Source organism: Cottoperca gobio, chromosome 13 (assembly GCF_900634415.1).
Source record: "Cottoperca gobio chromosome 13, fCotGob3.1, whole genome shotgun sequence".
Lineage (NCBI taxonomy): Eukaryota > Metazoa > Chordata > Actinopteri > Perciformes > Bovichtidae > Cottoperca > Cottoperca gobio.
This window is the reverse complement of record NC_041367.1, coordinates 24,779,702-24,838,215: the sequence shown is the minus strand read 5'-3', so window position 1 is coordinate 24,838,215 and position 58,514 is coordinate 24,779,702. Positions and strand designations below refer to the sequence as shown.

The 58,514-nt window shown below is 39.8% G+C and overlaps 4 protein-coding genes across 4 annotated transcripts; 1 reads left to right on the top strand and 3 right to left on the bottom strand.

Annotated features, from left to right (window-relative positions):
• Window positions 1–1,608: 1,608 nt before the first annotated feature.
• Window positions 1,609–12,696, bottom strand: poldip2 (polymerase (DNA-directed), delta interacting protein 2). Its single transcript, XM_029446878.1, has 11 exons — window positions 12,474–12,696; window positions 7,865–7,940; window positions 7,462–7,559; window positions 7,260–7,359; window positions 6,837–6,912; window positions 5,692–5,799; window positions 4,757–4,893; window positions 4,602–4,628; window positions 4,364–4,489; window positions 3,332–3,411; window positions 1,609–3,121 (listed from the first exon to the last, which is right to left on the bottom strand). Exons 1-11 carry the CDS (start codon window positions 12,689–12,691, stop codon window positions 3,007–3,009), a joined length of 1,161 nt encoding a protein of 386 aa, XP_029302738.1. The 5' UTR covers window positions 12,692–12,696; the 3' UTR covers window positions 1,609–3,006.
• A 995-nt stretch (window positions 12,697–13,691) lies between these two features.
• vma12 (vacuolar ATPase assembly factor VMA12) lies at window positions 13,692–16,997 on the top strand. The gene is made up of 6 exons (XM_029445646.1): window positions 13,692–14,133; window positions 14,887–14,960; window positions 15,330–15,419; window positions 15,781–15,823; window positions 16,082–16,194; window positions 16,432–16,997. The coding sequence occupies exons 1-6, from the start codon at window positions 13,950–13,952 to the stop codon at window positions 16,525–16,527; spliced, it is 600 nt and encodes a 199-aa protein (XP_029301506.1). The 5' UTR covers window positions 13,692–13,949; the 3' UTR covers window positions 16,528–16,997.
• Window positions 16,998–20,328: 3,331 nt separating this feature from the next.
• Window positions 20,329–22,600, bottom strand: sebox (SEBOX homeobox). Its single transcript, XM_029446580.1, has 3 exons — window positions 22,498–22,600; window positions 21,691–21,899; window positions 20,329–21,015 (listed from the first exon to the last, which is right to left on the bottom strand). Exons 1-3 carry the CDS (start codon window positions 22,598–22,600, stop codon window positions 20,329–20,331), a joined length of 999 nt encoding a protein of 332 aa, XP_029302440.1.
• A 1,540-nt stretch (window positions 22,601–24,140) lies between these two features.
• On the bottom strand, window positions 24,141–56,381 carry smtnl (smoothelin, like). The gene is made up of 9 exons (XM_029446598.1): window positions 56,243–56,381; window positions 54,993–55,897; window positions 34,030–34,111; window positions 31,868–32,122; window positions 31,176–31,236; window positions 30,939–31,085; window positions 30,705–30,828; window positions 27,036–27,187; window positions 24,141–24,855 (listed from the first exon to the last, which is right to left on the bottom strand). Exons 2-9 carry the CDS (start codon window positions 55,662–55,664, stop codon window positions 24,729–24,731), a joined length of 1,620 nt encoding a protein of 539 aa, XP_029302458.1. The 5' UTR covers window positions 55,665–55,897; window positions 56,243–56,381; the 3' UTR covers window positions 24,141–24,728.
• Window positions 56,382–58,514: the final 2,133 nt, after the last annotated feature.

Here is a 58,514-nt window from a genome sequence, read left to right as displayed (position 1 = left end):
TACAGTATATGAGTGTCATTCTTCAACTATCGTCATTTTTGTGTCCCTGGCAGAAATAAGAAAAACTAAAACACATTTCCTATTTTTGTGACACTCACTTAACACCAAAATGAACATACAAAAATGTAATCATAGACCAGTCATTATTTATATTACATAAAAAGTGGCCTTTTATGTGTTGTTCTTGCTGTATATCACTTGTCCCTGGGCCTGATTTGTGATATTCAAAGTTTTGAATTTAATATTGGCCTAATATTAATTGTATGTGCAAATGATACACAAATGGCCATTTTAATGAAATGTATCATGTGTTGTAAGATATATTAGTATTTCATGTCTTTTTTTATAAAAAGAACACCTGTCCCTTGGGGTCCTTGTCATTTCCATCACACCATGCAAAATGTGAATTTGGTGAGTTTTTAAAAAAGTTTTTAAACTTGGTGATCACAGCCATAGTCATGTGACAGGAGAGCACAGGCTACAGCACAAAGACAGCTCCATGAAGGGAAGTGATATAAGATAAAATCAAGGTCAATATTTGATAAATCGAAAATATGTTTATTGGCTGTCCTTTGCAAATAGCTCATATATCCTTTACATTTAGAAATAATAAGAAAAACAACATTTGGTATTGTCTATTTTGTGTTTATTTAATGCTATCTCTAAAGAAGACGTTAGCATTCTAACATATATGAGATTTTCTTTAAAATGTGTCAAAACGTCATTTCCAAAACAGTCATCTCCATCACTTTGATTATTGTGATGGAAAAGACCTTTTGAGTGTTATGGCTCATATCAGTGAAAATAATGTATGTTAAATTAAATGTCAGTGGGGTAGCTGTTCAAAAATATATCTGCAATTACTATTCACCGACAGCGAACCACCAGAGAGAATGAATCAGGGACTTTATTTGTTTTGCGCTAAATAGTAAGTGCAACATTTGCAACTTGCTTGTAGGTTTCAGCACCTTTCAGCCATATGATTTTATCTGCTTAATAGGTTAAAGTTTAGATTATGAAGTTCTTCCCTTAAAAATGTGTTTTGTGTCGGGGACAATAAGACTGAACATTGTTTAAAAGTGTTTTTGTGACCTGTCATTTCCAACACATGCAGTCATTTCTGTCACACAATGTCATCCCCATCACAACACATATTTTAACTAAAAATGCATACAAATTGACAATCACATTAAAAATGTTTTGTAGTTTGGAAAATTGTGCAGTTATAAGTACTATTAATTAATATTTGTTCTTTTAAAACAAATTTTTGTGGTGTGATGGAAATTAGTGATTTCCTCTGACTCAAATTCAGCATAGCCACTATCAGGAAGTGTAATACACAGGATGTAGAAATATAAACATATTGAAACATTTCTCTAAATACATTCAATTCTTTCTCAAAAGTTCCAGTCCAAAATGAAAGAAGAATGAAAGTGGATATACTGCCTTTTTCTGCTGATGAGCTTCGATGTTTGAAAAGAAACCAAAAAGAAAACCATTTGCCAGCTTTGGTTGAAGCCGATTCAACAGATGTGCTTGTGCTAGTTCTTTCCATGTGTAGACAACATATGTATTGGCCTTGAGACTGACACAAGAAATGTCAACATGTACTTTTCAAAAAGGTATCATTTATTTGCTTTGCCTTTAATTACATCTCTATTTACAGTATTTCAACCATCATAGTTGTTTCAAGTCACTTAGAAAAACAAAAGATTTCTTTCCTCTCTTTAGAGAGAAATGCTAGGCTCAGAACGTTTCTGGTCACTGATCTCGTGAAGTCAAACAGTCAGCCTTAACGAACAACACCCAGCATGTGTGTACAGGATGAAGACTTCATTCTGGTTTTTACAGAGAGCAGAGAATAAATAACGTGCACACGCGCGCGCGCACACACACACACACACACACACACACACACACACACACACGGTTTAATTACTTTATGGTGTGCTGCATTTGTTATTCAAAGCCTACTAAGACCTGACTCTCCTCCTTTCCCTCCAGCAAAGAAGGGATTCTTATTTGTCTGTCAACACATACAGTTCACTACTCAAAAGTATTCAGCCCCCTAATGACTTTTAGTTTGATCTTTCACACCATTGAATCACATGCGGATAGAATTACCAGTTTTGGAAGCATTGATCAAGAGAATAGGACTAATGAGAGGGCACCTACTGAGGGAGACCGCCGAAGATGCATCTAGTAAATGACATGAGGTTGAATATAAAAAGATCTCGTTTGATTTTAAATCAAGATTATTTGTAGAGGTTTCATTTCATTTGGACATTAAAGTCTTTTCTTTTGATGAGTGTCAAACCTTATTCCACCCACTGCGTTATAATGTTGTAAAACACTAACTTCAGCACTATAAGCAGCTCACAATCCATCTCATTTCCCTCTCATAAGCGGCCCAGAGGTCTGACATAACTAAACTGTGATGGGGCATAATTAAAAACATGACAGTAAAACAAGGTCTGGGATAAAAGTCGTGAGTCGTGTTTTCATAAATTCAAACAATAATTTCAAAGAGGAGTTTGTAACATATAGTTTAAGTGATGGCTTACTTACCAACTGAGGCCTCGGTATGAAGCTCAGCTGGAGCTGTGGCTCTTTTCATGAACCCAGAGCGCAGCAGGAAATAAAAACAACCTGCTCAGAATTTCAGCTGTTGGATGCACAACATGTGCAACATAAGGGAACATCGACTCCCCCTCCCCACCTCTCAACGCTCCTCCACTTGACTGTGCGTGTCTGTTCACACAACATGTAGTGAAGATTTCTCTATATGATTTAATCAATGACACATTGCTGTTTTGACTCTCACAGAAAAGGCCAAGGCGGGCCTGCGTTTGGATGATGTAGAAAATGCTTAATTCGTCCTTCACATAACCCGACTCTCCCTCGTCTTATGCTGAAGGCTGAGGCGATGTTACAGAGGGAAGGACCATTCTTGACCACAGGTCTGACGGCGTGTCACGGCCTCAGGTGGGAGGTGACTACTCGCAGTTAGAATGTGTAGCCAGCGGGGGGCGCTTTGTCGTCTTTGTTGCTCTCCAGGGAGAAAGGAGGAATGCGTACATCGAAATGGGAGCCATCAGTCCTTTCAATACGAAACGTCCCCCTAATCATAAGTAATAGAAAGAGTACAATATTAAAATTAGTGACAGAGCACAACAAAAACAGTACTGTGCAGATTGGCATGAGCATATTTAAAAAATGACATGACTAACAAGTCAAAACGTTACGTTAAGCCTTTGAAGAAGAACCAAATAGCAGAATATGGGATGTGATTTGTGTAACAGCAAAGTGATGCAAGACTGTGCAAACTCACCACATATGACCACTGGGGGCTTGTAGAGACACGTGGCTGCTGTACTGAAAGGCTGGTTGTTCTTTAGACAACACCGGCTCCTGTGACCCCACACACACACACACACACACACACACACACACACACACACACACACACACACACACACACACACACATTACACAAATCTGTGCTTTTCAAAGCGCACTTAGCTGCAGATAAAATAATTGCCGTCTGATAACATGTATTGTGTAATTCCCTGGACTTCCTAAGAAGAGTATTTAGTATGGATGTTATGGAGTTATGTTAAATTTGGGATATTTAAACTCGGGATTTTCGTAATCCGTATTTACAGTTTTTTTCTAATGATAAAATCCAAAGTGAAGTCTGACATATTTAAATCTCTTCGGTCATAATGTCCACTTTGGCTTCACTCATCACAACCGGACTATGTTTACGTTTGTAGAGCAGATCTCCGCGGTGCATACCAGTCACTTACGCACCGCTTTCACACCTGCTGTGTGAATGGAAAATATGATAAATCTGCATGCCTTGATGTTGTCATTTTTTTATATAGCCTGTCTATCGATAGTTTCTAAACTCAATAACTACACAGATAATATTTGACCGGAATTTCTCACGTGTCCTGGACATTGAAATCTTCCAGGACACGTGGAGGCACATGTTAATGGAAACCCTGGTTTAACAGCTTTGAGGTTTGAAAAGCGCTATATAAAAATTCAATTTATTATTATTAAAGACATTAAAAAAGTATCAAAATATACAATTCACAAAGTAAACTAGAACTACATCCTCGCAGTTGTATGACTTTGCCAGTCAAGTTGCAGTTTACATCCATGTCTGTTCGAAATGTCATTACTTCATCATTTTATCTTAATGGACATTTTTTTAAATTGTCAAAATTAGCATATTCATTCTTAAGTTATGGCCAAAAATATGTTTTGTGTGGTCATCCTTGAGTCATGTGGGCTTTTGTGCCAAATTTGAAGGAATTCCATCAAGGTGTTCTCGAGAGTGAGTGTGTGCACTAACCCTGCCTACAACTCCTCGTCCCCGGACGGTCTCCAGGGTACCTGAGAGGCTAAAGATCCTCCAGTGCCTCTCTCTAAGCTGAACCACCTCGTTGCCCATGTTCTCCAGACGGATGCAGTACCGCCACTGCAGGAAGACCCCCCCCACACACACACACACACACACACACAATGTTAACGTCCCATAGTGACTGTCCTTGTGGACTCCACATGATGTTCCCCACACGTCTGCTACTCACCCAGTAAACATGGGAGTTCTGGGCCTCCTGAGAATTAGAAAGACTTCCCATCAGCATTTACAGAACAAACCAAAAGAGAAAAAGGCAACAAGAAGCCCGCAGGCCATGGTCTTGATTGGCAGACCCAAAATGACTTCAAAGCGCTGGTCATTTACCCTCATGCCCATGTAGAAGGGGATGACGGTGACTCGGATGTTCTCGGTGGTCTCCCTGTGGACGTCTGAGAGCTCCAGCCAGGGGTGGTTCTTATCCTGCCACGCCTTCAGGGTGTCTCTGGGTGTGAACGGAGGAGCTACAGAGGAGGACAAAGCACACAAACATTGACTGAGAATACAGTTTCTGTTACTTCTACAATGTCACTGGTTATTGCCAACAGTCAGGTCTGAACCAGAGGAGAAACTACACGACTTGTTGTAAATCAGGGAAATACATTACTTTATGAATCTGGTGGTGATACTGGCTTATAAAAGACAACTATAAAACCAACCACCACAGCTATTTAAAGAATATCTCATCCACAAAATGACCATTTGTGTATCAATTACTCACCACGTGTTACTTTGAATCTGAGAAGAAAACTTTCTTTCAGAGGAAACTCCAACGTGTCTACACAAGCTTGAGAAGTGTTTTAAATCCTAAGGTTAGTGAAAATGCATGCGTTTGGTGAGCAGTGAGCATACGACTGGATAAGAGACTTAGATTATACTGCATGAGTTAAGTGACAGACTGTAAAAGGATGTGTTGATGTTGATAAACGCGCCTCCATTTACTTCAATTCATCAAGACTTTCATCCGTTTTTCACGAGAGAACAACAACGTTTTCTTCAAGAATTTGAAGGTTACACGGGGTGAGTAACTGGTCATTTTGTGGATGAAGTATTCCTTTAAATAACTGAAAGAATACAGAAATCAATCAACTGCATCGGAGATCTACGTGATGTCATCTTTACAGAGATGTATTATTTATTACTTATAAAAACATATTCAACCTGGAATAAAATACTAGTATGACTAGTTCATCAGAATGAACATGGTTGTGTAGTGAAGCTATGGGTAAAAGGTTTGTGTGACACTGCAGAAGCGGGATTACATTTGGCAGGGTTGTACATGAGGAAGCGCTCAAACAGCTCGTGCTGGATGGGGATCTGCTCGGCAGAGTTATAGGGCAAGATGTCTTCATGGCTCACATAGTCCAGACCTGAAAGAAAGAAAGACACACGGTCACATGGGGCTGAGACACAGAAGGACTATTAATTCCTCAAAGGGGAAGTTGTATATACTGTGGGAGATAAACTGCTGAGTAGAATCAAACTCAGCATTTTAAGGAGCGAGAATCTGAATGTTTTATCCTGAAGTGGAAGTAAGTTTTGGGCTGGACCATAGCCTCAATAAGACGGTTATATCTTCCATATTTTTTCATTTGTCATGAATGCCCCATTCTTAACTGTTAGAAATGGTTTATACAGGGTCCAGTGTTTCCCCTATATTCATCCATTCTTATGTGTCGCACCACTCATTAGTACCCTCCGCTCTCGTGTTTCAGAGTACGGGGCTTAGCCTCTCCACACACGCGGAGCAGAGAAGAGACAGATGAACAAACTCCGTAGTTAACAACACACGCACGTGCTGACAGATTGGGTGTTTTTTAGCTGAGCACTCGGTAAAAACAGATGGGTGATGCTGTTTGCCCTCATTGTTCTCTGTGAAGTTTGCCATAATGTCGACCCAGTGCGTCTAATGTGGACTGAGCACTACTCCGGACTCTGTTTAAAAATATAACCTTTTAAATATTACATGTTGCTCGTCAGCAACCGGTCACATAGTAACTTAGGATGCAATTTGGCCTTGTGTGCTCTCATTGACTTGGCGTGCAGTTAACACACCAGTCATCATGTTGGTTTAATGAAAACTCAACTGCGTTCTTTACCACCGTTTTGAATAAATAAAATAACGGGAGTAACAGGCGAGCTAGCTTTAGAAGTGATGTTTTTTTCTTTTTAAATTGAGTGTTGTGCTGGATCTAATTCAAGCCGACACCAAGAGTGGTTCATGTGGATTTGGAAAAGTAACGGATAAATAATGAAAGAAGCATTAAAGAAACTTTAAAGTGTTAAATTTGAGAACGGACTTTGGTGTGGTGGAAGAATGAGTGTTTAATTGGGTTGGCCCCTGTCCATCCCCCGCCTCAAAGCATTCAACCTGGGGGAAGTGTGGTGTCCTGAGCAGTCTGCATACCTGGGATAGCGTACAGGGCTCTGCTGTCATCATGGTTGGCCAGAAACGTCACTGCCTCTGTCTGGGACCTCTGAGACTGTCGAACACAACACATAGAAGCAGTCACACAACTGTTGACTTAAGGGAATTTAGTTTTTTTTGTTGCAAAATGATTGTGACTTACTGTTAATTGTTAACCTCGAGGGATAGAGGATTAGTGTGAGACCTGGACTAACTCTATGCAGTAAATATACTGAATAATGGCAACATTACTAATTATTGAAATTCCAAAAGTATCTGTTGTTTTTAAGTTTTAACATAATATCATCTCAACTTGCTTGCTTACTTAACTTCCTCCAAAAAATCTCTAGGAAAAATGAAGATGCATGTGTAATGTAAGGTTGGTGGTCCTAAAGAAAAAACACAAACTGTATAGTGACTTACTATGTGAGGACAGTCCCGAGTGTCAATCAGGACTTGGTAGTACGTGTGAGTCTTCCCCTTCACTTCCTTTGAGCCGTGGGCTCCCGGAGGCTCAGGTTTGCTGAAGGAAGAAAGTAAGTTGTACAAAAAGATCTCAGTTATAGAAGTCTAAGGCACAAAACAAGCCTGTTGGTACAGTCCGAAGCCAGAGGTGGAGGTTTACCTTTCAGGCATGGGAGGGGTGATGTCTCTGTCATAGAGTCGGGCGTGCCAGGGAAACAAGACGATGCCTCTGTAGCCAAACACACTGTGGAGAAACAGCTGAGGAGAGCACAACAACAAGCAGACATTAGATGAGTTGCTGTGAGATTATATCTCTAGAGGGTTTAATAAAGAAGAAATTAGATGAGATTACAGTCATTCGACAGGATCATAAAAAATGTGCCATCATAACAATACAAAGTTACTGATTTATCAAAACTTAACAGACCAGAAAGGACAATACAGTAATATTCAAAAATAACCCATATTGAACTGAATGATTGATGAAGAATAAGGCCCCTAGGAAATGGACCATCCAATCTGTGATGGTGTGTGTGTTTGTTCGGCGAATGAAAGCGACTTACCTGTCCCGTTTCATATTTCCCGTGCTGCTTCACAGCCTCAAACATTCCTACTGTCTCCAAAATCTTCCCTTCAGGCCTGCTCCTGCCAAATACAGGCCACACCATTACACACTGGACCTTGGTGACCACAAACTAAGATACAAGTTAGTATGCAAAACAAGGAGTCTGATATCAAAACAACATCCTGTGGACAAACAGTCCATAAATCAGGAAATCTCACATGTGTGAAGAGAAGAGGCGGCAGGAAGTGAAAATCCTCCCTTCAGTCGTAATCTCAATCACAACTTTGACAAGATTGAATAAAACACCTCGATTTGTCAGATGTCAACAAACAGGAATATCATTCAACCTAATCTCCATGTCCTTGCCTGCAGCCTCGAAACAACACACACACACACACACACACACAGACACACACTACATATCATTACTGACAACAACAGCTGGTCACTTCAAATAAATAACATGCATACTTCTGTGCTCCCTGCAAAGCTAATCTTTAAAACAGAGATGAAGAGTGGGGATTAATGAGGTGGATATATGTGGGATTTAATATTACACAGTAGGTTGGTTTCAGGTTATTTTCTTATCATGAGTGTATTGCGCAAGAATAAAATCACAAGGTAACCTAATTACAATACAAGAAGCTGACACAAAGTGAAAATATATGATATATAATATAACTATCCAGTGCTTATAGAAAATTATCATAGCCATCAGAGCCTGAAATCAAAACCCATTAAAAAAATGACTTTCCAGCTTTATTTACAAATGTAGCCTTACAACATCAACATGAAAAAAAAGGTGACAGCTCAGAAAATTAATAAATGCAAAACTAGAATAACAGGGTTGTAAAAGTCATCAGGAATCCTCAAGAAACAGCTGGTTTAATTCTGAAGTAATCCAAATCACTTCAATGGATGTCAGGTGGGGGGCAATCAGCCTGGTGTTTGATCTGGAAGTTGATTGGTTGCACCTGAGCAACTTTATAATGGTATACTCTAAGGGGCTGCTCAATTATTTTTTAACAATTGTCCAGAATTTTTTTAATGTTATCTTTTGCTTTGATGATGAGGGTTTTAATGTGTATATTCTGCTCAAAAAAGTTAGATTTAATTCATTTTAATTTCCAGGGTGTAAAGTGACAAAAAGGTAAAGATTTTCAAAGAGTATGATGACTTTCTATAGACACTGTATATTGTAACTACATTGATCAGTAAATATATATGATTTGATATGAGACAAGTCTGTGTCTACTAAAATATTGTCATACACGGCATAAAATAATATCTAAGCAACACTGTAATTTAAACGGAATACACACGTGTAATTATAGTCAGATATGCGCCCTGTGTGGGGCAGTGATATTATAAACCTGTTCATTTACACATTCGCAGATCTTTCACCAGCTCTTCTTCCTGCCTCTTTAAACTGATGCTTCTAGCTGGATTATGACTTTATAGACTATAACTTCTTCGTATAATCTAACAATCCACGCACCGAGCTGTGATTGGTCAGCAGATGCTGTTTTTACACGAGTTGATCTCTTATCTGGAACATAACCTGCTCTGGAGCATAAATTACCATGGGGATCTAGCCCAGTAAGAAGTGAACCACCGTCATTGGTCTGAAAACCCAGCAGGGTTCATCCTGAAATTACCTCTAACCCCAAATCCTGCTTCGTAGTACAAGCCACAGGGTGCACGGCCACACTTGTGTACTTTAGAAGCCTATAGGCAGAATCAAACATTTAAAAAATTCTCATTTCCTTTCAAATTTTAAGGTGTCGCCGGGACGCCGTTAGTCTTTAGATCCCCGGTACCTACGATCAGAATTTTGGCATCGACTTTTTTTCCAAAGTATCGGTTCTCGTGAAATCCCTATTTGGGACAGAGAGAGCATGCCTGTTTCTTTCTTGAATTTCTTCTGAAATTAATCAAGAGCTTCCAACAATGCTTGAAGTCAGCATCGTGTGTCTATTCATAGGCTGTCAAGTAACTGTGTGCTTCCCTGAGGTGGTGCTCTGAATCATTTCCATTGCACAACTTCAAGACAAGCTAGAAATGCTTTGTTTGATGTAACAAATATCAGACTTATGGCAATACAAAAGTATTTGGGACATTTAACTCAGCACAACATATTTCCAACTTAAGTATTTTGGACACTTAAACACACCTTACATTTTACTAAATGTTATTCACATAAAAAGTATTTAATTATTTCTGAGTTTTAAAAGAAAACACTATAAAATATATCAAATGATGCAAATGTACACATGCATGGCCTTAGCAGCTCTTCAACATATTTAACATGGTCTCTTCTCTTCTGTTTCTACCTCTGCAAGAATCTAAGAAGTGTCAATACACTGTGACCAGAGATAATCAGATCTAAATATAGCAAACCCACTGCAAAACCTGGAACAAGGCCAGCCTCAGCCAACAGCTAACATTGGTCAACAATTTGCCCTGTCAATAAGCACATGAACCATCCATTTCACATCATCCTTTGCTTTCTGTACTTGGGAGAGAGAAGCCAGGTCATTGTGCAACTGAACTGTCATCATGTTGGGGAAAGGTTGGACAAAAGACTGCTGATATGATTACACAATAAAAAGGTTACATAAACTAAAGTGGCAGAAACAAGCTGGTGCTGCATAACTGCCGATACTCCAACCACAGCTCTAACCCACCTGTATGTGCATCCACCTGAACTTCATCTCACAATGAATATATTTTACAAACACACTCTGCCTCTCGCTTCTGTCATGATCCGACCGGGTTTCTTAAATTACCACGTTATTATCAGTAATGTCAGTGTACACCACAACAGTCCCCATATTACTAATGAAAGCACTAAGTCTAAAAACTCTGATCGCGTGTCCAGGCTGAGTGAAGCAAAAAAACTGCTTGCTCGTGCAAGGTAAGTTTAATATATACAGCACTCCAAGTCAAAAATGGAGTGTGGGTTAATTGTGGCAATGGCTACAACAGAAAACCACAATAACCTACCTAGAGTCTGCATCTTGAGTGATGCAAGATCATTAAAAAAAACATAAAGACCTTGTTCTGAGCAGTTTAATAAGAACCATTTTCTTTCTACCGAACTACACCTGCCAACCATTTCAGCTCGCAAAAGGAAGTGTGCATCTACTCATTCTTCTTCTGCGCGGTGATACAGTTGGCATGTGTAGTTCAGTAGAAGAATACATTCCTAAGTAGTAAAAATGTTTTAAAACATGAATCTGCCCAAAATAATTTCTTAATGTTGCTTTGTTGATCATAACGAGCAATAGGCTGTAATTAGTTTTACCTTTACAAGATATGATTTGTAAAAATTAGACCAAACATGGCCTAGAACAGTAACAACAACAGTTTGGGTAAGAGCCTTTACTATTAATTCTGTAGAACTATTTATTTTGTTTAAATATGTTTGTCTTGTTCATAAACAAGATCTATAACATTTTCAAATTACGTTTGAGAGAAAGAACTTCCTTTTAAAATGTAACTTTGTGCCTTTTGATTCGTCCGATCTGAACTTGCAAATGAAGGAGCTCCGTTGAGTGCCATGTGCCTTACCTAAAAAGATCCAGGCTTTGTGTCCAAACTTTTGACTGGTACTGTGTCTGTGTGTGTGTGTGTGTGTGTGTGTGTGTGTGTATATATATATATATATATATATATATATATATATATATATATATATATATATATATATATATATATAATATATATATATAATATATAAATAGAGTATTTCTTAATCTATTAGCAAATACATAATAGGATATCCCTTTAAGTGATTAAGTTGTTACTTTAAAATTACTGGGCTTCCATCAAGCACCAATAGGGTAACTTAATGTCAAATCGTATAAGTGCTATGTAAGAAATAAGTGATTGATACATTAGAACCTCTGTCAACAATGCATTCATTTAGACACTGACAAAATGTTAGATAAAATACGAATATAGTAAACCATGATTGATAATGTACAATTTGTTTCATCAGTCTAACCTCCTTATTATTTTTATTTGTCATTTAGACGCGCTTATCCTGAGCGACTCACAGTGAACTAACTACAGGGACAGTCTCCCTGGAGGAGCTCAGGGTTAAGTGCCTTGCTCAGGGGCACACTGGTGGCAGCCCTGGTATTGAACTCACAACCATCTTATTTCTATTTGGAAGCTGTACCACTAGGCCACCCCCACCCTTATGATAATGCCACTAATGTTAATTTGTCTTATTGTCGCAAACTCGTTACATAAGAATCTTCCAGAGTGGGTCTTACTGCGTTAATTAACTTTTGGGATTTAACATGCAGGTTGGAGGCAGTCAGATCAGGCGTTGCTCAATCCATGCTGGCCAGTTACCTTCCGAGCTAATGAACAGCAGAGGACAACTGTACTTTCTACATTTCTGCTGCTAAATGTCAGCTCGTGTTTACACACCACACTCATAACGCAGACATCGTCTCGAGGCATCTGTTTACTTAACAACAACAACAACGTGGCCAGTGTCTTGTCTTTACGGTGCCATCTTGGAGAGCTCGTACTTAGCTAAAAGCTTTAGCATGTTAGCATTGTCAGAGGAGGACACTGGCTGCAGCTCTTACCGTGACGACATGAACCTCCTCTGCTGAACACCGCCAGGCAGTCCGCAGGCTCGGCATTGTACCCGCGGTCTGAACACATCAAACCCGCTGCTTTTGTTAACGACACTCAGTATTCTGTGTGCGTGTTTCTTGTTGTATTTACTGACAGTGCTCATCAAGCCTCGGCGTAACGCACAGGCCGCCATCTTTCCAGCCATGACACGCTCACAATCACGCATTTACATTAGGGTACATGCTGCATTCAGGGTACGACTGAAGAGTCGTATTTACGAAAACTCTGCTTAAAATAAACTTGCATGTAAAAGAGACGGAATTTGGCTGTCATCTGTAAATGCTTTTAACAACAAGAGATCCAGCTTGCGTTTATTTTATTATTATTATTATTATTATTATTATTATTATTATTATTATTATTATTATTATTATTATTATTAATGCTATTATTATCTATCACTGAGCAATAACTACTCAAACTCAAATATCTGAAAGATTCACGTTTTTACAATCACATGAATCTTTATGGTGTGGAAATTAGAGGGGATTAATTACCACTATTTATTATCATTATTTAGGGATTAAGTGAAACAACAGGTTCCACACTAAAACCTATGACCACACAGCCAAGTGGCAAACAGCGCAGAGCAGTGAAGACTGTGGGGAAAACTGCAGTTCATGTATGCATATCAGAATATTTTGGTCCAATGTTCAACATTATTGAAGGACATTTTTAAATATTGATGATTCTATTATGAAATAGAAAAAAAATATATACACTTTATTTATGGGAAAATTCTACATCCTCAAGAAGAGATGGGCTGACTCCAAACTAAGTGTCGGGCATTTCTACCAAGAACTGCATCAACATGGCACCATGATAAGAAACCTTATGAATAAGAAGGCAATAAAAAAAACAATTGTGTATTTTACAAATGCGGCCGGAGCCGCCCACTTTGAGTTTCACAACGGCTCTTCAGAAGCCTAGAGACGACGTCCATACTCTCGGCTTTAGGAGTTTATGAGGAGACCGTGAAGGCACCAAAGGAGCTCACGTGTACTGCACAGAGCAACATTCGAGTTGAATAATGGAATAAAACATTATTGTCCACAAACATACCATAACTTTAACAGTTAAAACATATTATGAATGATATTTGACAAATTAAAAAAGTGCGCAATGATAATAACTGTTCACACAATTGGTCATATGAGCGATTACGTCATCGTGTCACAAGGCAAACAACATGGCTGCTTACATGGTTTTGTATATTTACCTCTAGCTGCTGTTGTTAGCTAATAAACGCCTAACTTCATTGTGTAACAATAAACAGTTAACGGTAGTTTTTGCTCCTTTTCTTGTAGTAATAGGTTAACTGATACCTCGTGTTTCACTGAGGACAAGCTTGACAAAAGGTATATTAATCTAGATAGCTGCATTGCATAAAAACAGGCTTCCAGTCAGTCAGTTGGATTAAAATCATGGCTTTGGCATTTGTCGCCGGGGATACATTCAGAAATAGGGTGACGGAGTTATTAGAAAAGACTGACTCATCTCTGCCCCCGACATTGAGAGAAGAACTGGAGGCGACTATTGGAAAAGAAGAACCGACAACTCTGCCCTTCAGTACAGCGAGAGCACTGAAGAAATACCTTCAGGACAAAGGTAAAGTCTGCACTGTACTAACGTTAAGATACTGAGTCCAGACGAGTCAGGGGGAGACTTTACCCTTCAGATCAGAGATATGTTAGTCCTTTAAATAAAGTCACTCTAATGTACAATATTTCCTAGATTTATCTATATATTCTGATTTCTGATTTAACCCTTATGCATCACTAGGGACATTTGTTTGGCTTTTTTAATTTTTGTCTGTGCATAGGGTATCATATATTTAATTTTATTTCGAATTTGACAAACTGATATTTAAAGAGTTAAAGTTCCAAAAATGAATGAATATCTAGTAGTTATGATCAGAACTGATGTTGGTTAAAAATTATAACTGAATGTGAATCAGTGAATGTGAAAAGATTACATCATTATATAATTGTATGCCAGTTTTCTGACTTGGACATCAGAGGGTTTAAACACTTGATAGAAAGGCTTTGCAAATTTAAATTTGAAGCATTAAAAGGCATGTGCTGTTCATTTCATTCAACGAGAACAGTTGAGTAACACAGATTGTGTCTCTTAAGTGTTATTAGTCCTTAAAGACAAATCAACACTTTAGCTACTGTATAATATATTATTAAATGTATGAACATCCCAGGATATAGTTTCATGTAATGTCATCAATATTAAAGACAGAATCTGTCTTCCAGTTCTAGCAGACCCATGCTAAAGAGTTCTGACATAATCTTCTGCCAGTAATATGTAATGTTAATATATATATAATACTTTCTTCCGACTGTTTTCCTCCAGGACATCCTTTCTACCTGCATGAGGTGTTGGAGGATGGCTCGCTGCACCTGCCTGAGGTTGTGAAGCCTCCCAGAGTAAGTAAAAACCATAGACACGCCTAAGTTTATATATATATATATATATATATATATATATATATATATATATATAGATATATATATATCTATATATATATAGATATATATATTCTATTTGTCCGATTAATATCTAACATATCCATTAGTGTTTTGTTGTATTCACAGCATGCAGGAAACAAAGTGGAGAAGAGCTGACAAGATAAAAATGTGTTTTGATATGATTAAAAAAAAAACTACTTTTGAACCCAATTTATGCAATTCATTCCTCTATTCTTTGAGTACAGTATTATCCTTTCCAAGTGAGCTATAAAGAGCCTTAATATAAGCTTCAAACTACTGAAATGAAATTGTGACTCTCTCTCCCAGAACCCACAGCTAGTCGCACGTCTTGAGAGGATCAAAGCCAAACTGGCCAATGAGGAATACAACAGAATCACACGTAATGTTAACGCTCAGGTATGTTTTCCTTTACAATGACGTTAAAAATATCTGTATCTTATCCTTGGTGTATCAAGGTCAAGATGTGATTTCATGCTTTGAGATTGTATTACAGAAATATATCTAAATATTATAATATATTTAGCTATATATACATTTAATATATAATTCTTACATGGTCTCATTTTTAATTAGTGTGTGACTTAATGCAGCCTTAAAACCCACAGCATTTCTGCAAAGGTGGAGACAAAAGGATGCTTTAAAGATCATGTCATGTGGCCTTTGATAAAGGAACATACTCTGACAACATTTCAGAGGAATGCATTGCTGATCTTTGCACATATTTTACTTTGTGATAAATACATTTCTTTGTCTTCAGGAACTCAACCGCAATGGATCGTTGGGAGATTTTGGACGGCAAGGTTAGTGAGATACACATCTTACTACAACCTAAACGCTTATTACATGATCACATTCTAGCAATGAGAGGCTGAATTATATATGCATTACATTGAAAACTATAAAAGTGTCAAGATGGTGGTGAATATAACAAAAACATGGATTTATTCATCTTGTATTGTGCCAAACTTTAGTGGATCCTAACACATCGGGTATGGAATTAATATGCAGATGCAAATGATTAACTTCCTCTGAACTTGTTTTGCCCTCTCTCTCTCCAGTGCGATCAATCAAAGCTGTGGTGGCGACCATATTCAACTTCCTGGTCACAGTGGTCGCTGCTTTTGCCTGTTCATATATGGGCAGTCAGTACCTGTTCACTGACACAGCAGCAGTAAGAGTACACGTAATTGGCACTTAAGTAAACGTAGCTACATGCAGTGCTGTTCACTTCAACAGCCATGCAACAACTCCTCCCTTTTTAAAACGTATCACATTCAGTTGTGGTGGGGATGTTGGAGGCTGTATTTTCAGATGTTTTGTATTGAATTGTTTTCTTCTTTAAAGTGTGTTTGTATCCACCTACAGGTTACCCAACTTTGCCTTTTTGTTTCTCTCACTTCTTCTCCAGCGAGTAATAGCGGCTGTGATTGCTGCCTCTGTCGTCGGGCTTGCTGAGTTGTATGTGCTGGTCCGGACCATGGAGGGGGAACTAGGGGAACCATAGGGGCTACGCAAACCAGATGACACACAAAACCAATGAACTATAGCCCTCAAAGCAGAACTTTGGCAACTGCCCACCGAGCCCTCTGATTCAGAACAGACATCTCACTTTGCCATGGAAACCTTGTAGTCTTTTTTGCTTTTTATTTGACGGGGAAATTGGTGGAATTTCTTTAGTACGGTTAAAGTTACTGATAATGTACAAAGTGTACGAGTAGCACTAACTGGAAGCTGGAACATTACAACAAAGCAGATTGTTCTTTGATGTTGTCAGATACTACTGCTTTATCTGACCTTCCACCCGCTCAGACTTTCTTTTTAATTAAATCAAAATATGAATGATTTTCTTATTTATTTACAGCTATTTTCTATTTCAAACTACAACCTACAACAACTGTTAATTTACTTAATATTCCATTTTGTTCTCAGATCATGTAATCATATGTTTGTGTTTTAATAAAATCATTAGTAAAATGCTACTTTTTTTTTATGTAGCTGTATAGACAGTAGGCGGTGAGTTCAGGAGAGCCTCTGGTCCATGAGTAGATGCATGGTAGAAAGAAAATAGTTCCTACATGGACCTGCTCACAACAAGGTTGCCACTGATAAAGTTTACGTCAGGATCAGGAATCGTGGCTGCGCCTGCTGACCTGGTCCTGCTGGACACCGGGAAGCTGTTTTGACATTTTCCTGGATTCATCCAAACTTTCTCTTTTTCAACACAACATAATTTCTGTCAAATGTTGTATTTGTACTATGTTGTTTATCCTGTACATACGACATCTATTGCACGTCTGTCCGTCCTGGGAGAGGGATCCCTCCTCAGTCTCTCCCTGAGGTTTCTTCCATTTTCCCCCTTTAATTATGGGGTTTCTTTTAGGAAGTTTTTCCTTGTGCGATGCGAGGGTCTAAGGACAGATTGTGTCGTATCCTGTACAGTCTGTAAAGCACACTGAGACAAATGTATCATTTGTGATATTGGGCTGTACAAATAAATTTGATTTGATTTGAACAAGGTGTGTGGATTATCTTCAGTAACTGAGTCATGATTTCTGGAAAGAGACATTGCTGTTGAGTTTTTCAAAAGTATTTTTTTGGAGCTTTGAGCAGCCAGTTCATTATAATGTAGAGAAGGCCGACGTCTCTACGGCCGATATCTCCAACACTCAGCATCTCTCACCAAAACACATAGATTGATAAAGAGCTCTACAGGTAAGAGGGGAAATGTGTATTTTTGATTTTGGGGTGAACTGTCCCTTTTAAGCTATAATTATAAAGTGTTTATGTTTTGCATCATATAATAATATAATAATGAACAGTATTAATAACAGCCCCACTACGATGGCAGTTCATTCTTATCTTGGGGGTTGAAAGCTCGAGGGATTTTGTCAAATTGTTAGTTTTATTTTACACTGTAGTTGCCCTAGTTTGAACTCTTCTGAATAACCCACCAGCTGTGGCATCACTTACTAATAGTGTTTACTGAACTGTTGTTGAATTATTTTATCATCCATCTCCACCTGACAGATGTGCTAATAATTGTCTTCTGATCTGTGCTTACTGTATCTGCTTTGCAGTGAATTATAGAGCCAACAGATACTTAAAAAAACAAACGATTACTGAACCCCAGATGTACAGAAGACTTACCATCCTCGGGACAATAACACCATGTATCTTATTTCATGCCACACAGTCGACCTGTTTTCTCTGATCCCTTCTCTAGATATGAAATCATATTTTGTTGTAAACTTTCCCATCCTCCTCTGATCAAGTCCTGTTATATCAGTGAAAAGATTAAAAGATGTAACTACATCTGGAGTTAAAAGAAGTATCTTCATAAAATCTGAGATTTGACACCCGGATTAAAGGTTTATTGAAAGATTATTTGGTATGAAAGATGATTATGATATGCAGAGATGTCTGTCCAGTGCTGGACAAACAGTGTGCGCTACTGTCTGTCATATTTGCCTCTGTATTATACTTCTCATGTAATATTTCTAAACTTAAATCCAGGCAGAATTACAGAGCCTGTAAGCTGATAGAGCTTGAGCTCTGGCTTTAATTTACTTCTTATTTTTCATTTTTCCCCCTCCATCCGTCTAACCCTCCTGGTACTTACAGTACAGAGAAATATGAAAAAAAATATTTTGACATAGAAAATAATTATTCCTGTCATGGTATCTTACCACAAGGAATTGTTTTAATCAGGATGTTTTGAAAGATAATGCTTGTGGGGTCGCAGCATTAAACATGCCACCGACCGGCTTAGAGCAGGAAAACAGGAGCTGGCATCTGTGAGAAGAATCCATGTCGAGTACATCCAGGGATCCCACTGTGACAAGTTGGTGGGTGGCTGAATCCTTGCATTACTACTTTATTTATTTAAAATAAATCAAAAGGAAAGGAGAAACACACTGGAACTGGTAGTCCTGAATGTATATATGCACAACTCTTGACATTTTACAGTTGCTTTTGGGTTAGTTTCCACAACAAGAGTTTCAATTTGCAAAACTGCGAACACAAAGCTCTTCATGTTGGCCTCCGTATGGGCAACATCGCACACAGATCAAATGAGATATTACATTACAGTACATTTCTCAGGGCATTACAACACTGTGTATGTTCATCACTGAATTTGAATCATTGTTGCATTTTACAATAAAGCTGCTGTCAAACAAGCCAAGTCTCATCAAAACACCATCATTTCCTCAATACTCTACAAATAGACATGACGGGGAAAAAAGTGCAATTTCAGCAAAAAGTGAGTATTTAAAATAATATGGAATACAAATTAAATAAAACATTTCTTTACCAGATATGCTGTGTTGTTGTTAATATATTGTACAGTTGATAGTGTAAAGTCTTATTTTAAACTTTAGTACATCTTCTATTCGATTAAATGATTCTGATTGTTCTGCGCTGCATTGACCAACGTGTGTTTTATTCGAGACATCAAACGTCTGTGTTTCACCCACAAGTGTAATCTAAAGCTACAGTGCTACTGTAATGAAAGCATGGCAGCATGGGCTCCTAAAAATGACGTTCCCATACATCGAAACTCCATTCTCAATTACATTACGTAACAAACATACTTATATGAACCTAAACCATGATCTTTTACTGAACGTAACCAAGTAGTTCTGTTTCAATTTGCAACTTTAACCACGTGTTGGAGCATGGCATTAACGTTAAACTGCAGACAACTGCACATGACAACATTTGACAGAAATCAAAACATTTATTTTTATAAATATCACCACTTTGATACATGTGTCAGGTAATGCAGAAGTTGTTAAGTCATTCGCAATTATGTTGTAATGCTGGTCGCCCGCTAATAAATGATAAGAAGTGCTTGTAAACACATGTTGATGGAGTGATGTGTACACGCAGGAATAAGCACTGAGCCGTCTGTATTCTGACTGCTGAGCAACAATGACAGCCATTTGTGTCTAAAGGTAAGAATTTAGCAAGCCCTTTTTCTATTTGCATTGAAACATACTTTGAAACTTTTGTTGTGAAAACTGAGAAAGAAATGTTAAAATCAATCAATCAAATCAATGCCTAACACATTTAAAAATGACTGAAACACACTACAACAACAACAACAACAACAACAACAACAACAACAACAACAACAACAACATGAAAACAACTCTCTACAACATAGATGTTTGAGGAACAAACACACGGACAGATGTAAACAGGAGGTGTTGTAACAGGAAATATAAAGGAGTCAAACAGAATACTTATCCAGTATTAATATTTGTCACATTTATTTATTGTTCATGCTCCACATCCAGACTGATCAGAACTCCAGAAAATTGGTGACTATAGCAGCATTGTAGATCAGGTCTGAGATGTAGCCCATGGAGGTCTGTTGTCCCATTTGTTGGTGGTGATGGTGGTGCGGGTGGTGGTGTCCTTGGCCCTGAGTTACCTCCCAGTATACAGGCTGAGGGTGCGAAGGGACCACCTGGTCTACAGAGGTGTGAGCTCCACCTGCAGCGCTGCCTGCGTACATGGCCTGATGAGCAGATGGAGCTATAGTCTGGGGTTTGAAGTTCCTGAAGGACTGGTAGGAGCGTCCAGACACCGAGTGGTGAGGCTGCCTGCTGACGGGCTGAGGAAAAGATCCAGGAAGGAAAGCGGGGAGTGCCGGTCCCAGGCGCTGCCGCTGGTGGTGCTCCTCCTCCCAGAGACGAGACTCTGAAGGTTTGGAGGCCAGCGTGGGCTGCTGGTGGAGAGATGAGCAAGGTGGCGGCGATGATACGGGGTTGCTGTAGATTTGGATCCAGTCGGAATACTTTTGCGGGACGTCCTCACAGGAGAAGCTCTGCTCCGGCCTGAATATGTCAGCCAGGGTTGTTGAGGCGAGGAAAGCAGAGGTGACAGGCCCAGGGGAGGGGTCAGCTCCACCTCCCAGGGCAGGCTTGGTGGACTTGGGGAGTCTCACAGTCTTGATACTTCGAGCTCTTCTGTTCTGGAACCACACCTGTAGAAAATACAAAGACTTGAAATGTCTAGGTCATAGTAACTAGTAGTCAAGTACTAGTCTCAAGCACAATTTCAAGGTACTTGTACTTTACTTGAGTATTTCCATTTTAAGCAACTTTATACTTATTTTGTACTTGTTACTCTTCATTCATACGCAGATTTAGATTATTAATACAAAAAACAAATAATTTAATAAATTAGGCTGTACAGTATATTATTATTATAGATTAAGATGTCAAGCAGTATGTTCAATCATTTAAAAAAGCTCCTCCTTTACCAGCTGCAACATTGAAGTGATGAACACATTTATGCATCAATCATTTTAAGTCCGTAATATGATAGACTATGAAATGGGCCATTCTGCATAACCAAAACTTTTACTTTCTTTTGGCTACTTTAAGTTTATTAAAAACCTTTGTATTTTTTACTTGAATACGATTTTGAATGCAGGACTTTTACTTGTAACAGAGTATTTGTATGTAGAAGGCTTTTGATAATTTTACTTAAATAAAACATCTGAATACTTCTTAAATTAGTTTAAATGCAATGCTTGAAACATTACATTTAGTAAATTTCATCACCCTAACCAGAGCTAGTTTGTTACAACAATGACCTATAATATAGTGTTAGTAGTTGTGTATAGTTGTATGTGACCTCTAAGCAGCAGACTCACCTGTATCTTGCTCTCCGGCAGGTGTGTGTGCGCGGCCAGCCTCTCCCTCAGGGTGATGTCCGGGTAGGGAGTCACAGCGAAGGCCTGCTCCAGCTCGGACAGCTGGGCTCGGCTGAAGATGGTCCTCTTCCTTTTCCTCTGGCCCTCCATCAAACTGACGGCGGGTCTGTCCGGCTCCGGGGAGGACACGGCGCTCTCACTGCGGGCATCTTAGAATAAAATCAAAAGGGAAGTGACACAATTAAAATACAATCAAATAAATATACATGAATAAAACAATAAAATAAAAATAAATAAGAATGAAAATTTAAAAGGAACATTTTTAATTTAGATTTATTTAATAATTAATTAATTTAAAGGTCGAAACGAGCCAAGTTTCTGTAGGCCAATACGAAACGAAATTGAAACGAAAGTTACAGTTTAGTTTTTAATTTGACAAATAAATCTTGAAACAATTTGAATTAGTTGCTCTTTTTGCATATAGGCTGGTAGTGTCTGTTTTGCTAAATGTAGGAGGTTTTGTTCGATGTTTTTATTGGCTTTTAACACAAACGTTTAGATTTAGACTCCATTTAGATTATAATTATGTCTTTCTCATTTCTGCTGTGGTTTTTGTAACTGCCATCTTTTTCCCATTAAAATGTCTTATTGATTGAATTATTTTCATGTAAACGAGTTCCATGGTAGTTGAATTGAATACCATGATTCATTTACATTTATTGCGGCTTCTCAAGTGAAAAAGATTACAGGAAGCAGAACGTGACATTAATCGAGATGGAGAAGGTGATTTAATGATATTGCACTCACCTTTACAGTGATCCGGTTCTCCAAAGAACGCTTTAAAGTCCATCGCGTCTTTGTGCTGGTTCTCCTTGAGTAAAGAGAAGTCTGAGTCCATGAACAGAGCCATCCCTCCACACAGAGCTGCTGGCAGCTGGGGAGGAGGGACCGACTCTTATACCCCCCTCAGATCGGACACCCCACACCCAGCACCACCCAGCACCACCCAGCAAATGCAGGTGTTGTTCACCTCTGCCTCTAATCCCCATGTGAGAGAACCGGCCACACTTGTTTTCATGCCGCACTGCATTATTTCTGCCTGCATTGAACTGCATTAAACTGTCTGTTTTTGAAGAGTTTGGGGGAAGCGACGTTACCGTCGGTCTAACGTTCAATAAAGATGTGTATCGTTTTTAATAACAGATAAAAGGTCAGGGAAAAGAGCACTAATTCCAGAAATATATTGTTATATATTTAGACAATGAATTAGCTTCATATTGTCAACAGAAATGTGGTTTGTAACAGCAGCAGGTTGGTGTGGTGGCGTCATTAACCTTATGTGAAAATATGCCTCATTAAAAGTGTTTTATCAAATCGACCAAATGCTGAAGTTGTAAGTATAATAAGAATCAATTGGAATACCTGTAGACATTTTAATGAAATGAAATGTATTATGGAATCGCAATTACAATGTAACTCGTAAAATTAAAAAGATGTGATCACACAAAAAGAATAAATAAAAAAATATATGTATGTATATATATATATATATATATATATATATATATATATATATATATATATATATATATATATATATTGTTTTACTTTGTCTGTCAGATTTACCAAATATGTAGCCTACTCGCTACAGGTTACTGGCCATCGAATTATTCCACAAAAGTTTCCAAGTAGGTTAAATGTAATCTAGTGGAGTGGAAACAGCCCAGTGATGTGAGGTAATGACACTTGATTCCTATAACTTCAATAATCCATGCATGATGGAGTAATCTGCGTTACTTTGAACATTCATGTACTGTGATACCTGTTATATGAAACAAGTTGAGCTACTGTATGTGACCTTTGAATATACATTTAATAATGAGACCAAATTAGATACATGCAGGCTTATTTTCTGTTAACATTTAAAATAGATTGTTCAGACAGAAGTAGAAGCGATTATCCATTAAGAGTGTTTTAGTTCAAATGATAAAGAAAGATGTAATCTGCATGATGCCACATCTTCATATTCTTCTGTTTCTGACACATTGACGCCTTTGTTTAAAGCCTATATACATATATGTGTATATATATTCTATCTGTCTATTTTAGCTTTTCATTTAGACTTATGCATCTGACTTCTGATTGAAACTTGTGGGTATGGGTGTAGGTGTAGGTTATAATAAATCAGATGTTACCAAAATAATCCAGATTGAAGGAGATGGAAGTTCCAGCTCCTAAAATTAATCAAGACATAACATTTTTAATATATATATTATTATTATAATTTATATTTTAATTTTTTTATTATATGTATTTAGGTGTTTTGGGATTTTCCTTTCTTTTATTACAATGCAGAAACTTATCTCTTTGATGCCCAGTAAGGTACACAATGTACACATTTAGGTGTCAAACTGTAACATTTATTGATTTAATTTTCCACATCTCACCATCATCTCAATAACTCAATATCACAGCATATGTGGATGTAAATATCAGTCAGCAACATATCATTTTATTTCATGAGATATTTTGCCCCAGCGTGTGCTCCGCATCATCACAAACAGTTTAGGTATACAGTTACACTTGTGAAACATTCATCTGGTGCAATATCAAAGATTAATATGGACAATCACTTTCAAACACGAATGGTGATAATAAAAACACAGCAATAGTTGCACTCTTTGTCCAATACATCTCAACTACACACACATCACATACATATAAAATAAACTTCCGTTGACAAGCCAACCCTGACATTTGTCTGTAAATTCATCTTCATCACAGGACACACACATACACACGGTATTATCCACATGAGTCAATGTCCACTGAGCATCTGTGAAGTGAGCTGTGAGCACTTTTCCAGCATGTGGAGTAATGTTCACTAATCCACCGCCAGGGGACAGTGTAGTCTTTTCAAAGTGCTCCCATCACGCCAGCTGTGGATCTGCACTCAGCTCAAAGGATGAAGAAGACGTCGAAAAAGGCTGAGTCTAAAAAGAGATTAGCGCGAAAATGTAGATGTTCTGCTTTGAGCTTTACTCAAATTTGCGCAGGTGGTTGTAGAGGGACTGGACATAGGTGAAGACACACATGGGGTCTGGTTTACGACCCATGATCATCATGTCGTCCACCTCGATCAGCCGGTCGCAGCCGGCATTCTCTCTGGAGACAGACAAAGAAACTCAAGTCAGAAGGAATAAGGAAATAATAAATAAAATAAAGGGATAGAAATAACTAAATTACATTAAAATAAATATATATATATATATATATATATATATTTATATAAATAAATAAATGAATGAATAAAAAAATATGTAGAGAGACTACATAAATAAATGTGAAAATTAATTATTTTTTCATACTTATTTTAATTTTATATTTAGTTATTTGTATTTTAACATTAGTTTTTTATTTTATGTATTTTTCTTTATATTTCAAAACATTTTTAAAGTACTTATTTATGATTTTATTTATTCCTATTTATATTTCCATCTTTATTTTGTTATTTTTTTATAGATTTGTTATTTTTCATGGCACTCATAAATCCACATAAACAGACAAAAGCAGCAAATCCTCACATTTCCGGCTGGAACCGGAAAATGTTTGGTATTTTTGCTTGAAAAATGACTTCAAACAATTAGTCAATTATCAAAATGGCTGCTGATTAATTTTCTATTGAGTAATCATTTTAGCTCCAGGTGATCACAATGACTGAACTATATCAAGATTAGAAAAAGCAGATATCATCCTAAGCAAATTTACAGTCTAAGCCATAATCTGCATCTCCTATTGTGTCTTGTATGGTGCTGATGGAAATACAGACCTTTCCTTTACATCCTAACAAACATGTTTTGAGGTGTTAAAGTATGACACTTCTTGTACTAACTGATCTACATTATAGTCCTCTAAGTCTCTGCTCTGTGATCCCTTTAGGAGGTCAAATGTAAAGCTGCCACTATATATGAAGGATTGATTCTGTGAGCAAGTGACTATTGTTTTTCAGTCAAATCAGATTAATTCTGCAGCAGCGTTATCAGCCATAGAATAACACAATCTTAAATGTGGCAGTCTTTAAGCCCTGACATACAATATCTGTCTGTGGAAACAATAGACCATAGAGTCAGCACACCTTTCACCAAACTTGTCAAAGAAAAGACATGAATATTACCATTTAAAATGTGTGGGCAACAAAAGCAAAAAAGCAAACCCTTCAAGAGGCATGCAGCCACAATAAAGTTAAGAAGGTAATTGTTGATGCAGTTAAGGAAAATAAAAACTTTAAAGCTGATTCAGCAAAATTCACAAACCACAACTTTCTCTTTCCTAACAAATGCGGGATTCTGAAGTAGATCTCACATAATGAGACCAATGAGTTCAGAGAGGAATAGTTCAGTTTGGGAAATGCTTTCTTTCCGAGAGTTAGATGAGCTTGTTAAGTATGGAGCTGCAGCCTGGATGTGGCTAGCTCCACTTAAAGAATGAAAGCAGGGGAAACCGTTTGCCTGGCTTTCTCCAAAATCAGTCAGTGTAAAAACAAATAGAATAGAACTGTTCAAATAAAATATATGGTTTTAAGGTGGCCAGAGAGGTGAGCACAGGCCTCAGTGTAGAGACAGGCTGTGACAACAAGACTCTGGGAAACAGCAGGTAACTCTCTACAACAGCAAGCTGTCATTTCTGAGTACTGAATTAAACAAATGATATGTTATGTGTTATTACTGAACTTAGGCGACGTTGGTACCTGTTTCACTGTTTTCACTTTTAAGCAAAGTTAAGATAGTTGTTCCTCCCTGTTTTCAGTCGTTATGCTAAGCTAGGCTAACCACGTCCTGGCTAAGACTGTATTGCTAAGTATTTCCCAGCATTCAAAGGAAAGGAAAATAAACAAAAGGAAACATGCACTGCAAATTAGCCAATATTTAATTCCTGAACTTCACTATGGTATTTTCATGCTAATTATATGGTCAAACATTCATATTTATACAGTAAAATATGGAATGAAACTCCAAACATAACCGTAAAATGAGCAGTACTAATATCCTTTTACCGAAAAAGAAAAAGTTATACCATAATCATTATGTTGAGATTCTGGCAGCCTGTTTTTTTTTACCGTTTTGTTTGTATTTTACAGTCTACGGTTATGTCTAGTTATTGTTGAAAGCCGAAACAGCAATGTGTCACATATGATCAAAATGTTCTCACCATGTTCTAATGCTAGCTCTTCATGCTAACCCTTAAGCATGATCAATTCTACAATGAATATGTCTTAATTAAACTGCCTCATATCCATTGTATCAGAATCACTTATAAAAAGCTCTTCTGATATTGTCATCACTCACTCTGCACTTCCAAAGGCCAGTTCAAAGTTGTGTTTGCGGTTGACGGGCGACAGAGAGTTGTAGTCGAACTCAGTGGGGAAGAAGGAGTGGACCAAAGCGCAGAAAGCCATCCCATCGCTCCAGCTGGACGAGAAGTTCTGGATTTCAATGTTCTACAGAGAAGCAGAGAAAAAGCAGATTTGGTGATGATATGGCTGGCAGTGAGTGACTTAGTGTCATCGCAGACCTTCATGGAAGAAAGCAACGAGAGCTGAAGGATTAAAAGAGGTAAAAAAGCATGACTTGTAAAACTGACTGGCATTGTAGCTTCATAAAACCATTCGCTGTCTATCCTATAGTTCTGATGGGCAAAACAGACTTCCCCCTCTTTCCTCCACTTTCATCTGCTCTCCTGCTTTTGGTGTTACATGCTTTTGAAATCATGTCATTTCAAAGGCTGCGCTTTATTAGTCTGGAGTTTGTTTTGAAATAAAATGCAACATATCCAGTCATCGGATGAACATCTCTGTGTGTGTGTGTGTGTGTGTGTGTGTGTGTGTGTGTGTGTGTGTGTGTGTGTGTGTGTGTGTGTGTTCCCAGTTAATAAGAGTCTTGGCTTTGCCTGGCTTGACTGTAACCAAAGCCACATGGAGCAGCTGGCACAGGCTGCTGTGAAGAAAAGGGTACCAGAGTGCAGCAATGTGTTGGTGTTCTCCACCATGAAACTACCTAACTCTTATCCTCCAAAACACACACACACACACACACACACACACACACACACACACACACACACACACACACAATACAATAATTAGCATATTAGCACGGCACTGTGTGCTAACAAGTTAAAGTTATATGAAAAACAGACAAGGGTTGGGGTCATTTAAAGCAGATTACTTTTATATCTCATCTCAAACTAGAGGACCATCCGGGAAACTTTACATGTTGAGCCCATTTACAACAAATTGTGTCAAATGTTCAATAATGCTGGCTATCTTAAATCTTTCTGAGTGTTTTTCTACCTTGTTTATAATATATAATGTATGATAGTGTGCACTGTTTAGGGAACAGCTCAACATTATGGGAAACACGCTTATTTGCTTTCTTGTCGTCCAATAAGTAAGGACCTGCGACCGAGAGGCAATTAGCCTAGCTTAGCATAAGGACCTGAAGCAAGTTCAAATTATTTGTTTATCATATGCACAACAGTTGACAGTTGAGAAGAAGTTGTTGGCAGTGAAAGTCTTAAGGCTCCCATCAACAATGCTCAAAAAGAAAAGAAAAATAAGATCAAGCAAGTAAAAACAAAACATTAAATAGTGCAAGTTACAATAAGGTATAAAATATAACAAACATTAAATATAAAATAAAATTATGTAAATGATACATATAATTATTCAATTGCAAATGAATAAACTGATTGTAAGCATGAATGTAGTACATGTATATGCATAATGTGTGTCCATGTGCTGATAGGAAGTTCTCTTGTCTGAGGTTAAGGAACAGCATTACATTCATGTTGCCAGAAAGTCAAAACCCAAAAGACTACCAGCTGGAAAACGTCTTGGAAAGGATAACACGGATTTATTAGCTTCTTGCATTGCTGTAACAATGCTGCTGCTTATCTGCTGCCGACATCAGAGATCAAACATTCAAACTTCCCCACAGCACATGAAGACAGCATCAGTTTCCACAACATTACTGTGTAACAACATCATTTTGACAATCATATACCCAGACACACCGGATGACCTATCTCAAGTCTTTGCCAGTTGATTCTATAGTGAAATAAAAATGATCTCAGTGACCTACTGGGAGGTAGGAAAAATGTGATTAACTAGATCTGCTTTGGAAAGTGGTCAGCAGTAATGTAATATTTGTGCAATTTGTAGCAAATGAGCTTAACAGGCAAGCTTTGAACTTGTGTGGCGCCTAAAAGCAACTTATAATATAGACCAAATGTTAGAAAATATGGCTCTAAATAGGCTAAACATGGATAACAGGAGGACTTGATAACATTGCCGGAGTCAAATTGTGTCTGCAAAGTTTGTAATTGGTGTTTTACCCAAGGGGCAACGTCCAGGTCTGAAAAGTGAAACCAATGCAGAAGTGCCTTAACCACTTAACGGGTGGACGGCCCGCCGGCGACCAGTCCAGTCTCCCGGTGACTCTCGTATCGTGTAGCCAATGAACTGCTGGAGCTTTAGACATGTGACACGCTTGGTTTTACTTTTACACATTTTTTTCATAATAGTATTAATTAATTACAAAATACAAAATAAACACAAAAATATTTAAAAAAATGTTGTTTATACTTCACTTACTTTGTGTCATTACTACTGACAGGGAATATTGGGTATATAATAGTTATTTATGGCCTTTTTATCAATAAATATTATAATATCTCCAAATGCACAGCTTGTGAACGCCTGGTGTTACTCTTAGAAAAACCTGTGTAATATGTTAATTTTTAATCCCTTTTATCTGAAATTTGAAGCTGAACTTGGTAACACTTGGTGCTATGTTCCTATTGTGTTTTACAGCTCATACCTACCAGCTATACCAGGCGTAGCCAACGCGGTGCAGTTGGTCGCCCGCAGATCATGTTCCAAAAATAGCACTAGTCACCATGAAGCTCTGTCTAAAATTTGTATTTAATTGTTTTGCTGTTTTTAGTTTTTTTTTTATATCAATAACACTATTATTGAATATAGAATTTAAAAAACAAAAATGTTTTATTTATATGAACTCTGACCCTGTAAACTAAATCGCCATTTCCCTTTTAGCTAAGACAAGCTACGGGAGAAGCTACGATGGGGCGCTAGGTGCGTTTTTTACGCTAAACATGGCAGAAAAGCGAAAGAAAACAAATTATTTTCACAATGATTGAGAGGAAGAATTATTTTTTACAACAGTGAAAGAAAAGTGTGTATGTCACACAAAGCTTCATTTAGAGCTGCACATTTTAAATAAAGAACAAGAAAGCCTTATCGGACGGAGAGGTCTTGAAAGGTGCAATGATGTTATTGAAAACACTGTTCTAAGACGAGAAGAAAGGTTCCGATGTGACCTCCTCTCTCTCCGATGTTACAAAGTTAGTGTTTGTACAAACAGGATATGATTTGAAGATGTGACAGTTAATGACTTTGTATAAAATGTTACAGAAGTGATACTTTGTACTAAAATATAACCGGTGTGATTCATACAAAACTGTCAATATCAGAGATGCGATAACTCTGACTTTCAAATGTTGAAATAGATTGAGAACATAAATAAATAATTTTGCATGTTTAAATTTCCTACCATAAATCATTGTTAATAATTATTGTGAGGAATAATTAACATTAACATGTGATCAGACACATATATGAATATTTATTATGATCAAATCATTAAAGGAGAACCGTGCAACTATGGTTAAAGATGTAAAACAACGTCAGATTGTATAGAAGTCTATGAGAAAATGACTTCTTACTTCTCACTTGATTTGTTACCTCAGTAAACATTTCCTAACAGGTTTATGGTCTCAATCTGTAGTTTCAAGTCTTCTCCAATACACCATGATGTTCATTTAGTAAATTATGGTTCCATTTAGAGGAAAATAGACGATAAAGCAGCGTATGCTTTAGGGCGGGGCTACCTTGTGATTGGCTCTGTCCACTTCTTATATGCAGTCTATAGTTTTACCTGATAGCCTATGGTCTTGGATCTGCACCACTCAAGAAGGATCTGCTTGATGCTGCTGGCGCTGGATACACCAAAACTCTGAGACCGCTTTAGTTTGGGTTTCGAGTCCACTGGTTTGGGGCGACTGTACATAAGCAGAAGCAGGGCAAGGTTATATGAGAGAGTTTCAATGTTTAGGAAACTATCTACCGTAATTTTCCATGTGACCCAAATGCAGCATTACATTGCATTTACCTCTTACTGGCTTCAGAGTCGAGTCTTTCAAAGATGGATCTACGAGCCTGAGCACCAATGTTACGCGGCAGAGTCTGAGACCTCACCAGCTCCCGCCTCCTCTCTCCGACCTGCCCGGAGGATCTGTCACTGCTTGCATCACCATCTCTGCAGGACGGGAGCAAAGAAGGGTCAGACAAAGCAAAACACATTTTACCTATCCTAAAAGATGTCCTTCTTGAGTCACCTTTCACTCACCTGTCATGCTGCAAAAGCCCTGAGTAGGTGACAGACTTCGCTGGGGTTGAATTAGCTTTCTCTGCAAAAGACAAAAAGTCAGTAAATCATATCCATGATGTTGTAGTCTCTAACAGGATAGCACGTGTGTCTGTGAGCAGGTGAGCAGACGGGGAGATCCCAGGGCTTTGGTAGTTGTGGGGGTCCATGTAGAAGATACTAACAGCAACACAGGAAAAGGAAATTGACAGTTGTAAGTATATTATGGTGCTGTCATGTTGGGAAAAAACTACGACGGCATAACAGTGCAGATGGCAATATCCTTCATCTGTCTATCGCGTTGTAGTTCCTGATGCACAAAGGCTATCACCTCATCCAAATCAGTACGTTGTTTTCTTCTGAATAGGCCCAATTTACGTCAATGTCTCTTCAAAGTCCAGATATATAATATGGTGATTCTGGGCTAAAATCGTGAATATTTGTTTTTATTGCTAGATCCAATTGCTAAGTATAATTTGATTAGATAATTCACTGCAGGCACAATACACGGCAAGTGGTGGCGTCTGAGGTGTGATGAGTTCGATCGAACTTTGCAACTTTGGTAGTTTGGGGAATTGTAATGTGCTTTACTAAATCATTATCTATTACCTGAAAATTTAAGAAAAAATAAATATATCTTGACAAGCTGAGTTAGAATTGAGACCGTGAGCCACCTGGTTGAATTGGAGACTCCTCTATTGGTTGGGTCTGGTTGGTGCTTGCAGCAGATTGGCTGGTAGATGAGGCCTCAGAGACTGGGGAAGAACAAGAGCCGGCAGGGCTGCTGGGAGAGTCGGGCCCCTTCATTTCTGCCGTCTTGGTTGTCGCGGTGATGGGGAGGTGGGGCATCCTCATGGCGACAGGGGCTGTGTGCTCATGTGGGAAGTCATTGGGTGGAGAGATTTTTCCGTGTGCCAACTCTGAATGTTCTGGTTGGATAAAAACATGTAAATGATCACGTTGATGAAAGTTCTTAAAGCTGCATAAATCAATATTTTTTATACAAACAATGGCTCAAACAATTATGCATAATGTAAAAGGGAATTATGTCTAATGCTCACAAGCTGATAGGAAATGTTCAGCAGCTGTTATCTCATTGGTTGCTCTTTGAAAGGTCAGCGGAAAACAATGGCAGCGCAGAACGCTGATCACGTGAAGGCAGCTATAGTAACACACCCATAGAAAAATGATCACCAGACTCTCCCTCAGCTCTCTCATTTAATCTTTTTTCATCTCATTGTTTTGGACTTCCAGGCCACAAAAACAGCTGTTTTCAGTAAAAACTGCCCAGCACCAAATGGCAGACAGACAAGGTTAGAGACTAGCTGGTGAACATAGTGGAGTATTAAGTAGTAAAGAGCTAAAACATTTCCCCCATGAAGCGGTAGAGACCAAAACAGAGATAAAAGGGGAGTAAATATTAGAACTACTTAGTTACTTATCAGGTAAACACAAAGACAATTCAAAATTAATGCTAATGTTGCTGCTTATCAACTGGATGTGTAAATAAGCAACCTGCCACATCAACTTTATAAGGTTATTATATGTCAGTCTTGTGTTTCAAACTAGTTCTGATGATCTGAGTGGTCAAATATCAATAAATGCAGTTTTATCTAACTCAACTGATTTTTTTCAGCTTATGCTTCAAATTCAGATAGTCCCACTAACTATTATAAGATACCCATCATAAGCACAGTCTCTGAATTGCTTAATTCCAACTGTATGCAAACAAGAAAAACTAATTTATTGTTTGCAGCTATGATGATCGTGAGGAAAAAGCCTCAGAAATACACGGAGGTCTTGTAGATGCAGGGCATGTCGCTACATCTTGTTTTAATTGTTGTCTTTACTGGAGCATGTGTAGCACAGAGATACACCTGGAGAACCAAGCGTGGGGATTGAACAAAGTGAAGGAGACCTTGAGACGATCACTGCCAACAGCATGTTTAGACCACCCAGCTAGACCAGCCGGACAACCAGGAGGAGAGGGAGGAGATGAGAGCTAAGCTAACCCAGCTAGAACCTAAGGATATTCCACTACCCAGTCCTCTCCAGGCTGATGTCCAATGTGAAATAAGACTGCCAGCAGCGTTGGAGACTGTTGTGTGTACATCTTTACAGAGACCTGGCTCTCCATCGTGGCATAATGGATCAGCTATTGCGGACTGCGGGACGGTGCACAGGACTCTGGGATGAGAGGAGGCTTGCTCTGTGTTTACATTCATGATGCAAACATAGTCAAAGTTGATGGACAGTGTTTACCTGGTGTTGAATTTGTAATTTTAACGTTATTATCTGCCCGGAGAATTTACCATTTTTTTGTTGCTGCTGTTTACATTCTTCCTGATGCAAATGAAAGAAATGCACTAGAGGAATGAACTACTGTTTTGTTTTGTTTTGACATGATTATCTTGTGCAGTATAAATCAGTTACAACTGCGTTTCGTTGTGCAACCATGTGATGCAGATTGATAATAAATCATCTTTGAATCCTTGTTACAGGCAACCTCTTCAATATCATGCATTTATAAGAATTCAATCAGACTAAAACGCCACTAATGTGCTACACAAATATATAGTTTCTCTCCTCAGTTAGGTATTGAACTTTCATAAAGATGGAGGACTCGCAATAGACATATTATATAAAGAATAGTCAACGTGGAAGGAGCAGAAGCTAAGACACTCTGACTTTCAGTCCCTGGTACGAATCATGCAGCAAAAACCTTACTTAACCACAATCCCTTATGACATCATCAGGGTTGTTTTCTCAGACTTCACAAAGCTCTTTCATAGGCTGAGTCGTACTAACCATGACCTTCAGTGGGTGACGTGGTTACCTGTGGTAGCAGCGTGTCCATTTTCAAGTCCAGCATGTGTTGGGGCGGGGTCCACTTCTAATGGCTCCTCTCGCTCAATACTCTGAAACACATAGAATCATGGTGAAAACCAGCACAGGGCACCCTTCATTGCTTTAAAAGCGCATTAAGTCATATTTGACCTTCACTAGCGACCAGTAAGAGGTCTGTTGGTGGAGTTTTTTACTTCAAAAACAGAGAACAAGCTGGGAAATTAGTTGTTAAAGCCAGATATTTAATAAGCACCACGTGAATGAATAATTGTGGTGTTGATAAATTGATTGCCCACCGTATTAAAACATTTTGTTTTTTACCACAATTGTACTCGTTATGAGTTCTGTCATAAACCAATTAGTTGTGTTTGGATCACAGACAAAGAGTCAGGGCATCATGTTCCTCTGGTTTGAACAAAAAAATTAATCCAGATGTCCGATGCTCATTGAGTCATTGTTGGACCACTCTCACTCTTTTCAGGTTCAGGACTTTTCTCTAACATATGGGCTTTTTTGACACAACTTCACACAAAACAAAACAAACAAACAGATTGGCGAGGCATGACACAACCAGACGCACTTCAAAGTCGGCTGGATAAATAAGCTGGTTGTAGGCGTGAGTTGCACCGGGGTGTTCTGTGTGTCAGCCTCCCCTCCTGTGATAAGACTTGATTACTCTTTAAATCAGGCACCACTGTCACTGACACACTCAAATCTATCCAGTGCTCTGGCAGCTTGACTGCTAAAGCGATTGAGATCAAGTTTTAATGTCGAACATCATCAGTCTCTTGAGTTTGCATGTTGAAGTCTCTGTGACTTTGTCGATTTCCTGTCTCTGTGATCAGTGCAGACCTGCAGCGTTGGCACTTTTCCCTCTCCAAACACAATCAGCTACATGGAAACAGCGTATCACTATCCTGAGCAGATACTTCTATCTCAAACTCTTAACATGGTGCTGCTGGCCCACATATGTTGTGGGTCAAGCTGTCACTTTCCATGTGGCCCAGTCAGACATATAGATGGAGCTCAGTGTGTTGATAGTCGGCCCCTTTGGCACAGAACAACACTACTCGGGTCAATAGGCCAGCGCTGATAGCTTTGCACGTTTTCTCAAGGTCAGAATTAAACCACATGTCACATTATATCTTTGTTGTTCTCACAGAGCCTGAAAGCGTCCCGGAGACGTGTTGCACCCTTATCCTCAGCTCTGTGTTTGACGAGGACATTATTTCACCCCGGTGCATCTGATGCATCAGTTCTGTGTTTACATCACATCAGCGTGTTTGGAAGCAGCATCTGCTCAGCTTGACTCTGCTGTCAGAAACCACTATATGAGCGGAGAGAGGATGTACAACAGGAAAACATTCCAAACTACTCACATTCATTTGCAATTGGTTGAAAGTGAGGGAAAGTAAAATGGTGTCTTTTCAATCAAATGCATTGTGGCAACAAATTCTTGAGTCTGTTTAATACTGTTCAGTCGTGTTTGTGTCCACTAGATCAGTGGTCCCCAACCACCGGTCCGCGGGTCATTTGGTACCGGGCCGCACAGAAAGATTGAATAAAAAAATATTTTATTTTGAAAGAGGTTTTATTTTGAAAAATCACCGGATACATCCGTCTGTGCGTGTGTGTCTCTTGACACATGTCAAGACGCTCGTCTGTCACGTGATACTTTACTTAAAAAAATTAAGCCCACAAGCAACAATGAGAGGAAAACAAACGTCTTAAAGAGTTTTTTTGGAAAAGGGAAAAGACCCAATGAGGAGACATTTAAAGGACAATATCAGATGTACTACTTAAAATACGTGTTTACCACTACAGGTGATTCTCATGTGCTGCTCTGCATAATATACAGGCTCGCACATGAGGCAACGAAGCCTTCATAGCGGCTTCGCTGGCACCCGGCAGTAAAAGCCCTGGGAGTTTCTTTAAAGAAAAAAAACATGAACAAGAAGGACATAAACAATTACTGATGGTCACCACATCAACACATGCGAGTGCACTGAGAGCGTCATACTTAGTGACTAACCGTGTCGCTAAGAGAAGAAACCTTTTACTATTGGTGAAGAATGTATCCCCCTATATTAGGACCGGCTCGTAGCAGAGACACAAGCTCAGGAATCACACTAATTCAGCGTAATGGTGAGTTTTTTTATGCACTTTATATTTGTTTTAATACCGGCCGTATCGTTTTATTCCGTCATATTTATCCCCACGCCCCCCCCACACACACACTTTGAAGGCCGGTCCGTGAAGATATTTTCTTACATGAAACCGGTCCGTGTCGCAAAAAAGGTTGGAGACCGCTGCACTAGATGAATTTAAGTTTTTGTCTTGGCCTCCTGAGGAAAATATTCCATGATCCTCACCAGCTAACTGTCTGCTGTTTGGTGCTGGATGTGTCGCATACAGTGACTTGATCAGAGCTGATTCCCTGAAACCAGCTGCTGCTGGAAACAACCCTGATGAGAGCGCTGAGGCTGAACGAAAACAGTAAACCAAAACAATTAGCTTAAAGATGCTTCGTAATTCTGCATAATAATAGATAGTAATTCTCTGTAGGTTCATCACTACAAGCAACCCCTTTCACATTATTCTTAGTCATTTCATCGATTGATAATTTAATAATGTTGATTTTGAGCTTTAAGTATATATTGAAGGCTTTGTTTGCCTCCATTACATAGAGCCTTGTTAAGAGTTGAGGGGAGGGGAGGTGACATGTTGTAATAAGTGAAGCATTTATATTGCTTGGATTGCAAAGTGATTTGGCATCACAGTGTTTTTAATAATCCCATAATACAAACAGATGATTGATCCAATTAACAAAAACTCCCTTTAGCAGTATTTAGTCATTCATTTTAAATTCTGCCTCTAATCCAAATACTATTGATACTATTACTATACTGTTAATACTAATTATTATACTATTATTACTAATATTTTTTTCATTTGTGGTGCTCACAGCTTAAATAAATTATAGCAACAAAAACATTTATTTCCAGAGATGTTGAGTTAACCTTTGCTAATGCACAGACCTCATTGTGAACAGTTTACTTTGGATCTACTTTCTATTAAAGAAGATATGAATGAAGTGTTAACAGTGATGGATTATCCATGGAGATGTTAAATGTTATTTCTTGATGCCATGAACATCACAAATACATTTTCATTTACCTCCATTGGTTTTGGTTGGAAGCACAAAAGGTCAGAGACAAATACCTCAAACCCTCTACAGATAAAAGCTAAATACCACTACAGGTAAGGTTTGGCTACCAGGAAGAAGTTTGGGAATTTGTGTGAATCAACCTGTTAAGAATTACAATACAATACATTTTTGCCATGAAAAAGATAAAGTCTCTAGCAAGACTGAAACCTAAAACCACTACTGCATCCCCTCCTGTCTCACACATACATGCAGACACACATATAAGAACAATATGCTGCTCTTGATGTGAGATTGCATGCTGTGCTTACTTGAGGAAATGGCTGGGAGTGTGTAAATGTGTCTGTATTTGGCTGAGCTCACCATATAGGAATGCTTGTGGGCTGTGTGTGTGTGTGTGTGAGTGTGTGTGTGTGTGTGTGTGTGTGTGTGTGTGTGTGTGTGTGTGTGTGTGTGTGTGTGTGTGTGTGTGTGTGTGTGTGTGTGTGTGTGTGTGTGTGTAAAAGCAAAGCAAGAAGAGAGTGTGTGTAGGAGGTTGTCATTTCATAAAGAGTGGGGGTGACACACCTGGAAGGGAATAAGAGAAAAAGTGAGGACATTATATATGAAAAAGGTGAGGAAGGCAGAGGAGCGCAGTTGTATATTGCCTGATGGGAAATGAGGTAGAGACGGGGTAGTGAGGTGGAAACAGCTGGCTATCCAGCAGGAGGAGGGAGGCAAATTGCAGAATGTCTGGCTTTTGGGGAGGGGAGCTTTCCCGGCTTAAGTACTCAGATCATCAGACGTCCACACTGGGTCAGAGGGGGAAACGTGATAGTGGAGCTGCTGAGGTTCCTGTAAACTCTTTGGTATCTCGAGGTCTTTTTTACTGGCAGAACACACTGGTGCTCAACACTTAACATAGCACATTATTGACCAGGGACCTGAGGACATGCTGCACCTATCATATCTGTGCATGCATGTGGTTAAACAAACACAAGTACACAAACATTTTGGCATAAGAACCTCATGAGTATGCACACAAACATCAACTGATATCTGTTGGATTTATTCTGCACTTTACAGAAGCCCTGAGAGGCAAGGGAAAATATCTTTCTTTTCAGTGATCAATTTTCTACGTCTGATCTCAATAGTTTTCTCTGTGTGTTAATGACAAGGTTTTGCCAGGATAATATTTGTCTAAATTTTTAAAAAAATGTTTTCATCTGTGAAACAGTCTATAAAGAAAAGTATGCCAGGGATCTTTTTTTAAATTGCAGTTGATAGACTAATTTACTCTTTTGAGGATTATCACCTTTTATTAAAATATGGATGTCAGCCAGACAGTGTCTCCAATTGATCAGAAACAGCATTTGAATCTGTAACCTCTGCAACCTCTGATCTTATATCGTAGCCAGGAAGCTCTCAAGTGCAATGTTCTACCGGAGGTCAATATTGCTGCTACACAGCAAATATTTATCCATTGAGTAGGTCTGGATATATACGTCTTCACCAGCAATGAAAACCTGTGTGAATATACTGTACAGCTGCTCCAAAGTGACTCAATGTCCATAGTAACTGCTATCTGTATCCGTTTGTCTTAAAGAAATGGTGTGCACTATTACACAACAGGACAAATGTGACAGAGTTTCGATTTTTCCAAGTTACACAAAGTCTATGTAGCCTTACATAGTTTAGATCAAAACTTATTGAGATAATATCCCATTTAAATGCCAGCTTCTTTGGTGAAAAGTGAACCTAAAGACACTCTAAGTGAAATGAATTATTTTCTCCATAAACATCATTTGACTCAAGTCTGAAGAGTATTTCCCAAGACAAATTTAATTGAGACATTCATGTTCCCCACAGGATAAATAGTTATTACTTGTCCACATTTTCCATTGGATTTTTTCTGAAAAGAATCTCTGTGGTAAACAAAGGTTTATGATACTTACACGTTTTGTTCAGCATAACCTTCACAAATTAACACCACAATAAAAACCGGAAGTGCAAAAATGCTGACTCATTCCTGGGTTTTTCCGGCAGCACTGTATTTTGACACTTCATACAGAAATGCTTGCAGGGCACCTTAAAAATGGGATCAGTCATATTTTTGTCTAATGACAAAAAATATACACATGCCAAGGGTCAAAGTCTGGATGAGATTCTGTATCCTTGTACATTGGTAATCAAATTTAAAGATATCATCACCTCAACCTCTCAGCTGGTGGCAGCTTCACAAACCCATATCAGTCAGTATTACACTTCAAGTCACATTTCTCTTTATTGGCATACACATGTGCACTACAGTCTTTGCTGCCTACTGATAAGTGGCTAAAAGTAGAAAGACAGTGGCTAAAAGTAGAAAGACAACACTAAAATAGACCAGACTGATCTGTGTACTGAAGGGGAGCCTGGATGGACAAACATTTAGTTTCATCCTAATTTCTCCCTCCATCCATCCATCCATCCATCCATCCATCCATCCATCCATCCATCCATCCATCGTCTACCGCTTATCCGGGGTCGGGTCGCGGCAGCAGCTCCAGTAAGAAACCCCAATCTTCCCTTCTCCGGGCCACATCCTCCAGCTCCGACTGGGGGATCCCGAGGCGTTCCCAGGCCAGTGAGGAGATATAATCTCTCCACTGAGTCCTGGGTCTTCCCCGGGGTCTCCTCCCAGCTGGACGTGCCTGGAACACCTCTCTAGGGAGGAGCCCAGGTGGCATCCTTACTAGATGCCCGAACCACCTCAACTGGCTCCTTTCAACATAAAGGAGCAGACTCTACTCCGAGTCTCTCACGGATGGCTGAGCTTCTCACCCTATCTCTAAAACGCCAGCCACCCGTCTGAGAAAACACATTTTGGCCTTTGGCCGTTCTTTCATGAACATAGGTGAGGGTAGGAACGAATATCGACCGGTAGATTGAGAGCTTTAGCTTCTGGCTCAGCTCTCTTTTTGTCACAACGGTGCAGTGAAGCGACTGCAGTACCGCCCCCGCTGCTCCGATTCTCCAGCCAATCTCTCGCTCCATCATTCCCTCACTCGCAAACAAGACCCCTAGGTACTTGAACTCCTTCACTTGGGGTAATGGTATACTTGGGTTCCCTACCCGGAGTAGGCAATCCACCGGTTTCCTGCTGAGAGCCATGGCCTCAGATTTGGAGGTGCTGATCCTCATCTCAACTGCTTCACACTCGGCTGCGAACCGATCCAGTGACTGTTGAAGGTCACAGACCGATGACGCCATCAGGACCACTTCATCTACAAAGAGCAGCGATGAGATCCTCAGGCCACCGAACTGCAACCCCTCTCCTCCACGACTACGCCTCGATATCCTGTCCATGAAAATCACGAACAGGATTGGTGATAAAGCGCAGCCCTGGCTGAGGCCAACATTCACTGGGAACGAGTCCGACTTACTGCCGAGTATCTGAACACAACTTCTCGCTTTGGGCGTACAGGGATTGGATGGCCCTCAGAAGTGACCCCCTCACCCCATACTCCTGCAGCACCTCCCACAGTATCACCCGGGGGACCCGGTCATACGTCTAATTTCTCCCTGATTTCCAAAAAGTAAAGTTGATAATGGAGAGACAGAAGTGCAAGCAGACAAAAGCTCCCTTTTCTTTCTTCAGGGAACAACCAATACCTTCCTCCCTTTGAGTGCATCATTGGAACTATAAAATGTTTGGACAAAATTATTAAAACAGACCATGAAATGTGTAAAAGCCTTCGGTGTGCATGTGAGCCGAGACGGAGGTGAAGGAATAAGATGAAGAGGAAACTGAGGAATGAAAATAAATTTGATCATGCTAATTGTTTGCTATCTTTACTGAGCATCGAACACCTACTGTACTTCATGTGTAGTCACACTGAGGTCAACATGTCCTATCCCCACAGACATATTACCATCATTTTATTTCCTTACCAAACAGGAAAGGATGAATCAAAATGTGTCCTAAACAGCTGTTAGCCAACTTTCCAACTATTGGTATTTTATAGTATTTACATGTATGATCAATATTTTACATGTTCCCTCCCAAGGCCATTTGCATAAGTGAAAAATAATGTGTGTATCTGACCTGCTCCAAAGTTGAATGGGTTCTTCCTTGGCCAATGCTCCACCCTTTCACCAAGCTTTATGAAAATCGGACCTATAGTTTTTCCGTAATCCTACCGACAAACTGACAAACAAACCAAAAACATAACCTCCGTGGCGGAGGTAACTAAAGATAATTCCCATTCTTCTTCCAGTGTTAACTCAATAGAAGTTTGGACATGTACTGCCAAAAAAATGTAGGCATATACCAGAATATTTGCAGATAGACAATATTGTGTGTTTGCTTTTGGACAACGTGCCCTGAGAAAGACGTCTATTCAAACAGGAGGAGGTATGACGGTGCTGGGTGAGTGTGTAGTCGGAGGATAATGCTTGGCTGTCAGAGGCACCTTCATCACTGACACCTTAATAAAGACTCTGTAGGATGGGGGTGAGATGTGGACTGGACGAGTTGACTGCTGGAGGGTGACAATTTGACGAGGGTACATTGTAGTCTGCTGGGAAACGCAGTGCACTTAGAAAGTTGTGTTGGATTTGTACTTCAGCACATTTTGTGCATTTGCATTTGAAATGAAACAAGATGCACAGTCTTCTTACTCCTGCTTTGTCACAATGTAAATATTTGAGCTAACTGTGTGTGTCTTTGTGACTGTTAGACACTTTAGTAGTCATGGTCCTTCATGTAGCCTGATGAAGGGAGACAGAAAAGTAGAGGGCAAATTATGCTCACAGTTGAACCAAAACATTACTCGAATGCAACAAAGCTACTTGGTTAAGTTTAATAAAGCATCATGGTTACTTTTGTACTCTAACTAAGTAGTTATTTTGATGATAACTTGTCTTTACCAAGTTACAGTACTTTTAATTGAGTGCAATATTTTAGCTACACATTTCTGGTTATAGGTAGTTTATTTAATCCCTACACACTCATGTAAACACAGCAAGTTGTGGTTATATAATGACTTACATGCTGTAACTAATTACGAGCAAACATTAGCTTTGTCCCAGTGTCAATGCTAAGCTCATCACCAGCTGGCTTGCTTCATATTTAACGTGGAGATATGAGAGCGGTATCAATCTTCTCAACAAAAGAAAGCAGATAAACATATTTCCCTAAATGTATATTTTTTTAACATGAACTAAGTCATTTAACATCCTCTACCCACCGGTAATGCTGGTGCCTTGCCATTGTTCCGACAGCCCATTATTCTGAAACCACAATAGTCCGAAAAATGTCCAATTGAACTGAAATCCCTTTTGTCTGAAAGCCTGTTATCCTTAACCCTAAATGCTGTGTACATGTGTGACAATAAAAAGTTGATTTGATTCCTCCATTTTACATTACATAACAGTTCATTTAGCTGACACTTTTGACGAAAGTGACGTACAAAAAGTGCAAACAATCATGGAGATACAACTCCGAACAGCAAGAATCTTGTAAGTACAATCGCTTCAAATAGGTACAATCGTATAAGTGAACACTGTCTTCAAATAAGCCAGTTTGAAGTGCTACATAAGTGCAACATACAGAAACAATAGAATACAAATTCAACTATTAGCTATAAATAAGCCAAACCAATACAAGTGCAACATACAAAGTACAGTTATTTAGTTTTCTTCATTCGCCGAGGTACAGTCAAAACAGGTGAGTTTTCAGTCTGCGACGGAAGGTGTGAAGACTGTCTGCTGTCCTGACATCAATGGGGAGGTCGTTCCACTATTTTGGAGCCAGGATAGCAAACAGGCAGGTTTTGTTTGAGGGAAATCTGGGTCCCACTCGCAGTGAGGGAGTGGCGAGCTGATTGGTCGACGTAGAGCGAAGTGAACGCGCTGGGGTGTATGGTTCGACCATGGCCATTTCCAAGTTGGTCAGGGGCAGTCCCAGTAATACTTTGCCAATTCTGTTATGTAGCAATCTTCACTTGTTGTTTGAGGAACTTTTTACCTTCAGGCTGGATTTAAGCAAGTCTGTCACACAAAGACACACTCACCGTTACGGGTCCCTAACTTTAATACTGATTTTAGTTTGCGAAACAAATGGACAAGATTCACAGCAGTTATTAGCATTATCCCACAATGAAGTGTTTGTGCTGACAACAATAACATGGCTGAATGAAGGTACAGGACTCACAGTCTGCTACATATTATGAATTATTACAAAGCTTGTAAACTGACATTCATCACTGGGACTTTGCATTAATAGGATAGATAAAAAAGCACAAAAGACAAATGCAGGTGCAGATGTAACATATGGAGTAAGAAGCACAGCTACTGTAGAGATATCAGCTGGGTTGTCCTCAGCTATCAGAGGAAACAGTTAGTGACAGAGGTCTCTTGCTCTGTAATTTCCTTTTTGGAGTCTACAGAGGAATCCTCTCAGTGGAAGAAAGACACACCACCTGTTCTTCAAATACATTCACGCAGCCTGCAATTTCTCTGCTAGAAAAATCGCAGGGAATACCACTTTGGGATGAGAGTGGAAATATGCACAGCCTTTGAACTGAGAGGATATAAAAACCTAATTGCAGGTGAGAGCCACTGTGCAGAGAACAGTTCTCTTCATAAACACAGTACCACTGAATGCAGGTTACAGTCTCAAGTGTTAAGACATGATTTCATGTGTGCTTCTCTGCAAACTGCAACCAAGAGTGTATTTGTGCTTTTGTGGTGCTTTTGGGGTATATAACAATCTGTTGTACTCTCAGTTTATGTGAGAGGTACAGACAGTTCTTGCTTCACTGGTGGCAGAGACAATGGATGGGGATGTCAGTGGGTCGGTTTGTCTCTTTAGATCTATAACAACTACGATTACTGAACAAATTCTCCTGGGTGAAAGTCCTGTGTTTGTTTGACCTCGACCTCCTTTCTCAGCGCACACCTTCCTGGTTTATGATTAGAAACGTGTTTGTGATACATCAAAAACAAATGTAATCCTGGACAAAATACTTTTCAGTCGAAATATAACTGACAATGCAATTTATTGTAATACTTCATCCCTTTTCCTAATTTTCAGAGAATTGCTGATAGACCTCACCTATGTATCTTAAATACTTTACATACGAGATGTAAGTTAAGTATGTTACGTTGTGTACGTAACTTAAAATAAGTCAGTTTCGCACACAAGTTGGTTTTACACAGGACACTTTTAAAACAGCAGTCTCATGGGTAAAAGTTCTGTGTTTGTATCTGTTCACTCCCTCCCTTTGCTGCTCTTTACACTACGTCACCTGACTTCCTGCTTTACTGCCGTCATAATGACTGCGGCCACTAGAAGCAGCCCTGCATGTTCAAAACTGACGCCATAGTGTGACACATAGGGCCACTGACCAAGCTGCAGTATTTATCGAGTTGGAAGTGAGAACAGTCTACATATATTATATTCTCTATATATAAATATATAAAAAACTTGCTCAACTGATCCCACTCTCCCATCAGCCTTTGAATGTCCGTTTGTTTAAATATTTGTAAGAATCATGGAAGAACAACAGTATGGTTTCAGTCTCTTCCAGGCCAAGTATCTATGAGAAATAGGTCCTGCTAGCTGTAGGGGAGAACATCATTTTTCATTCTTGTACTCCCTCATCTCTAACGTCTAGCTGTAACATATGGCAACAATAGATAGTGAATCCCCTGTCTCCCTTAGTCCTTCTCTCCTACTGTTCCTGGTAGAGAGGCAGAGAATGGGAAGAACGAGGCGGGGGAGTCTAACATGCTGACCTCTTGTGGGTGAGAGGTCAGGGAACAGACCGTCTGTATCACCTCTTCCTTAACTTCCATTTCTAAAGAGAAGTGTGTGTGTGTGTGTGTGTGTGTGTGTGTGTGTGTGTGTGTGTGTGTGTGTGTGTGTGTGTGTGTGTGTGTAGAGAGAGAGAGACAGATGGGATGGCTTTCTGCTGCAGTACTAGGATTAGACTATCTGGGGTAATATTGATGTTGTATCAAATTCAAATCTGGCTCCAACAGACTTGTCAAATCCAAATACAATGGATATGATGTCATTTGATTGATTTTTATTTTTTGCTAGCAGCGTGGCTCTCGGGGTACCAATGGTGCTAAGTACGATCAAACGCTGAAAACACCCTTTAAAGTTCTTCAACTAAAACCCAGATAACGCCAAGGTAGCTGCCTGTTAATCACAAAGTGTCACGGTGCGGTAAAAAAAGAGGACCCCAGCTCAGTGCACACAACAGGCAGGTCGCAAACAAAAAGCGAGCTTTAATAAACAAAGTTGAATTCAACACACTGGTATAAAACAAAACTGAGGGAGCAGGCTAAGGTAACAAAAAAATAGGATAAACCAGGCAGGCACAATGGTACAAGGGAAAACCAAGATCAAAGCAGAAATATTCACAGAAGGGACGACCACACCAGGAAACACAGACGACGAACTGATCAGGAACAACGGTCGACAGGCATATATACAGTAATACCCACAGACAACTAATCACAAGAACAGGACACAGCTGGAGGAGGCAGGCAAAGACACAAGGGCAGCAGGTGAATAGACACAGGTGGATCAACCAAACAATTGCGGGGCAAACAATTACAAAAGGCGGGAAAACACAAAGATAGGAAATAAAATGAAAAATGACAGAAGGTGAGTGACAGCCAGGATTATGACACAAGGTAACCAAGTCCTAAAGCATGAGCCGCATTGTCATGTATTTTACTTTAAATGGGATCATATCTACAAATTGGACATCATGCTGTATTGAACAACACTTGATTGAAACCATAAACTGATAAGAAAATGTTTACTGAGTTAATAACTCAAGTTAGAAGTCAGGTCATTTTCTCAAAGACTTCTATACAATCTGACTACGACCAGTGGAGTCGCCCCCTGCTGGCCATTATAAATAATGCAGGTTTAAGGCACACATTCATGTCCCACTCAAGATTAATTGCAATAACTCCGACATTTTATCTAGCTTGTGTATGTGCAGGACTTTGGTTGATGACCATACAAAACTGATGCAAAACTGAGGACATCCCCATAGGCCACTAAACTAATATCGTGAGCATTGTAAACATTTTGAACTGATGACTCATGACCGATAATCACTTCAAAGAGACACCAGATGGAGCAGACATCACATAACTATCTCCATCACACAAACTACCCAGTCTGCCCATGACAAGAACACACACAAACACACACATAAAAGATGGAGATGCAGCATAACCATAAGATCTCACCACCCAGAGAATTGACATTCACACTCCTACGAAGAAAAGGAGAGGAGGCGAGTTGGAAACTTGAATTTCATCCTCACAGTGATTGACAGGCAGATTAACCCATGCTCCTACTTCTCCTGAGCCCCCAAATGCCCAGAGTAGCAGTTATTACCCTCCTGTGGTAGAAGACTTAATGTCTGACAAGACCTGGAAAATTCAGAAACCCCTGTTCTCTCACCCATGACCTAGCACGGTGTCACCCAACCTCTCAAATCAAAAGTGCCTTCTGGGCATTATTCCAAAACACTGAAATCTAAGTGTAGCTAAATGACTGTAAAGTATTCCCATGGTGGATTGAGCTGACGTAACCAAAGAGGCAATCTTAAAATCCACTTCTGAAGTTGACTTCCAGTAAGGCTTACTTGTTCCAGAGGGCAGCGTGGGCGAGCTGTCCCATCGGCCAGTCAGTTATTAACCTGTTTCCACAGAGATGATGATGGGAAGACGGCCTATTGTCTGGAAGTCATTAAGAGAGCCAGGGGTAGCCAGGGGTAGCCAGGGGTAGCCAGGGAGTGGCAGCATACCTCTGTTAAACCCCCAGCATGTGTACGTACACACACACACACACACACACACACACACACACACACACTTGCCTTCTCTTCAGCTGTGCCCAGTTTTCAATTTCTTTCTTCTATATCATTCCAAATCTATTTAAACTTCTAACTAAAAATCATGTTTATCATCAGAATAAATATTGCCAAACCAGCCTGCAAAGTGTAGTTGTATTGCCAAACCACTCACACAAATGAATAACAGGCGAGAGACCAACAATACTGTAGAGCTGATTTTGAAATGCTAAAGATTTTAAATTACAGCTATGATTCATAAGTCAGTTGGCATTTTAGAAAACATTGTATATGCTCATGTGAGTGTTAGAAGCGCTGTTTTCTGTCTTCCTCATGGCTATATTATTAGCAACATAGGGGGGTTGGTGCCAGGAATCCAGCCTTAAAATGCAGCCGAGGTCTGAGGGGGAGATTGGGGGAGGGGTAAAAGGGTGAGGAAGGGGCCACAGAGGCAGGGAGGAGTTCTTGGATGGATGGATAGGTGCTGCTAGAATCTGTTTACAAACTGATATCAGAAATTGTACCCCGTCAGCTGGCTCAGACGGGGGAGTCTCCACAGACAGCGTGTAAATGTCAAATGTCTTTGTCATGGGGAAAAACAACACAACACAATGCTCTCTAAACTGCAGTTTAACCCTTCGTACTGCTGCGATCACACACACAATCCAACACACTCTCACTCATTCATTTATTTGTAAAGGTGACCTGCTGGATCTAGATCAAGTGGCACCCTCCGGGTCTCAAAAGTGTCTTAAACCTGAATTCTTGCAAATGGCCAGGAGTGAGTGACACCACTGGTTGCAAAAAGAAGCCGGAAGTTGGAAGAGGAAATTACTTTATTACCTCAGTAAACATTTTCGTAATGAGTTTACCCAATGAGCACTAGATCCAATTTCAATGTTGCCACAATATGGATCACTTTTAGAGTTGAATTGATATTACATAATTTATATATCATACAAACAACTGTAAATATGGAAGTTGCACAATGTAAGTATATATACATTGTCGTAAAATAATTTGAATTGGCATTTCTCAATGGCACGGTTATCAAGTAGTAGGGGGTTAGCTAACGTTAGCCAGCTAGTGATCGCTAACGTTATTAGCGGTCTGTGACTCAATAAATTTGTAGTTGAGATCAAAATGAAGGCTGGAGCAAGATTACATTACAATACATGTCATTTAGCTGACGCCCCTTATAATAAGTACTAACAATCATGAGGAGTGTGTGGAGTTAGTAGATAGTGAAGATAACATTAAGGCAGTTGGAAAAAGGGTCAGCAAAGGGGGGTCTGTGCATGTGCACATGTGCACCAGCAGTGTCATTCAGTCTATTCATCAGACTATTTTCAGACTGTGACTAAACTTAAACACTGCAGGCCTAATGCTTGTAGTCGTCTGCTACTTCTCTCTCTCTGTGTGTGTGTGTGTGTGTGTGTGTGTGTGTGTGTGTGTGTGTGTGTGTGTGTGTGTGTGTGTGTGTGTGTGTGCAACCCGTGTGTGCGTGTGCGTGTGCGTGCGTGCTCAGAAAAAGAAAGCATCAAAGTGAAGTTGTGTAAAGTTAGTGGGAGATGGAGCTAATGGATGCACGGGGAGATGGAGGGAGGCATTGTTGGGGTGTGCAACCCGATGAAGTTTGTACCAACACACACACACACACACATATCACCATTCAGATAACTTGGCAGTTTCTCCATAGGATTAAATCAGACCATCAAATAGCCACTTACATTTATTACTAAGACAAATAGATATGATTCTATTTTGAACGTCAATATATCATTACTGGTAAGTTACTTTTCCTAGTTGGGTACAATTGTTTTAAAAATGAGAAGAGGGTGGAGAGAATGGGTAGCTTCTGTTTCGCAGCAGTGGTATTGTGAGTACAGATGTTTCTCAAAATTAAAAACATATTTCCCATAAATCCTGCTCTTCCTGCAAGAATATGTTGAAAAAAACTTTTCTGTTTCAGCCACATCACCAACCAACACAAACGCCTGCCCAGTTTGTACCACACTGATGACAGTAGGAAAACCTCAAAATATGCATGGTAACGATTTACTGATGTGAAATATCTACAACGCACCCAAACTCAACTGTTCAATCTCAAGAAATCACCCTTACATAACATGTGATGGAAGTGCTGTACTGAGCCATAAATCAAGCGCACCCAGTCTCTGTGCGTTGATAGATAACAGTAGATAAAGCTCTGACCTGACAGCGCTAATCTGATCTGTTCATCTGGTTATTAACACACACATGCGGTGCAAGAGGAATGTACTGTGTGTAATGCTCTGCTTCAGCAGTGGAGCCTTGAGTGGGACAGGTGTGGTTTGGCAAGGTATGTGTAATTAAGAAGGAAAATGAAAGTGTGGGTGTTTCTGTGACAGAAAACAGAGCCGGAGACAGACAGATAAAGATCATTATTTATTACTGTAATTATGTTAATTGTGAATTATATTTTTTTTTATTCTCACAAAGAAATCTAACATTTAATTATTACATTTTCTTAAGATTAAAGGACTCATAAGAGCAGAATAAAAGCAGAGAATCGAGGAGATATCCTGACTCTGACTGGCAGTAAAAACACTGGATCCTACATTCCTCAAAATACAACACAATGACATTGGTAAACGCATTGAGCTGATTCTGGGTTCTGAGATAATTCATCTTAATTTTTAGTTTTTTTTGTCAAACTGATGATGATTTCAAGCTCAATGTCTAAACTTTAATTCACAGATACAGAATGTGTCATATCTGCACAAACTGTCAGCCTCTGGTTAAACATTTGCCGAGTTGAGACAATGGTGAGAGATGGAGAAGAGGAGAGGAATGATTCAGAGAGGAGGGTCGATTCTGTAATCCTTCCACACTCAATGTATTCCCAATGAAGCACAAGAACCCACACAATGGCCCTTTGAGATGGCTGCTTTGGCACTGTAATTGGCAACAGCGGTGTTGTCTGCTGACGTGTGTGTGTGTATGTGTGTGTGTGTGTGTGTGTGTGTGTGTGTGTGTGTGTGTGTGTGTGTGTGTGTGTGTGTGTGTGTGTGCGTATGTGATTGGGGGAAAACAGAGGAGGAAGAGGAGACTTCGTTGAGGAGGTTTAGGTATTTGTCCTAATCCTAATCTTGACTAATTCCTGTTGCCTAGAACTATTAGAGGACAGAAAAGAACCACACAGCTGCCTCTTTACAGACCTCAAAAACCTTCCAGATGGAAACACACACACACACATACACACACACACCATCACACACACAGCTGGGTTTCCATTCAAGTATTTTTATGCGCATTCCAATGTACTGAATCAGAAAATTAGAACAGAGGTGGCAAATTATGACAACATTTCCAAAATATTGCAAATCAATAATCATCAACGTTTTTGTCAATACACACCTATACACACAGTATCATATCAACTGATGAATAAGCACCAACTTTTGATTGATTTCAAGAACAGAGAGAAGAACACAGTGGATTTATTAATCTCATATTGTGCCTAAAAGTGGATCATAACATATCAGGAATTAATGTGCAGATGCTCTGGTTCAAAATGACAGCAAACTTTTCTATGGATGTCAGTTTTTGAGCCACGACCGTGGCCTGCAACAGACTAGGTAGGGGTTTAAGGGCCGAGCTGATTGCTGGAAATGCCTTCAGCTACCACGCCTGGTGGAGATATAAAGAGACAGACCAATCAGAAAATAAAGTAAGTATTCATGATTCATACGTGCTACAGGTGTGTTTTCCATATGAGCGAGATCATGCTGACGCGCCGCAGGTGTGTGCAGGTGTGTGTGCAGGTGTGTGTATGTCCTCTTGTGGCAGCTTGGCAGGTCAGGTGAAGGTGCGCAGTAACAGCTGGAGAGCAGGTTGGAAGACAGACACGCCTACACACATCTCTCTGGCACGATAGACTCAGCTTGGATTGGAGCCATTCAGAATGCCTGCAGCGTGTAGGTGTGTGTGCGTAACGTTTGGTTTATCATGTTGATCAGGCCTGTTTGAACAGTCAGCTGAACTTTATGTACTGTGTCTTCATTTGACAGACAGGCGAGAATCATGTGGCAAGAGAGAGCTGCAATTATGATTCAAACTGCAGACCGTCGAGATCTGACTAAGTGGACCAAATAAAATCCAATGAACCTAATTACCATGATGTGAGCAGAGAGGCAGCATACACACAGTTAACCTTTGTGCACTCATACATCATTTGAAAGTATAGTTTTTCTCATGTTTGATCCAATCTGTGTGTTTCTGCAGCGGTGTGTTTGGCTGACAGCAGGGGATCTCCCACAGCAGAGACAGAAACAAAGGTGCCCTTGTGTTGTTTAGCACTGACCACATGATTTCACAGAAGATAAAATTCCTCTGTTGTATCCACCACATAGTTTGGTAATTACAGATACAGGACCAACAGCTATTTGCATAATGTGAGCATGTCCGTTACAGAAAGAAAACACACCAGATTACCGATACATTTAGTAAAAATGGGGATTATTAGGATTACAATTTCAAAATACATACAAAATGAAGAACATATAATATGCTACAAGAACTTAATGTATTTCAAATCGGTTCCAAAATTGGGGCATATCATGTTGAGAACGCAACGTCCTGCCTGTTGCAGACACACTTGGAATGCATAAAAGATGTGTACAAGGATAAAGTGTGTGAGTGTGTGTGTGTGTGTGTGTGTGTGTGTGTGTGTGTGTGTGTGTGTGTGTGTGTGTGTGTGTGTGTGTGTGTGTGTGTGTGTGTAATGCATTCGAGTTTTGCGTAAACTGTGAGTTTACAGGCAAGACAGAGGTTTACCAAGGAATAACTCCGCTCCAAAAAACAAGAAGAATCTCAATACTGGCCTCAGAATGCTTTCAACAGCAGGACAGAGTTTCCCTGGAAGTAAATAACATCCTCTGTGGACTTCCTCCTGTCATTATTCAACGTAACCACTGTGGCTTTCAAATACTTGTAAACCAAAACAGTTTGACATGTGATTTCATGTCTATGGTTTCACTGTTTACTTTAGGTAATACATATAACATGAAATAAAAGTCACTGTTGATTGAAACGCAAAGGTGGTACAAGCTGTGTGCCACTGTGCACAATCTCCATTTACAGCACAAAGCCGTGGAAAGCAAAGTGCAGTGTGTCCTGTGCAGCGTTGCTAACTCTTTTTCAATGAAAGTAGCAAGCACTAGAAAGTAGCCAGATGACGTCATACTTACATTTGCATATTGGTGACGTCATTGCGCATTAATCTGCATAAAGTTTAGTGGTTGTGTTGGTTGCAGGGAGGGAGAGACTGCCATGAGGAGAGGGAGAGAGAGCTGTTGGCAGAAGAGCCGTGTACTGAGATTACTCTGAGCAGCATTGGGATACAATATATTTCTTGCTTTTTCTGTGATGGTCTGAATAACTTGCTTAATTTGACGCCAGTAGTAGGCTCTAAGGAAAACGAAGAGCTTTGTGGTCTTTGTGACAGCAGCGGTAACAACAAAACCAACTGGAAACGCTGGGGTGAAGTTGTCTATTATTGGCTACTTTTATTGTTACTGTTTTAAACAAACTGAACACACAAATGGACAGCAGAAAAGTGGTTTGTACTTAAAGAGTATTTTAAGAAGTTTTTGGAAAAAAAACGCAAGCTGGCTTTAATGCAGAGAACTTTATTCTTGTCACAATTTCTGAAATTGAAATGAACAAAAGAGTTACAACAGCAACACGGTCATGAATACTCAATCACCTAAGAATGGTAGGGAAAAAAATCTTGATCGTCATCAACTTATTCTAAATATTTACGTACATGAGACTTCTGCTCTGAAAACCCCATAAACATGATCAGGAGAATGTCATGAAAACTGCACACCCGTCATCAACTGTCTGAGTGATGCAGCAACTACAGACTGGATAGAAGCCACAAGATTTTTGGTTTCATCAGATGCAAGACAAGCCAAGGGAGAAAAATTCAACTATGCAACAATTACAGTAAGAGACTCCAAGAAGAGTTACAAGTCCAACTCCACAGCACAAACTTCCACGAGCATGCATCCCAAGGTAACAGTAAAACTGTGAACCTGATAATAACTCAGTAACTCAGCCCTAAAATAAAGACACAGGCTGTTGGGTCACCATCGATGCAGTGATTAACTATGGTCTAACCCAGACATAGACAACAAAGAAACACTTTTGACACATCCTTTTAAAGTTAAATGTCAGCTTAACCCTTCTGTTTCTGAATATATTCAGTGAAGTTTAGATAAAGTTTTAGTTTTAAAATCTTTTCAAACCAAAATCATGTAATCGTTCAGGTGAAGCTAAAAATTGAAGTTATCCAAACCCTAATCCACAGAAGTTGCACAGGACGACAGTGATAATGACTAACCAGAGCCGACATTTCACAATGCTGACTTCACATATTTGACTCAGGTCTGAAAACCACCCAACCACACTAACCTCACCTCCCAGGAACCTGCTCCACTCATGTTACTGCTCTTCATAAATCCTTAAGCATCCTGGTGGAGGGCTTTTGTGTAACCGCAGTGACACAGCCAGTGCCTCGTATGACACATCCACACAGCCTACGCAACACGACTTCAGCCAAACTCACATTCTGCCTGTTTACCGCCGTGGCCCTTTCCCAACCAACACAATTACATCACAATTACTGGATTACCTCTTCTGCTATGTATATTACATTTCCATCCATGTTCCAAAGTATCTAGCACTGGAGTGTGAAGTGGTGGGTCAAATATGTCAAGAGCGTCTGTGTGCAACAGCCCAGGAGGAGACAAACTACAAATTGTCTCAAGATTCCTTAAGACTTGAGCTCTAAGCAGTTATTGACATATAAAGCAGTGATTGTACCTGAGGGGGTATTCTGCAGGTGACGGATAGATGTACTCAATTGAAAAAGAGAAATTGAGTCAGACTGTTACACCTGGACATTATGTGTTGAGTGTGTGAAAAATAGTGAGCAAACGATAAGAGTAGTCTAAAGGCCAATTCATACTTTCATGGTCCGCATGTTCGCAGGTGTCTGCTTTGGTCCTGGTGACGCAAATTTTGCCATCTGCCATGTCCACGAGGGACCCCACTGACAGTCCTTTTGCAGCGGAAAATTTGTGCGGACTGTACACTTAGCAAGTGTGCTGACTGAGCATGCTCCTGTTTTGTTCCACACTGTCCAACTGGTGGCGAAGGCAACTCTAGCTGGTTTGCCGAGAAAAGGAAGAAAAAGATAACAAACAGCAGGTTTGTTTTGAAGATATTGTGTGAGGAGATTTGCCGTAAGCATTAACAGCCAAATGGCGTTGAACTCCTGGAGTGTGGATCGGTAAATGTGCATGTGTGGAACGCCAGACCGACGCAAACCATCAATTGTAGTATGAATGGACCGTGTGACCCGCAGTGGTCCGCGGACGCAGAGAGTATGCACTGGCCTTATACAGTTAGCTCAAAGTAATGGATAAATGGTTGAAATAGGTCAATATTATCACAGTAATATAATAGTGGATAGGATAACAGTTAAAAATGTAACGGATAAATTGTTTAAGTAAATAGCTAAAAGTAGGCCCTCATGGATAAATGGCTGCAACAGCTAAATGAATAACTGTTGAAATAGGTAAGTCATAGATAAATGTTGAAGCAGTTTCTGCCACTTCAAGTGAAGTAGAAGAAATACAAACTTGAAAGTACATACGAAACCAGACCGACCCAAATTGTATAGAAAGATATTCACTTTTATATAATCAATAGTGTTAAATAACAATAAATTAAAAATTAATGCAAATCATTCAAACTTGGATGGGTGATGTCAATGAAGGGTACTTTGTATTTGTTTGACACTGTGGAGATACATAAGACATAATGGTTGGGAAACACTGTGGTTAAAGACTTTGGATGAAAGCATCTCTACAAACATGCAGTACTCACGTTAGTCTTGTTGGACACGGCGAATGTGGCTCGGCTGGAGAAGCGGGCAGTGGAGGGGCTGCTGCTTGACACTGGGCCAGTCACCATGGAGGAAACTCTGGAGCCGACAGGAGGACTGTTGGAGCTGGAGGAGGATAAGAAGGTGGCAGGTGGGGACACAGGACTGGACTGACTGCTGAGGCCACTGTTGGTCTGGACTTGGCTGCCCAGGTTGCAGGGCTGGATGTGGAGAAGAGCCTGGATCTGAGTGTGAGCCTCACCCTTCCCGTAGACTACCTCTTTTATCTCCTGATGGTTCTCGTGAATGTCACTGAGGTGATTCTTGTGATTCGGACTGTGATTATGGCTATTATTAAGCAAGGTGCTCCTATCACTCATCATCCCACTAAGGAGCTCTACCTGTAGGGTAAGAGCCTCCAGCTGGCTCCTGAGCTGCCGGTTTTCCTGCTGGAGCTGATCCACAGTACGTCCAAGAGGCCCGCTCAGGCTGGCTGTGTCCTCCAGACGACGCTCCATGCCCAGCTTAAAAGTGCTGACGTCCACTTGGATCTCCTTGATGGCATCCCGAAGAGTATTCTCATAACGGACTAAAGCTGCACACACTGTCTCCCCTTCTGGAGAAGAAGATCGGGGGTGACACAAGTCTTCCTCAGCCAGGGTTGGGGCTTCCATCTGTACACGGGCCAGACAACCTCTCAGTCTGTGATCTAGCGTCTGAGAGTCAGATCCTCCGGAGAATGTGTAGCTTCAGTCAGGGTATGGCTGCAGGGGGCACTGACAGACCAGGGTTGGGAGGTGAAAGTTTGCAGCAGGGGACAAAGGTTTGGTCTGTTTTATCCCCACTCGTCCAGGGCTTCTTCTTCTTCAAAAAGCTCTGCTTTTGAGGTACAAATGTCTCACTCTGTCTGAAAGCACAAAAGGGACAAGACTTGACCTTTAGCTTGTGAACAGCTGCCAAACTCTTAAAATATCCTACCAACCGAGGCAAAAGTGATCTGTTCTGTGCAAAAATGTAGCTACAAAATATGCACTATAGCAACAATGAAATCAAGACTTGTGCAAAATGTTTTCATTCAAAACATCACAAACTTAATTCAAACACAACTGCATTGAACTGAATGAGAGAATCTATAATTAAAGAGTCAGCATGACAGAAAGAAAGCATACATCTATTTGAGCCAGCTATTTTTCATAACTGCCGTAAAACACAGCAGTGAGGTAATCTTTACTCACAGCTGCAAAGAACCTACCTCAGCTTCAGTCTCCGGTACAGTTTACTAGAGTTTCCTCATCGTTGAACAGCTGTATGAGTGTGTGTGTTTGATAGTGTGTGAGAGCTCTGCCCTGCGCTGCTGGCTCTCTGGTTTGTTTAAACTATCAGGTTGATCACTCCTCTCTTCTGGCCCACAGGAGGGAGGAGAAAGGAGGAGGGCAGTGGTGGTGGAGTGAAGAAACAACATGGAAGGAGTAATAAATGTGAGGGGAGGGGAAGGAGGCGGGCCGGGTAGCTTTTATATCCTTGAACTGTGTAAACTATTGGAAGGAGGACTCCTCCTCTTCTTTCTACCATAGGTATGCCTTTCCCTGCTCAGTGACATATTTTCCTTTTTCTCTGTCATCCATTCTTTTCCCTAGTTTTGTTATCTCCGCCAGGTGTAAGATGACCCAAAGTGTGTGTGTGTGTGGGTGTGTGTGTGTGTGTGTGTGTGTGTGTGTGTGTGTGTGTGTGTGTGTGTGTGTGTGTGTGTGTCTGTCTGTCTGTCCCTGGCTGATTTTTCATACTACTGGACCCATCAGCCCTAATCATTTGTCTGTTCATTTATAACTTTATGCTCAAAGACATTCTGCAGTTGATTCACAATTTTTGAAAAAACTATTAAATTGTCATCGTCACTGACTCCTCAATCTTTATGCCGATAAAGGCCGCAAGGGATCAACAACTGCTTCAGTAGCGAAAGGCATTTCCGGCAACCGGCAATAAACAAGTCTTACCTAGTCTGTTGCAGGTCACATTTTGGATGTTACCGTGGCTCATCCATAGAAAGGTTTGGTCTCATTGTGAACCGGAGCATCTGCATATTAATTACATACCTGATATGTTAAGATCCACTAAAGTTTGACACGATACAAGATGAATAAATCCATGTTCTTGTTATATTTACCACTATTTTAACTGTAAGGGAGCCGGGAGGGACAATTGAGTGAGATTCAACTCTTCTTTGTTTGGGAGGGGAGAGGGACACACACCTGGCGGATATCTGCTCTCCACTGAACGCACTTTTCTAGTTTGGAAAAAAATACATAACTAAACACACATATTTATAATCTGATTCAATAGTGTCATTGTAGATAATTCATGTCACAATGTCTACATCAGCTTGTTTCACATAGCCAATCCAAACACACTTAACCTTTTTCCTTCCCCCCCATCCCTCTGTCTCTGGTCTTTTGTAGATGTGTGCTTGATGGCAGGATGAGACGGACAGACAGACACGCTGGCTGCTGAGGAGCATCACCCTCCCCCTTGTAACTAGACCCCAACAGAGCAAACATTCGACACCAGATAGCGATTGTGTGTGTGTGTGTGTGTGTGTGTGTGTGTGTGTGTGTGTGTGTGTGTGTGTGTGTGTGTGTGTGTGTGTGTGTGTGTGTGTGTGTGTGCGTTTGTGTGTGTGACTGTGCAACATACAGACTCATGCAAATACTTCGACATTCCACCCTCCTGCTTACTATCAACAGTGTGTGTGTGTGTGTGTGTGTGTGTGTGTGTGTGTGTGTGTGTGTGTGTGTGTGTGTGTGTGAAAGCACAGCAGTGCAACAGAGAGCATTGGGAGATGAGGAATGGGCCTGGTGAGGTAATTTAGCCGAAGATTGTACCCCCACCTTTTCCTCTCTCTCTTTCTCTCTCTCACACATACTCAACCCCCCCCCCCCCCCCTCAGGGTTTTATGCGAGTCTGCTGGGGGCAGTACAAGACATAGACGGTAACAAACCACTGTAGAGGTCAGAGGTCACAGGTATCAACTTCATCAGCCATCTGAGGGTTTTAAAAACAGACAGTTGCATCCAAATGCATCGCAAAATTTAACCAACTCATTAGAATTGACCAAATAATCAATGCTTGTTCCGAACAAAAAACATTATGCGATTATTAGGAGTTGGTTCATTGAAATAAGCAGTAGCCAATTCAATTAAAAGAGTGCCGGTTGAAACTCAAACTGTAAAAAACAATGCGGAAGACTCTATGAAAATATGACATTTAAGTGTAATCATTTACCAGCAGAAACAGAAAGATATGTCAATGAAAACACCTGTACTGAGGGATTCTCATTTAGAAACATAGACCTAACCTAACTATCGGTCGGAGAGTGGCTGGCTTCATTTATGTGTTAAAGTAATGAAACATTTAATGATAAAGTAACAAATCATCATTACAACATTTTTTTTACAGCCAGGTATTTTTAAATATTTTTTTATTCATAGTGCATATAAAATAACTCAATTTCAAATGTGAAACAAACA

Excerpts from the sequence above, each read along its gene's own strand:
- smtnl (XM_029446598.1), bottom strand. The coding sequence starts at position 55,664 with ATGGAAGCCCCAACCCTGGCTGAGGAAGACTTGTGTCACCCCCGATCT. Across the intron at positions 31,086-31,175 it reads GGGCTTTTGCAGCATGACAG|AGATGGTGATGCAAGCAGTG; the intron begins GTGAGTGAAAGG and ends CCCGTCCTGCAG. Across the intron at positions 24,856-27,035 it reads CTGGCCTTTGGAAGTGCAGA|AGAGAATGCCGGCTGCGACC; the intron begins GTGAGTGATGAC and ends GTCTGTCTCCAG.
- vma12 (XM_029445646.1), top strand. The coding sequence starts at position 13,950 with ATGGCTTTGGCATTTGTCGCCGGGGATACATTCAGAAATAGGGTGACG. Across the intron at positions 14,134-14,886 it reads GAAATACCTTCAGGACAAAG|GACATCCTTTCTACCTGCAT; the intron begins GTAAAGTCTGCA and ends GTTTTCCTCCAG. Across the intron at positions 16,195-16,431 it reads TGTTCACTGACACAGCAGCA|CGAGTAATAGCGGCTGTGAT; the intron begins GTAAGAGTACAC and ends CTTCTTCTCCAG.
- poldip2 (XM_029446878.1), bottom strand. The coding sequence starts at position 12,691 with ATGCGTGATTGTGAGCGTGTCATGGCTGGAAAGATGGCGGCCTGTGCG. Across the intron at positions 7,560-7,864 it reads GGAAATATGAAACGGGACAG|CTGTTTCTCCACAGTGTGTT; the intron begins GTAAGTCGCTTT and ends TGCTCTCCTCAG. Across the intron at positions 7,360-7,461 it reads ACCCCTCCCATGCCTGAAAG|CAAACCTGAGCCTCCGGGAG; the intron begins GTAAACCTCCAC and ends TTCTTCCTTCAG.
- sebox (XM_029446580.1), bottom strand. The coding sequence starts at position 22,600 with ATGGCTCTGTTCATGGACTCAGACTTCTCTTTACTCAAGGAGAACCAG. Across the intron at positions 21,900-22,497 it reads AGAACCGGATCACTGTAAAG|ATGCCCGCAGTGAGAGCGCC; the intron begins GTGAGTGCAATA and ends TTTTATTCTAAG. Across the intron at positions 21,016-21,690 it reads TGCCGGAGAGCAAGATACAG|GTGTGGTTCCAGAACAGAAG; the intron begins GTGAGTCTGCTG and ends TATTTTCTACAG.